Source organism: Pinus tabuliformis, chromosome 9 (assembly GCF_031772625.1).
Source record: "Pinus tabuliformis cultivar Carrire ecotype Pingquan chromosome 9, CPIR1, whole genome shotgun sequence".
Classification (NCBI taxonomy): Eukaryota; Viridiplantae; Streptophyta; class Pinopsida; order Pinales; family Pinaceae; genus Pinus; species Pinus tabuliformis.
Genome location: NC_142307.1, coordinates 1,644,857,132 through 1,644,929,220, shown reverse-complemented (window position 1 = coordinate 1,644,929,220; position 72,089 = coordinate 1,644,857,132). Strand labels below are relative to the sequence as shown.

General features: G+C 35.4%; 1 protein-coding gene and 1 pseudogene across 1 annotated transcript; one reads left to right on the top strand and one right to left on the bottom strand.

Moving 5' to 3' along the window:
- Positions 1-21,809: 21,809 nt before the first annotated feature.
- LOC149155145 (putative sugar phosphate/phosphate translocator At1g12500 pseudogene) lies at positions 21,810-22,226 on the bottom strand (annotated as a pseudogene).
- Positions 22,227-47,444: 25,218 nt separating this feature from the next.
- Positions 47,445-49,208, top strand: LOC149155144 (GTP-binding nuclear protein Ran1B-like). Its single transcript, XM_089444327.1, has 8 exons — positions 47,445-47,552; positions 47,651-47,718; positions 48,033-48,102; positions 48,185-48,267; positions 48,486-48,575; positions 48,685-48,864; positions 48,954-49,031; positions 49,139-49,208. The coding sequence occupies exons 1-8, from the start codon at positions 47,445-47,447 to the stop codon at positions 49,206-49,208; spliced, it is 747 nt and encodes a 248-aa protein (XP_089300453.1).
- The last annotated feature ends 22,881 nt before the right edge of the window (positions 49,209-72,089 follow it).

Sequence of the window (72,089 nt, the reverse complement as noted above, 5' to 3'; positions counted from 1 at the left end):
TAGAGAATTGGCCAGAGACCATACAAACATGAACAGGACAGAGACAGAAATATCTGCTGCCAGTAAACATGACCAAAATGCAAAATCAAATTACCCGTTGTTGCTTCAATCCTGGAATCGGGGTGAGGGTGGGCGGAGTGTGGCTTCAAGATGTGCTTCAGCGTCTTCACAGAGACTTGTGTCTTCCTTGATGTACGCCCATCCATGTCCCTCTTCGACGCCCTCCCACATCGACCTCCATTTCTCCTCATCAATTCCCGGAGGTGCCGGCCCCATTGCATGTGAGGGGCCTTGCATAGGCTCCTTCCCCTTAGTGCTTGCTTCCATCGATGGTTGCACAGCTGTAACAACCTCTCCAGAACCTCCCGGGGGCAATGGTGGTGGCACCGCTGAAGCCTCCCCTCCAGAATTTCCCTTAGGCGTTTCCAGCGTGCCTTGCTGATTCCCAGCTTCCGTTCCTTCAGATGATTTGGTGAACAGGACTGAGACGTGGGCATTGAGCCCGGCATTATCTGCTGAGCCCCCCAAAGTGAAAATGACCGAACCAAACACGGGCAGCATAGGCCCTCCCTCTTTGGCACCACCAACCTCCAAGAATTGCGCAGCTGGAAGCGGAATTGCTCTAGCTCTTCGGTGACACCCTAATTTTGTAATATTGCATTGCGATGTTGATAAATTTAGTTTCAATGCTCAGAATTTTTCAAGATGTTTTTTGTGCCCATATATTTTGAAAAAATAATTAGAGAACTTGGAGAATAAGACAATCTTCATGAAAAATGATGAATATGCATTGCAGATTTAGTTCTTCAACTTAGCTATTGTAAAAAATAAAATTATAAAAACCTTATATTATAAAAACTTAAATCGATAAAAATCAAATATTACAAAAACTTAATATCATAAAACCTAAATAAGTTAAAGTTATAAAATATTTAAATTATAAAAACGAAAGCTATCACATTTATCACTTGGTATTTAATAATTTAAATATTAAATTCTTTTTAATATTTAATAACCTAAAACCATAAAAGCTCATGCCATCACATTTATGAAAATGTTATTTAATATTTATATTAAATATGTTTTTCTTTTCTTTTTAGATATTGAATATTATGATATTAAATTAAAATTTTAATATTAATAATTATTTTCCTATTGTTAAATATGTTTATATAATTAATTTAATACAATTAATCTTAATGATAATGATAATTTTAATATTAATATTAATTTTAAATTTATTAATATAAATACTTAAGTTAACACTATTTTAACAATAATATTAATTATATAATATTATGTTATATAACTAGCTATAATATTAATATGAAATAGTAACATGTGAAATTTCGGCCATTTCCTAGAATTTTAATGATTTTTTGCATTAATAATCAATAAAATTAAAATTACAATATTGTAAATATATTATTGTGGTTTTAAAAATATTCAACTTATTGAAGATCCTAAGGTGCTCATTATTAACCCATGAACAGATAGCACATAAACTCATTATGCAATGGCCAATAATTATTAGTTGGAAAAACAATTCGAAATAATTAGATAAATAAATTCTCATTGTAAATAGAAGCTTTAAAATAAGAGAAGTGCTTATAGATTCCTATAAGAAATAAGTTCATATAGCTCCCTTGTATACATGACATTAATAACTACAATAATGTAAACATTAATAATCAATAAAATTAAAATAATGTAAATATGTAAGTTACATCTAATGTACATAAACCATGTTGGATTCTCATAAAGAAGCTATTGAAGGAGGAGATTCTAATTCCTTTTAAATCATGTTCGATTCTCATAAACAAGCTATTGAAGAAGGAGGAGATTCTAATTCCATGCAAAGGATGGCCAGGGCAAGTGGGTTGACGTGTATCCATTCAAAGTTGTCACTGAGGGAAAATAATGTCCAATACCACCAAAGGTGTGTAAACCTCTTAAATAGACAAAAGAAACAAGTCGTTACATCAAAATCAAGGCGAACACATTCAATGTGCCAATATAGCCAGTGTTAGGATTTTAATAAATAGTTAATTTTTATTGTAAACATTGGTTTACTTACCAAGAAGGAAACAAGGCTTCACATCAAAATAAAGGCCAACACATTCAATGTTTACATAAAACTCGTCTCTTTACAAAAAGGCAACAAGGCGTCACATCAAAATGTGTGCCAATATAGCCCATTCTAGGGTTTCAATAAAAACCCAAGTTTTATGTAAAAATTGGTTTCCGTAAGGCGATATCAATATCCATTCAAAGCGGCTGGGTCAACACGCATTCAATTCAGTTGGACTGGGTAGATAATTCCCATTACTTCAAAACCAGTATCAACCTCACAGTCAGCAAAGGAAAAGAGCCATCCCATTGAAATTAGAGAAATTCGGCAGGCACTGTCCACATAAAAAACTTAGTGGAAAAGGCCAGAAGGTGATATCAATATCCATTCAACGCAGCTGGGTCAACACTCATTCAATTCAGTTGGACTGGGTTGATAATACCCATTACTTCAAAACCTGTATCAACCTCACAGTCAGCAAAGGAAAAGAGCTATCCCATTGAAATGAGGGCAATTCGGCAGGCACTGTCCGCATAAAAAAACTTAGTGGAAAAGGCCAGTTTTTATCGGTACAGATTCCGTAGTAGTTAAGATGAGAAGATCAAAGAAATTTAAATATCTTGAGCTTGTGTTGTGGCCTTCCTCTGTGGGTTTCCAATTTATTTGACATTGGAACAATATTTTTAAGAAGATTTAAAACAATTTAAAATCAGTTCATTACTTAACCACATCCCAAAACTTACCAGAATAATTTTATTGATGTGAATTGATCCTATAGTTGGGCCTCCCAATCTATCGTTCATCTGGATTATCTGCTTCAGAACAAGAGAAAGAAACATTAGTTCTTATATTAAATAAGTGGTTACATTTCCAAAAAATATATAACCACAATGTCTCTGAAACAAAGAAACACCAAAATAGACAAAGTTGGGATTATCTGCTTTAGAACAAGAGAAAAACACAACAGTTCTTATATTAAATAAGTTGTTACATTTCTAGAAAATATATAACCACAATGTCTGTGAAACAAAGAAACACCAAATTAACCCAAAAAAAATTAAATAAATAAATAAATAAATAAATTTAAAGAACAATGAATAGAGAACTCTGGATCACCCCTTACACAATGTGAAAAAAAATAATTAGCATTACAAAGTTTTATGAGAAATGATAAAGCACATGATATTGTAATATACAATGAAAATTCACTAATTTACCTTACATAGTTTTTAGCAATCGAAAGAGTCTAGGTTCAACTCATTTGAATCTCCTATGCAACCACTAATAGATACCCAACATTCACCAATTAGAAATCAAACCACCTAACCACGAAATGGCCAGGCAATTCATAACGCTCAATTACAAATGAAACCACCTATCCACAAAATGGCCAGGGAATTCGTAAAGCATAGGCTACCACCAAGATAATGGAGTGGCTAAGGTAATTTGTAACGCATATGCAGTTATTTGAGTGGCCAAGGGAATTTGTAGCCATTGGAGTGTCCAAAACACTTGGAAATTGGTTGAATGACATATGCCTGAGAATATGAACAATTTCAATTTTTTTAATTCATTTTTTTATTAATTATGATAGATAGTTAAAAAAATGAACAATAAAATTTTAATCATGTTTTGTAAAAAAATAATTTAAGTATAGTTTAAATATGTGAAATTTGTAAAAAGATAATTTAATTATAATTTAATTATGTAATTTAAATAAGCAAGAAAGTTTTTATTTTCAATTTTATTCATTAATAGAATGGAAATATTAACCTCTTACAAGTTAAGCCATCCCATCAAAAAGATTCAATTTAGGTCATCCCATCAAAAAAATTAATTCGTTCCTTTTGTGCTCCTATTGTTTTAAGAGTGAAAGAAGGTACAAGTCTAATCAAGATTTAAAATAGAAGTCGAGTCCAAGATAATCTGGGCTCCACTAGAAGTATAGTGTAAAAGAAAAAATGGAATTCCATGTTAAAGTCAAAGTAAAGTGAAGTAGAGTATTACGTTTTTGCTTCACGAGTAGTAATTTATGCATAAAATCGTTATATTTTTTTAATTCTTTTAAAATTGATTTTAAAACACAAAATTCTGAAATTATAATAATTAAAACAATTTAATGGATGATTCATTCTTTCAAATATATGTAATTTATTTCTACATATTTCTAAGTGACTATTCAAAGAGAATTTTGGGATTTGAAATTAATAAGGATTTGAGGGCTCTTAGAAGTTAAATCCACTAAATTGTTATGCCAACCAACGAATAAAAACACGACGACTTAAATCGATTTAAATCGATATCTGAAATTGATCGTGATCATGTCAACCAACGACTTTGCGTGTTAAATGAGATGTCATCGGTCGAATGTGCCAAATACAATTCAACGTTTAAAGCGTAGCTATAAATCCCATGCCTGCTACGTGGTAATATGTGGCTATTGGGATATGACGCTGACTCAATACACGAGGCATTTCCCTCCACTTGCAGTGCCTTTCTCTGTATAAATCCAAAAATGTGTGTCTCTGTATATTTCATGTAGGTTTCTTTTGGGTTGGGTGTTTAATTACAAAATGACCTCTTCAATATATGCATCATGCGTTTGCGACCAATGGATTCACTACCCACTGCCTTCCGCTGCAACGTTCACTGCGTTTGCGACCAATAGAATTTTATTTCCATCATGAAATCAAGTCCTAATCTATAAAATTCTTCAGCCAGCATTGCACTACAGAAAACAAAAATTCTTCAGCCAGCATTGCACTACAGAAAAAAGTATGGCAACAATTCCATCAATGTTATGGTTTCACATGTCAATTTTAATTAAAGATAACAAAATGTTATTATTGTGCCTTCTGAAATAATTGCTAGTCACTTGAAATTAACGAAAGTTATCTCAAAAATATTAAAGATCCATTGCAATGTTTTATTAAATAACATTCATATATTGCATTCCCTACTAACACCATTGCAATGAAAATAAAAAGGTAACAATAATTAAAGTAAAGTGAGGTAGGTATCAAACATGATGAAGTGAGTTGTGCTGCGACCTTTAGTAACTCCCTGGAAAAATTTGGAGAAAATTAATTCATATTTGGTCGTGAAATTGAAAAATAGAGTTAGCAACATGTTGGAATAGCAACCAATAGATATGGGCGATACGTTGAATAAGGCAACGAAGACGAAGATCAAAATAGGACTTTCTATGAGCGTAAGAGATTGATATTGCAAATAGGATGGAGGATGTCATACATGGAAGTATGAATAACCATTGACATGGAAGATGAAGGTGTGAGAAGGGAAAGCAATGAGCATTTATATGAACCAATAGCTTTTTTTGAATAGGAATTTTAATGAACCAACAAATAGATGTTTTCCCCCAGATTTATTTGAATGATTTAATCGGATGACTTTATAGAATAGGCCTTTGAATGAACCAACGAATAGATGATTTTCTCAAGATATGTTTGAACAAACCAATCGACAAGGTGAACGGAGCATTTCCATTTGAGAAAAAACCATGGATTCAAAAGATGAACTAACAAAAGGATGAGGAGTGCTGGATAGGGAAGACGCTAGATACCTAAGGAAGTGAAAGCGAGATGCTTTGGATGTAGATTTTTCCACGTTAAATGCCATTTTGTTGAGAAAGCTCTTGGTGCTATTAAAATGGGATTGTGGTAGAATTAAACCAAATAAAGGCATTATGAAAATTTGGAATTTTAAGGAAAATCATAAAATAATACTAGAAAAAAATGATTAATTTTTAAAGGGAATATAAAAAAAATTAGTCATAATTTTCATTTTATTTCATTGCATAATAAAGTAAATTTTACAATGATGAGTATGAACTTTTCATATTTTTTTATAGATATTTAGTGATATAAATTGGAAATATAGATAACTTTCCGAAAGACAGTTATCTATATTATGGATCACAAAAGTCTCAAATCTAAAATTAAAAATATATTAAAAAAACATTAAAAAACCAAAAACAAATATGTATTTTCATATATTTTCAAGTAATCTAATTATAGATCCATTACATATTTGGAAAATAAATACTCATTAAATATAAATTTTAATTATGCATAGAAAATTTAGAATTTAAATTTAAATAAATGTATAGTAAAATATATCAAAAATACCCTTTAGAAATTAATTTTGTCCTTGTTTCAAAAATATTTACTAGAATCAACTTGGATTTGTTGGTTAAATGACTATAAATGAAGGTATTTAAAATGAATTTATGGCTGTTGATATCTATGGCTACTAGTTTCATTGAAATTTGAAAAGTGAAGACTCATATTTATTCTTTTGTTGTAAGAAGACGAGTTGTTATTCCTCGCTAAAGTGAGTTACAAAGAGGTGGTTGTTGTTCTTGGTTCTATATTCCTTTTCTTCCCTTTGTGCTCATATTATTTCGAAGAGTGAAAAAGGTAAAGTCTAATCAAAGCTTCATGAAAGTCTAGTCAAATAGAATTTCTATTGTAATAAAAGCACAATGTAACACAAAAAAATGGAATTCTATATTAAAAGTACAAGCAAAGTGAATTATAAAAGAGTAGCATGGTTGGTTTAAGTAGTAGTTTATAGCAAATATCATTATATTTAACTTTCAATTTTTTAAAATTCATTTTAAAACACAAATTTTAGTGAAGGAATTATTATAATTAAAAGAATTTATTAGGTAATTTATTCAATTTTTTATTTATTTATATTTATATATAATTAGAATAATCACATTAATAAATTTGGTTGATATATGTTGATGGCGTCATTTTCATATGTTGATTGGCACATAAGTGAAAAATGTCACTCATAGGTGTATGTCAACCATATTTAGTAATGTGATTGTGCTGGTTGACTACCAATGTATGTGGGGTGGGTTCATTGATGATCGTTGACTATGGTTGACATACGTTGACTATGGTTAAAAATTCTAGATCAAGGTTGACCATGGTTAGAAAGGTTGATTGGTTTTGAAGAGTGTTGATCAAGGTAGACCATAATTGACTAGAGTTGAACATGGTAAACCATTAATCTAATACCATATTTATGTTACATTAATCTAACAATGTTACATAAATTTTGACCATTGTTACATTGTCAAATTGATGTTGACCATGTTCAATGTAACATTAATCTTAATATTAATGTTACATTAATGGTTGAGGAAGGTTAACCACGATGGATCAAGGATACCATAGTTGATTGAGATCATCATGGTTGATCTTGGTTAATTATTGTTTACCATGATCGATTATGGTTGGAATTGATTAATAACAGTCAACCATGGTGGACCATGAATATCAACATTGGCCATGTTGGTTATGATTAACATTGGTTTTCCAAGATTGACCATTGACAAACATAGTTGGCTATGGTTGGATGGTTGATCATTATTGACCATGCTCGAAAATGATTGAACATGTTTACAATGGTTGATGAGGGATTATTAGGATAGATCATGGTGAACAAAGAGTGAACATGGATGACCATGTTAACTAAATTTTACCACGAAGATAATATTTGACAATAATTGGCCATGGTTGACCATGAAAGCCATAGTTGACAATAGTTACCCAATTTTGACCATGGTGAGCATAATTGAACATGGTTCACCATGTTTGACCAGTTTTTGTAGAAATTCTGATTGTAGATTAACTTGATTATGCAATATAACTAAAGGAAAATACTTAATCTACTTCTACAATCAAACTTGCAGAAGCTTAATATATTTGAGAAAGATCAAGTGGAACACATATAATAGAGAAGAAGAATCAATGCACATGAAACACAGAAGAATACTCTAGGGAAAGCCTCAGCTAAAAACCCCGCTATCTGTATTATCATACAAGTGGAAACATATTAGGATTACACACAGCTTTAGCTCTCACAACTATCCAGCTTTTAGTACAATCCCTCACTGCTGCTCATAGACAGAATAGACTTTTCATTAAGTCCTCCACACTGCCCTCCAAGCTTCTATTTCCTAGTGCAGTTTTTTCTGGGTGATCCAGCTGTTACCATGTGTAACACTGATCTTACACCCTGTAAAACTGCGCAAATCTCAAGGAATGAATTCCTTCTACATGTAAGAGTTTTCCTTATAGGAAAATTCTTGCAACTGATAGTACATTGTCCTTGTCATTAATATCAACTGGGTCTTTCTCTGAACTGACATGCATGAGTTATCGATGAGAGAATGTTCAGTTATATGGAGTACACTAGTTTGATGCATGCATGCATTAACTAACTAAACTCACAATTAGTTATTGAAATTGTTTGGAACTAATTTAACTAGACTTAACCCAGTTAACCGAGCTAACTAATTACAACTAAAATACAACTCACTCTTATCTCCTTAATCAAGGGATAATATCCTTACTTGAAGGGATAACTGTCGCATGACTTCACAAAGACTTCTAGCTTCAATTTCTCCAAGTAATTAACTCAAGATGAATTAATTAATTATTTTTGAAGCAGCTAGTGACACTAAATTCAAATTTTAGTTTTCAATTTTAATTCAAGGACAAATTAAAATTGGAATATTCTTGTTGCCACATTTCAACACTCCCTCTCAACAAGAAATGGATTATCTGCCACCCCAATCTTGTCTCTATGGAACCTGAATTTACACTTTGACAATGCCTTTGTCAAAATGTTAGCATCTTGCTCCTCAGTCGAAATATACTGCAACAACATGGTCCTCTTCACCACACAGTCTTTGAGATGATGATACCGGATGTCGATGTGCTTGGAACTATCATGAAATACTAGATTCTCAGAGAGTTTGATAAAACTATGATTATCGCAATAGATCACAGTTGGGTCCATCCTCTGATCAAACATACCAACTAGAATTTTCTGCATCCAGATGGCCTCACATGTTGCCTGACTTGCAGCCATGTATTCAACCTCTGCCGAGCTGAGTGCAAACGACCTTTGTTTCTTGTTGTACCAAGAAATTGTAGCTGACCCAAGGTTGAAAATTCCTCCTGATGTGCTCTTCCAATCTGATGGACTCCCTACCCAATCTGCATCAGTGAAGCCCTGTAGCTTCACTCCCTCAGTCTGTCTGTACCATAATCCATATTGAGATGTGCCTCTGAGGTATCTCAAAACATGCTTAGCTACCTTCCAAAACATCTTGGTAGGCTGAACCATTTCTTACTCAGCTGGTTCACCGTATAGCACAAATATGGTCATGTATTCACTAAATACATCAATGAACCCACAAGCTTCTGATACATAGTAGCCTCTACTACTTCCCCTGAAGTAGCATCCTCCTTCCTCTAGTTGCCTGCTAGAGGAGTCTGCATGGGCTTACACTTCTCCATGTGGAATCTCCTGAGTATCTCATTGGCATACTTGCCTTGAGACACAAACACTTCCCCATCCTTCTACCACACTTCCATGCCAAGGAAGTAGTGCATGAGACCCACGTCTTTCAGCTCGAATTCTCTTGCAAGGTCCTCCTTGCCGGACATGATCAACTGATCATCACTAGTTAATATTAGATCATCAACATAAAGAACAATGATCAATGGCTTACCTTTCAAAACGATGTGATATAGGTTCGTATTCGCTTCAATCTTTGTGAAGCCCAACCCGGTGAGGTAGTTGTCGATCCTCGTGTACCAAGCATGAGGTGCTTGCCTTAGCCCCTACAAAGCTCTCTTGAGTCAACACACATGCGAATCACGATCGAAGCTCTCGAAAACTTCCAGCTGCTCTATGTACACCTCTTCCTCAACCTTGTCATTGAGGAATGTAGTCTTCACATCCATCTGATGGATCTTCCAACCCATCTGTGCTGATAGTGCCAACATCAATCTAACAGATGAGCACCTTGTGACAGGAGAAAAAGTCTCATCATAGTTGATCCCCTCGACCTGTGAAAAGCCATGGGCAACAAATCTTGCCTTATGCTTTACCACACTACCATTAGCAGCTTTCTTTGCCTTGTAAAGCCAACTGGAACTCACAACTGACTTTTTCTCCGGTCTTGGAACCACGTCCCAAACATTGTTCCAAACTATGGAGTCATACTTCTCCTCCATAGCATCAACCCAAATTGGCTGCTACACTGCATCCTCAAAGGAAGATGGTTGAGTCTCAATACATTCCCCAATAAGGGCCATGTATCTAGTGTACTTCTCAGGTGACCTCCTCTGTCCCCGCTTAGAAGATGTTTCTCCCACATTCTCCCTCGCATCTGACGACAATCTGTTAGCTTCTCTTGTGCGCTTTTTTCCCTCTCTGGAAGACTCTGATTGAGTGGATGTCTCCACTGTTGGAACCTCTGCATGCAGCTGCTCAGCATCAATATGAGGCTCCTCCTCCTTAGGAACCAATAGTTCCTCCATAGTGTGTAGTTGGAGATCCCTCTCAAGGGAAACTCGGATGGCCTTCTTCTCATCAAACTTGATATCTCTCTGAATCACAGCGTTCCAACTGGTAGGAAAGTACACTTGATAGTTGTGGGGTGTAGTGTACCCCACAAGTATCCCCAACTCTATTGTTAGCTCAAGCTTCTTCCAAGCATCCTTGGTCACATCGCAATATACGGATGAGCCAAATACCTTGAAGTGACCCACATCTAGTCTCTTAGCAGAGAAAGCTTCCGTTGGTGTCTTCATCCCAAGTATGTGATGCGAGATTCTATTATGCAAATAGACCGTTGTGTTGCATGCCTTAGCCCACAAATGAAGTGGTAGGCCTTGGTCATGCAGTATCGCCCATGCTGCCCCTACAATTGTTATGTTCTTCCTCTCAGCCACCCCATTCTGTTGTGTGTTATGGGGTGCCGTCAACTCCCATTTAATTCCTTCTACTGCATAGAAGTCCTTAAACTCTTGAGAGACATATTCTCCATCATTGTCACTTCTCAAGGCCTTGATCTTCTTCCCAGATTCTTTCTCAACCAAATCTTTAAACTCACAAAACTTTGAGAGGGTTTGGTCCTTCTTCTGCATGAAATAAATCTAGCATTTATGAGAAAAATCATCAATGAAAATCACATAATACCTTTGCTTTGCGGTGGAGGCCATCGAGAATGGTCCACACAAATCAGTATGAACTCGCTCTAAGATAGCTTTGGCTCGACTGTCTCGATCATGAAAGGAATACTTTGTGTACTTACCCAAGGTACAACCTTTGCATGTGTCAACTTGCTCAAGTTTACCTTTGGGAAGTCCAGTAGAGATCTGCTGCATTATATTCAAGGCCCCATGATGTAAATGGCCCAACCACTTGTGCCATAACTCGTCAATGTCTTGGCTTTGCACCAATTCTGCTTTCGAACCCAATGCAGCACAATCATCCACCTCTAGTTTATAGAGATTCTTCACTTGAATCCCAATCCTCTTGGTCTGACCCGTGGCTATGTGTCTCAGGAACACCTTTCCTTTACTGAAGACAACATCATAGCCTTTGTCCTCCAACATCGCGACTGATACCAAGTTCTTACTCAGGCTAGGCACATACTTCACATCTATCAAGGTGAGAGGAGATCAGTGCTCCCTCTAAAAAGAAACCATGCCCACTCCTGAAACACTGTACTTTCCTTCATAACCCATCTCTATGCACATCTTGAGGTCTTTCTCCACCAAGGTACTGAATAAAATTTTATCGCCGGTCATGTGGAATGAGGCTCCACTGTAAAGATACCAAAAACAACCCACCATCGGTGAAACCATGCATGCGATTAGGGTAAAATCCAATTCAAACTGAGAGGCTAATGCTTCACCTTATGATCCTTTTGAGGATCCCTTCTTGGATTTCTTCAATGGGAAATTAGTTTAATAATGGCCCATCTCATGACAATTAAAGCATCTCACTTTAGATTTGCCAATCTTCTTCCCTCCATGAGAAGAATTAGATTTGGAATGGAAAGCGTTCCCTTTCCCTTTCCTTGCCTTACTTGATAAGGCAATATTTTCTTCATCATCATTCTTAGATGAAGAACCATCTCTTGTGCTCCTCCTGATCTCCTCCTAGATCAGATCCAACCACAATCATTCCCAATCTGGCAGTTTCTCTCTTCCATTCACAGAGTCCTAGTAGCTATTCTAGCTCTTTGGAAGGCCAAGGAGAGCGACGTTCACCATATCATCATCGACAGTAGTTATTCCCACACTACTAAGCTCATTTTTGCAAGTGGTGAGCTTGTTCATGTATGTGGAAATAGTGTCGCCCTTCTCCATCTTGATTCTCCAAAGCTTATCCTTGAGCGCCAATTTCCTTTGGTCACTACTGTTCTGGTAGAGGTCCTTCAATGTCTTCCACATTGAAAATGGAGTATCCCTCCCATGGAGACTCGAGACAATATGGTCTCAAACTCCCTCCAGGATGATCCATCTCGCCTTCGCCACACACTTCTTCCATTCAGCCAATTCTTATGCATTAGATGAAGCAGGCTTTTGGATTTCTTGATCAATGAATTCCTTCAAGCCATTGTCTTCTAATACAACCTCCATGTGATCTTTCCATGCTATGTAATTCGAGCTTCCATCCAGAGCATACTCGAGTCTTAAGCCATTGAATGCCATTGGTGAACTTTGAAGTATGATAAGAATTCGATTTTTCACCTGCAACCAAGAACTTCAAAGTTCGAATTTCCCTTCTCAGTATACTATTCACAGCTTTGATCACCTTTGCTCTGATACCATGTAGAAATTATAACTGTAGATTAACTGTAGGACTTAATCTACTTCTATAATCAAACTTGCGGAAGCTTAATAGACTTGAGAAAGATCAAGCAAAACACATATAACATAGAAGAAGAATCAATGCACATGAAACACAGAAGAATACTTTGGGAAAAGCCTCAGCTAAAAACCCCCCTATCTGTATTATCATACAAGTGAAAATATATCAGGATTACACACAGCTTTAGCTCCCACAACTATCCATCCCTTAGTATAATTCCTCACTGCTTCTCATAGATAGAATAGACTTCTCATTAAGTCCTCCACAATTCCATCCAAGCTCCTATTTCCTAGCACATTTTTTTCTAGGTGATCCAGCTGTTACCATGTGTAACACTGATCACACACACTGATCTTACACCCTGTAAAACTGCGAAATCTCAAGGAACGAATTCCTTCTACCTCCAAGAGTTTTCCATATAGGAAAATTCTTGCAACTAATAGTACATTGTCCCTATCATTAATCTCAATTGGGTCTTTCTCTGAACTGACATGCATGAGTTATTGATGAGAGAATCTTCAATTATTTGGAGTACACTAGTTTGATGCATGCATGCATTAACTAACTGAACTCACAATTAGTTCCTCAAACTATTTGGAACTAATTTAACTGGAATTAACTCAGTTAACTGAGCTAACTAATTACAACTCAAATAGAACTCACTCTTATCTCCTTAATCAAGGGATAATCTCCTTAATTTAAGGGATAACTGTTGCATGACTTCACAAATACTTCTAGCTTGAATTTCTCCAACTAATTAACTCAAGATGAATCAATTAATTATTTTTCAAGCAGTTGGTGAGACTAAATCCGAATTTTATTTCTCAATTTTAATTCAAGGACAAATTAAAATTGGAATATTCTTGTTGCCACATTTCAACAATTTTACCATAGATGACCATGGATGGGCTCGTTAATTGTGGTTGACGATGGGTTTACCATGTTCACCATGATAGACTATAGTTGTCCATGTTCTCTATGGTTGATTATGGTTGTCTATGATTGACATGGATGAACGTCTTTGATTATGGTAGGACTATATTTGTCACGTTTTGATTCACCTTGATCAATGTCATTTTAATATGTTAATTGTTGTATAAAATGTGGAAAATGTCACTAATAAATGTACATCAATGTGGTTGTGCTACTTGATGGCTAGATTGTGTGACAAAAATTACTAGAAAATGGTTGACTATAGTTGACTATCTCTAACATTTACCCCTACCTCTATATCAAAATAACATTTACTATGGATGACCATTCTGTTCCAAATCAAACTATAAATGAAGATGATATATTATGATTAACAATGGTTGACCACAGTTGACCATGGTTTCTGATGCTTCAACATGGTTGACATTTTTTATAATCATTGACTCTAGTTAAGCATGATGAATAAGGCTTGACTATGTTGACCATGGGTGAAGATGGTTTGACAAATTTGGCCATGGTTTTCCATAATTTTCTATGATAGATTATGGCTTCCTATGTTGGCAATGAATAGCCATGATTGACCATGTTTAACCATGGAGACCTTGGTTGACCACGCTTGACCATGGGAGGGGAATATTAGTAGACAATGGTTGAATACGTTGACTAGGGTTAAATCTATTCAATATATGGTTGAAAATGATTTATTGTGGTCAACATAGAGTTAATAATGGATGGCCATGCTTATCCACATAAAACTATACTTGATTATGATAGATTATGATTAACAATTGTTTACCATAATTAAACAGGGATGTCCATATTTAATCATAGTTGATGATGGTTGACCATGGTTGACTTTGCTTGGACATGATGACCATGGTTTGAGCATAGTCAACCATGGGTGAACATGGTTTGAAAAATTTGGCCATGGTTGACCATAGTTTTTTATGATAGATTATGGTTACCCATGTTGACAATGGATGGCCATAGTTGACCATGTTCAACCATGGAGGCTGTTAGGCCCCTATAATACTAGTGTATTCCCTTATTATTATTGTCATTGTAGCCCCTTATTGTTATTGTTGTTCCCATGTTTTCCCCATATTATTATTATTGTGCCCCATAGAAGCCCAATATTTTTATTTTTGTGCCCTTACATTATTATTGTTCTGTCGACTTGACTATATTGTGTCCCCTTAGACTCCTACATATAGAAAGGAGGTCTTGTCATTTGTATCATCCAAGAATTATTCATTTATGTAATGTAAAGGAGGTTTCCTCCTCAAAGAGGTTGATTTTGAAGTCATTGATCTATCTTTTCTTCTATTTTGTGAGCTGGTTGCATAACAATTTGTATCAGAGCTTTGGATTCTAGGGTTTTGCTGCTTCAACCATGTCAATGTGGAATTTTCACTATAACATTTTTTATACAATGTTTTAGAAGCTAAAATTAAAACTAATTTGAGCCAAAATCTTGATGAAGCTTAGGTACAAATTTCAGATCTTGTCTCACTATATTTTCCGAGATATCATCCAAGGAAGTTAGGTTTTTTGAAGGCTCCCGAATTATATCTCAAACAGATGACCTTGGGAAAATAGTCATAACTTTCTCTTTGAGAATCAGATTGAAATTTCATAAAAAGGTACAGAAAGAGGACGGATTTTAGTTTTCTATGTTTTGGTTTCCATTTCGAAGGTCGAAACAGTGACACGTGGCACTTCGTACAAGTTCGCTCTATTGAACCAGTCCATAATCAGGTCATCGTGGGAGATTTGGAATAACGCTTTCTTGGAGAATCCAATATTGATCAGACTTTTGGGGTTGGAGCGAGGACTCACAGGGCTACCGTAGGACGAAATTTTAGACCTCGGAGATCCACAATTACAGAGATACAACCGATTCAATATCGAGATCCTACAAATCCAAAAAATTGGCCAGAATAACCACTCATCAAACTATCAAGATAGAAGGACATATCAAGAAGAAAAAGGTAATAGTTTTGATTGATTCGGGCAATACCCATAATTCTATTCATTGTAAGATAGCGAAGGAATTGAATTTCTTCCTATATCGAGCACCAGAGTGACAAGTGATGGTTGCAAATGGAAGAACCATAAATTTCTCTAGAAAGTGCCATAATATCAATCTATCCATGGGAGAATATGTGTTGAATAGTCTAATGATTTCCATTCCAATAGGTGGTGCTGATGTTGTACTAGGAATCCAATGGCTACAATCTTTTGGCACGATATCCTTTAATTTTCAAGAACTTTTCTTGAATTTTCTTTCAGAAGGAAAGGAAGTTGACTAAAGGGGTATCGTAGGGAAACCAAGAAAGATAATCAGCTCTAACGGCATGACAAAGCTTTTAAAGAAAGGAAAACATGGCGTAATTGCACAATTAGGTTTGCTAGAGGTTCCCATGTCGAAATCTTATATTTCTCCAGATCTCCAAAAAGTCTTGGACAATCATTCCAAGGTATTTGAGACTCCCAAAGGACTCCCACCTATTCATGATCATGATCATGCTATTCATTTGATTCCAGGAAGTGTTCCTACAAACATCAGGCCTTACAGATATCCCTATTCCCAAAAGAGTGAAATTGAACATATGGTTGGAGAAATGATAGAGGTTGGTATAATTCAACTGAGTCAAAGTTCTTTCTCTGCTCCAGTAGAATTGGTACACAAGAAGGATGGATCATGGTGCATGTGTCCAGATTATAGGGAGCTCAACAAGTTCATTATTAAAGATAAATTTCCCATTCCTCTCATTGATGAATTATTGGATGAATTGCATGGAGAAATTTACTTCACCAAGTTGGACCTTCATTCAGAATATCATCAAATCAGAATGAAGATTGAAGACATTCTGAAAACAACATTTAGAACTCATGAGGGTCATTGTGAATTTTTCGTCATCCCTTTTGGCCTTACCGATGAACCTTCTACATTTCATGGTTTGATGAATTCCATTTTCAAACCCTTAGAAAATTTGTGTTAGTATTTTTTGATGATATACTAATCTACAACAAGTCTTGGAAGAATCATGTTCAACAGGTTCATAGAGTGCTCAAACTATTGGAGGAGAAACAATTATATGCACAAACCTCCAAATGTTTCTCTGGAGTAAAAGAGGTGGAATATTTGGGTCATACTGTATCTCATGAATGTGTTAAGGTAGACCCTAGAAAAATTAAAGAAATTAAGGAATGGAAAATCCCCACATCCATAAAGCATCTGCGAGGATTTCTTGGGTTCACCGGGTATTATCGAAAGTTTGTTAAGAATTATAGGAGAATAGAGGCACCTCTAACAACATTACTGAAGAAAGATGCATTTTCTTGGACTCCAGAAGCAATGAAAGCCTTTGAACATATTAAAGAGGCAATGTGCCAAGCACCGGTCTTAGCTACGCCAAACTTCACAAAAACGTTTATTGTGGAATGTGATGCCTCAAGAAATGGAATTGGTGTTCTTTTAATGGAATAAGAAAGACCCATTGCTTTCAAAAGTCGTCCAATCAAAGGAAAGTATTTACACAAAGCTATTTATGAGAAGGAAATGTTGGCAATACTACATGCACTTAATAAATGGCGACCTTACTTAATGGGAAGACACTTCAAGGTAAAAACAGATCATGATAGTCTTAAATACTTTTTAGAACAAAGATTATCTTCAGAAGAGCAGCAAAAATGGGTCACAAAGATGTTGGGTTATAACATTGAAATCATCTACAAAAAAAGGAAGCAAAATGTTGTTGCAGATGCACTCTCAAGAAAGGATGAGGATGTGGAAGCGTTGCTTTGTGCCATTTCTTTTATCCAACCAGATTGGATAAACGAGGCAAGAAATGAATGGAAAAATGGTGAAGAAGTTTGGGCACTCATTCAACAGTTACAACAAGACCCTAATACATCTGATACATTTGGCTGGAAAAAGGATTTGTTATGGTACAAAGATCACTTATAACTCTGTAATAATTCCCAAATCAAAAAAAAGATTCTTAAGGAATTGCACACCTATCCCTTAGGAGGGCACTCAAGATCTTTAAAAACTTACCACATGGTCAAGAACGAATTTTTTTGGGATGGCCTTCAAAAGTTTGCGGTAGAATCTTTGGTTTTCCAACAAAATAAAGTTGAAACTATTAAGACCCTAGGTATATTACAACCTTTATACATTCCATGTCAACGTTGGGTGGAGGTTTCAATGGATCTTATCACAGGTTTACCCAAGTTCGAAGGAAAGAGTGTCATCATGGTGGTAGTTGATAGACTTACCAAGTATGCACACTTTTGTGCATTATCTCATCCATTTAAATCCAATATAGTTGTCACTGCATTTATGGAAACAATTTAAAAGCTACATGGAAACCCAAATATTATTGTAAGTGAGAGAGATCCCATTTTCACTTGAAATTTTTGGAAAGAATTATTTTCTTGTCTTGGTACTCAGTTAGCTCATAACTCATTGTATCATCCTCAATCTGATTGGAAAACTGAGATAGTGAACAAATGTTTGGAAGGATATATGCATTTATTTTTATCTAATAAACATACACAATGGGTCAAATGGTTGCCTCTGGCTGAATGGCAGTATAACACTTCCTTACATAATGCAGCAAAAATGACCTCATTTATGGCACTTTATGGATATCATCCACCATCCATCACATCATATTTAAGAGAAAATTATAAGGTTCAAGCAATGGAAGATCACATCGAGCATCAACAACAAGTTCTCCAACTCTTAAAGGATAACCTCACTTTGGCACAAAATAGAATGAAACAACAGGCATATTAACATTGCAGCGAAAGAAGTTTTGATGTAGGTGACTGGGTATTTCTATGGCTACAACCATACAAACAAATGTCCTTCAAGAAAGCTAAGAAGGATAATAAATTATCACCAAAGTATTATGGTCCGTACAAGGTGTTGCAAAATATTGGTACTATGGCATACCAATTGGAGCCTCCTACAACTTCCCAAGTGCACCCATTTTTCCATGTTTCATGCTTAAAGAAGTTTATAGCTGACAATCTCCTAGTTCAAACAATATTGCCAAAACTTGACGAGGAAGGAAAAATCATATTGGAACCTAAAGCGATCATAGAAGAAAGAAATCGACAACTATGAAATCGATCAATTTCAGAGTATCTCATCAAGTGGAAGAACTTACCCACTGAAGATTCCACATGGGAGGATGAGAATTTTATATAGAAACATCCAGAACTACTCAAGCTTTGAGGACAACACTTTTATGAAGGAGAGGGACATGTTAGGCCCCTATAATACTAGTGTATTCCCTTATTATTATTGTCATTGTATCCCCTTATTGTTATTGTCGTGCCCATGTTTTCCCCATATTGTTATTATTGTGCCCCATAGAAGCCCAATATTGTTATTGTTGTGCCCTTACATTATTATTGTTATGTTGGATTGACTATATTGTGACCCCTTAGACTCCTATATATAGAAAGGAGGTCTTTTCATTTGTATAATCCAAGAATTATTAATTTTTGTAATGTAAAGGAGATTTCCCCCTCAAATAGGTTGATTTTAAAGTCGTTGATCTATATTTTCTTCTATTTTGTGAGCTGGTTTCATAACAGAGGCTTGGGCTGACCATGCTCAACCATTATTAACCATCATATGCCATTAGGAGTGGAAAGAGTAAGTGTTGTTCAAGGTTCATCATGGTTTACTAGTGATTAGTGGTGGGCTGTAGTATTGTAGCAATAATGCTACAACTCCTGGAGCTTCCTTCTCTAATTTTATCAACCCGATAGTTCGTAACAAACCTGGAAGCGACGGTGCTGTATGCACAAGTACTAGCTCTTGTCGCAGCTGTCACTTGGTCAGCTGGCACAAGTCTGCTAGGGCTCAAGCCAACTTCTATATGTTCTCAAAAGAAGCTTTCTAAATGATGAACGAAGGCTATCTCAAAAAAAATCAACCTACTTGCGAAAAGAAACTAAAAGCCAAAAAGAAACGCAAACCCTAGAAAACCCTAATTCTACCAACTAGTCCTATTGATGCAAAGGAAAGAATGAAAACTACGAAAAGAGATGCCATTACTTCTAGGAAGGTAAAATGCATGTGTCTAAGTTATCACTATCTGAAGAAAACATCTTTTTGTATTTTTTCTTAAGTTGTTGAAATTATCATGCATGTGCTTCTAACTAGTTTTCCACTGTGCAGGGATGGATCAAGGGATGAAATGCTTTGGGAAAGGTTGGGATGGTACAGAGAGGGTCTAAGGGATCCCTAACATTCTTTTTGAGAGTTTCACAAAGTCTGGATGCCATGCAACCGTGTTTATGAACTTCTACAGGAAGTCTGCAGGGGTTTCTACAGGAAGTTCTGTAATTCTTCTACAGGATGTTTCGAAATGGGATTTTTGAGGATGGGTGATTGATGGAAGATGCATGGATGGTTATGGAGGTAGGATGGGGGTCTGAAGTGACCCAGGAACTGATGGATGGAGTGGTGAGATGATAGGTGGAAGGGTGATTTGGCTTTAAGGTAGTTGAGACAACAATGGAGAAGAAGGTAGGGTTACGTGGGCAAGAGGATGGGTGATGAGGAAACAGACTTGGTGATGGAGGAGCTGATCTGGACGAGGCTCAAATGAATGAGGAGGTGATGAAGTTGCCCTGCATAGTGTTTACCTGATCAAACCAACTACATCTTGCATACAATCAAAATATTAGATGATCTATCTAACAGTTTAATGAGATCAGTGAACAACAACCTTATTCATAACAAGAATCACGTACAGCATGTGAACAAAACATTATCAAAGAGATATAAACGCATGACTAACCCCTGCCAATCCATCCTAAACATAAAAAGCTACTTCAACCATCAAAAGCAACAAAAGTAACAAAGCACGAATTAAATCTAAAGAGCAGACTTTATTTTAAGAATGCAGCGAACACACATAAAGATAAACAAGGGAGGTCCTGGGTGCTTGAGATGGGCCCAACCCCAAGAGCTACAGCCTCCCAAGAGAGATTTAGAGCTGGTGCAAAGCTGGATTCATCTTTATTAATCAAGAATGAAGAGCTACATCAAAACTGTCCACAAGGAGAGCTTGAGAATGAGCTGAAAGCAAAGCTAATCTATTGCCTACAAATCGAATTACAAAATGACTACAACAAGGCTATGAAATGACTAACTACTAGCTACTATCTACTGGCTAACTAGCTAACATCCACCGGATACACTGGCTAACCCAAATGAGGCCCTAAGCCTTCTTATTTATACAATTTTAGGACCCAACAGTCCTCCTAAAATTTAGGGACTCGGCTGCCCAAAACTTGGAGTTAACAGCAGTCCTACTTGACTTGCTTGGCTGCCCTTGTGTTGATTGATTTGGTGGCCCTTGAACTCTGAGCTGATGGTGGAGAATTCGAGGTAAGGGCCCATAAATGAAGGGGACACCTTCCTACAAATCCTCTAGCTTGTCTTCCTACGAATTTGGCTGCCAAGTGCTCATTAAGACCTTCAATTTTGTCTCCAAATTGACCAAAAAGGCTACACAAAGCACCCATTAGACTTGTTGGCATAATGACTAACCAAATTCACTCTATTAGCATAAAAATAATCAAAAACATGCAATAAACCAATGAGAATGGTGGATTAAGTCAAACTAGGAGGTTGAATGAGCCCAAATAATTGTACATTTTTGGGGCTCATCATCACCCCCCCTACTGAAAGTGTTGCTCATCCTCTGAGCAACCAATCTCTCTCCTCGTCTTTGATGGCCCTGGTGGCTTCTTCGGCTAACATCTCGGCTGATTTCTCCTTTGGCTTCCCTCTTTTCAAACTTCCTGTAGAAACAGTTCTCTGTCTTCCTGTAGAAACAGTCTGCTAACTTCCTGTAGAAACAGTCTGCTAACAGTTCTCTGTCTTCCTGTAGAAACAGTCGGCACTGTCTTAGCCTGCTTGGCTGAGGGTGCTTTTCCTTTCAGCTTGGTTGTGGCATCCTTCATCTTCTCGCCCTTCGGCTCTTCTTCCTCACTGTCTGCTACTTTTCTTAGTGAATCCTCAGCCTTGTTATGAGTGCACAAGTATATGCAATCATATGGAAGAAATGGTGCCCTTGGCATTCCCTAAAACCTGCAACGTGAGGGCACTTGTATGTCTTGTAACAAGAAAGTTGGTTAAATCCACAAGATAAGCCATGGTCATGTTTCCAAGCAACAGGAATATGATAAAGGTGTTTTCTCTGGCTTTTTCAATAGCAATAGCTAATACATTACCCTCCACAAAAAGAGTAACAGGAAGCAATAACAGCGCAACAATTGGTGCCATGTACATGAGCAAATTCATAGAGTGAAGCTTCTCTACCTCAGAGATAAGCAGGAGCCCCTGAACAACTGATTTCAATGCTGTGGCAGCAGTTGATCCTAGGCAAACCAAAAAGCCAAAAAGGTGGAATAATGGCTCACTGTTTCTTGCAATAACAATGCCAAATACCACAGGCACCAAGGCCATATACCACAGAAGACTCCCTCTTACATGTTATTATAAATGCAAAATATTGTTGTGAAGAAGGGAGTTGTTGCCCCAATAGGTTGATTGAAGGAGACTGACAAGTAGCGCAGAGAAATATTGCCACAAACAACCGAGAAGGAGAAAATGAAGCTCAATGCCAATATCTCAAGAAACTGTCTCCTGGAGACGATGAACTGCATTGGTACAATCTCTAACTATGAAATTGCCAGAAAACCATAAAATGACAGGCACACATGTGCAACATTGTGAGGAATATTGGGTATCTGCATCCAAGAAAACTGAGTAGGCATTTGTTAAGCAATAGCACACCAATATTGGAAGAGTACCAAGCTGCAATAATGAGAGTTGTTGTAATAGTCTGGGACACAGGAAATGCACCATATTTTCCTTCTCCTGTTGGAGTTGGAGGTATGTCAATAATTTCTTGTTCAAGCTTTGGATTACTGCCCAAGCCTTTTTGCTTCTGCTTCAAGTTGTTTAGCAAGCTCCTGTTTTTTTGCGTGAATTTTCTGCAGCTATGCGCTCTTCTTCTTCAGCTTTGGCTTTCGCTTGGGCCTCGGCGAAAACTTCCTTTCTTCCATCTGTTGGAATGGCACTTAAAAGCTCATAAACTGGCAGAGAAGGTGCAGAAGGGCTGGCTGCAACATCAATAGTCTTGTTCTCTGAGATGGAAGTGTTTGCGAAAACCCCAGCTACCACAGATGCAACTTGTGTCTTTGAAACCTTAAACCATGGAATGCAATGCTGAATTTGCATTGATTACTTTGTTGTTTACGTCTGCACTTCCTTCTGCCTTAAGAACAAGGTTGCAGTCTTTCCCTGAAATAAAATCATCTGTGGAACTGGCCTTCAGGATAGTGTAACTTAATCCCATTTCCACAATTCTTTCAGTAAGCTCTGATAATCATATTTTTGATTTTCCAAACAAGTTGCTGAAAAATGAAGAGATTCCATCAAGAAATTTGAAGACCCTCCATCAGATTCGTAAACACAACAATATGATTCACATTTGCTAGCTTGGCTTCTTCAATAACGTTCAAAGCATCAGTTGTAGTAACTTTGGAACTAGGTCCATCCTCTGTGGGTCCTATTGATACCACTGCTTTATTGGCATTTTTGATGGCTTTAGCTGTGGATTCAATATCCTCAAAACTGAATTCTACTGCATTAAGATGCTTGGCATCCTCTGCAGCAATTATCTTTCTCGGGACTCCAAATTTGTCGAAGAAAAATCCATTTTCTCTGCTTTTGAAAGCTGTGTCGTACTTCCTGTAGAAGACCCACCCGTTTTCTGTAGAACACCCTTGCATAGGTGGGTTTTTAAAAAAAAATGGCCGAGAAAGCTTGGTGGAGGATGACAAGTTAATAGATTGTGGAAACTTCAGTTGACGATGTGGCAAGTGCAGATGAACAACAGTTCGTGAGTTTCAGCCGAGCGGTCTTTAGTTGCTACGTGATTTGTGGTGAGATGGCAAGAACATGAGTTGGCCATGCAGACAGAAGTGTTGTCACGAACTGCATGTTCTACTTATTAACTGTATGCTTTCTTCTTGATCCGCTGCACTGGAGTTCAAGCAGCTGACACTAACTGTTTTTTTTTAATTTTCATGTGAGTCACCTGTCCACATGTACTGCGTGACTGCCGGCTGAGTTCTAGAGAAGACAATCAGCTTAACCTTGATAATTCGTGGCTTAATCCCACCATTCCATTAATTCGTGCAGTTTTTAAATTAGATTTATGCAATAGAGGAATGAGTTTCAGTCACATACCTCGAAGTTGAATGGCTGCCGTGAGCTGTTGTGCCCTGTCATTGCTGCATGCATTGGTTTTTCTAATTGCATGTGGCTTGGCTGCTAATCTTTGATTGCTTTTCCTTGTGTAGGTGTCCTCTGGCTGGATCTGAGCTGCATGCAATTGTTTCCACGTTCAGATCTGCACCTTCAAGCTGCTGTTGCTGCATGGTCACAAAACCAGAACTTGTTTTCGCCATTGCTCTCAAACGGTAAACCGGATTGATCTGAAACTTGGAGAGAATGTTCCTATCATCATTATGCATCTCCCATAGCAAAATCGTGATCAATGTATGCACGGATTTTGAGAAAACTGGAAAATGGCTGAAGATTTCAGAGCTCGATTTCTCAGAAACCGTACATCAGAATCGGCTGAAACTGCTTGGGTAGGTTACCATCACTCACATGCATATCGCCATGAAACATGTTTTGAAACGGATGCACGAATATGGAGAAAATGCAAAAATGGTTGATGGTGATGGAGGCTGATTTCTTGGAAACCGTGCACTGGAATTGCATGGAACTGCTCAGGCATGTTGCCATCAACCTTGTACAATTCCCCATAAAACGGTTTGTCAAATGGATGCATGGTTCTCAAGTTATGGCAAAAACAAATTTTGTTCTATGTATTTTTGCTTCAAGGCTTTTTGCAAGTGGTTGCATGGAAGGAAAAACTGAGCTTGAGCTGTGATGCAGGTATGGAGATGATGGAGGAGGAGTTAGAAGATTGCATGAGGACTTCTGAACCCTCGAGGAAGCTACCATGTTCGCCAAACCACTTTTTGAAATCCATGTCTAGTTTCCCACAATTTCTACAGGAAGTTCCTGTATAAGCACAATGAGAAGCACAATGAGGTGGAAAAAATGATGGAGAAAGGCAAGGGATGGACACACAAGTGCTTGTAGGCCTAATCAACAGATTCCCACCATCAGATTCCATTTTAGACTTAAATTTGGTTCGTCCAAAGGTTCTACAGGATGTTTCCTGTAGAAATACAGAGCTTCCTGTAGAAGGCACAAGAAAAATTCCTTTAACCTTGATTTGAGTGCTCCTCCTTTCATGAAACGTCCTTCTTGCAACCTGCAATTAGCCAATGGAAATTAGTTTCATTTTTTTTTTCTTTTTTTTTTTTCTTGAAAAGCAACTAGGGCGCCTCATGGAGGTTTTCACCCTAATTGCCTGCCCTGGGCACCTCCAAGGAAGGTTTTCACCCAGGGATCTTATTCCCTTTTTATTTTCTCTTCTTTCCAACCCATTGACCGTCTCATGGAAGTTTTCAATCAATGAGCCAATCTAAGGCGCCTCCAAGGAGGTTTTCACCTTAGATTTTTATTTTTCTCTTATTTTCATTTTTTTCTCTTTTTTCTTTTTTTTTTCTACCCTACCCTACTTGAAAAACAAAATCATTTTCAAGTATAAGAATACTTCCAATGGAGCCATGTGCACATCGAGATTAGAGACAAAATGATGTGAAGGCTCAAAATGCATGCTTTGACAGGTATCTGGATCTCAGAGACCAAATTATCCGGCTTTGAAGGGATCAAACATAACTGAGGAAGAAAGTACCGCTGCAACTTAGTGACCTTCTGAAACCATATCTCAATATAGCTTTGATATCCTTGGTCGTCTTGCTGATTTGGATCATTCTTCATGTCACCTTCTATCATGACCTTCTGATCTTCCTCTTGAGTACATGGAGGATTTGACGATAACCATGAGGGAACTCTCTCGATCTCTGATTTAGATCTCTTCTCTTCATCAAATGCAGCCCATGGTTCTTTGATCTCCTCTTTTGAATCTTCTTTTGCTGGATGCGGTCCTTCAATGCTTGCAACATAGTCTCTGCTTTGCAACACTCTTCCTGAGCTATGGTGAAGATCATTGAGCTCAAGAGGAGTTGTTTGCATATGTTGTGCCTCAGATTTGCAATGGGGTTGAGCTGCTCCATTGTATGGCTTTGGAAATGGTACGGGTAGTTGAGTGGAGGTGTGAAATTGAGGTGGAGATGGATGGCATTGTGGTTGGGTAGGCATTTGGGGTTGCCTTGGTGGAGGAGGAGGCGATGGTTGTGGATGAGCAGGTGGTGGAGGAAAATGAGCGGGATGAGAGTTGTACTGGGGCCTCCACTCTTGATAAGGTGCATTCCACTGAGGCTGTGGCTGAGCATAAGAGTGAAATGAATGAGCAACTGGTTGGGCATAATATGGATCTGTGAAGGAACAAGGAGGAGGTGTGAACCAGGAAGGATGAGCAGGGGGACCCCAAGAAGGCATGAAAGTGGCTTGATAGGGGTCATAATAGGTCACGGGTGTCCCTTGCAGTTCCTGCTGGTAAGATCTAGGTCCATGTGGCCAACTTTGGTTCATGTAATAGAGTGATTCAGTGGCTCCTTTGGCTCTCCGATATGCAGCTTTGAATCTGGGTAAGGAAGGGCACTGATCTGTAGGATGGTATTCTTCACAGACAAAACACACTTGTATGGAGTACAATGGACATTCGTTCCTAGGATGCTTTCTAGTGCACCTAGGACAAAAAATGACCAAAGCCCTCTTGGCTTCCTCTTGCTTTTGTTGGATCCGCAAGGTATCTAGTTGCATGGCAAGAAAATGCCTCATATCACTCTTGAAATCTTTGATCTGATTTTCAAATTCATCTTTGGACAAGATGTTGCTCCCAGCATTTCTGCTTGTAGCCATTCGCTTAGAGGAATGTTTTCTTCTTCTTCTCCCCTTGAGGTTCTTCAAATATGTCTTGTTGTCCACCTAAGGGTTCTTTAATCACAGCCATCGAAGAAGAGAGAATGTTGGCTATGTGAAGCAGTGGGGGTGTTGTGCAATCATTTTTCTAACTTATCTCTACTCCTACAAGGCATGAAATGAAATCCTTTTGGTTGATTTTTGCATTTTTCTTCTTGTACCTGCAAAACTAAAATAGATTGAACTACAACTAACTATCTTGCTAAAATGAAAATGCGGAATTGAAATGAAAGAAGGAAAGGACTAATCTATTTTGCTCAAATGAAATTGCAAGAATGAAATGCTAGCCTACGCTTGCGGAATTGAAATGCTAATCTACGCTTGCAGAAATGAAATTGCGGAATTGAAATGCTAATCTATGAAAGTGAGAAATGCTAATCTACTTTTTCATAAACGAAATTGCATAACGGAAACGAAATAAACTACTTAGAAGAAGATTGTAGTGGAAAATAGAAGAAAAGCAACAATCACTAATACTCTGACGCTTGCCCAGCAACGGCGCCAAAAAGATGGTGGGCTCCAGTATTGTAGCAATAATGCTACAACTCTTGGAGCTTCCTTCTCTAATTTTATCAACCCGGTAGTTCGTAACAAACTTGGAAGCGACGGTGCTGTATGCACAAGTACTAGCTCTTGTCGTAGCTGTCACTTGGTCAGCTGGCACAAGTCCGCTAGGGCTCAAGCAAACTTCTATATGTTCTCAGAAGAAGCTTTCTAAATGATGAACGAAGGCTATCTCAAAGGAAATCAACCTACTTGCGGAAAGAAACTGAAATCCAAAAAGAAACGCAAACCCTAGAAAACCCTAATTCTACCAACTAGTCCTACTGATGCAAAGGAAAGAATGCAAACTATGAAAAGAGATGCCATTACTTCTAGGAAGGTAAAATGCATGTGTCTAAGTTATCACTATCTGAAGAAAACATCTTTTTGTATTTTTTCTTAAGTTGTTGAAATTATCATGCATGTGCTTCTAACTAGTTTTCCACTGTGCAGGGATGGATCAAGGGATTAAATGCTTTGGGAAAGGTTGGGATGGTACAGAGAGGGTCTAAGGGATCCCTAACATTCTTTCTGAGAGTTTCACAAAGTCTGGATGCCATGCAACCGTGTTTATGAACTTCTACAGGAAGTCTGCAGGGGTTTCTACAGGAAGTTCTGTAATTCTTCTACAGGATGTCTCGAAATGGGATTTTTGAGGATGGGTGATTGATGGAAGATGCATGGATGGTTATGGAGGTAGGATGGGGGTCTGAAGTGACCCAGGAACTGATGGATGGAGTGGTGAGATGATAGGTGGAAGGCTGATTTGGCTTTAAGGTAGTTGAGACAACAATGGAGAAGAAGGTAGGGTTACGTGGGCAAGAGGATGGGTGATGAGGAAACAGACTTGGTGATGGAGGAGCTGATCTGGATGAGGCTCAGATGAACGAGGAGGTGATGAAGGTGCCCTGCATAGTGTTTACCTGATCAAACCAACTACATCTTGCATACAATCAAAATATTAGATGATCTATCTAACAGCGTAATGAGATCAGTGAACAGCAACCTTATTCATGACAAGAATCACGTACAACATGTGAACAAAACATTATCAAAGAGATATAAACACATGACTAACCCCTGCCAATCCATCCTAAACATAAAAAGCTACTTCAACCATCAAAAGCAACCAAAGTAACAAAGCACGAATTAAATCTAAAGAGCAGACTTTATTTTAAGAATGCAGCGAACACCATAAAGATAAACAAGGGAGGTCCTGGGCGCTTGAGATGGGCCCAACCCCAAGAGCTACAGCCTCCCAAGAGAGATTTAGAGCTGGTGGAAAGCTGGATTCATCTTTATTAATCAAGAATGAAGAGCTACATCAAAACTGTCCACAAGGAGAGCTTGAGAATGAGCTGAAAGCAAAACTAATCTATTGCCTACAAATCGAATTACAAAATGACTACAACAAGGCTAAGGAATGACTAACTACTAGCTACTATCTACTGGCTAACTAGCTAACATCCACTGGCTACACTGGCTAACCCAAATGAGGCCCTAAGCCTTCTTATTTATACAATTTGAGGACCCAACAGTCCTCCTAAAATTTAGGGACTCGGCTGCCCAAAACTTGGAGTTAACAGCAGTCCTACTTGACTTGCTTGGCTTCCCTTGTGTTGATTGATTCGGTGACCCTTGAACTCCGAGCTGATGGTGGAGAATTCGAGGTAAGGGCCCATAAATGAAGGGGACACCTTCCTACAAATCCTCTAGCTTGTCTTCCCACGAATTTGGCTGCCAAGTGCTCATTAAGACCTTCAATTTTGTCTCCAAATTAACCAAAAAGGCTACACAAAGCACCCATTAGACTATTTGGCATAATGACTAACCAAATTCACTCTATTAGCATAAAAATAATCAAAAACATGCAATAAACCAATGAGAATGGTGGATTAAGTCAAACTAGGAGGTTGAATGAGCCCAAATAATTGTACATTTTTGGGGCTCATCAATTAGCATGGTTGATCTAGGTTGACCATGGTTGGCTATGGCTAAGCATGGTTGACGATTGATAATAAGGTTGTTTATGGTTTAAAATGTGTGACAATAAGTGACAATGTTAGACAATGTGTGACCATGCATGACCATGGTTTAGTTTGTTTAACCATGTTTGACATTGTTTGAGCTACAAAATATGCCCCCAGAGATTATGCTAGTTGCATTTTTGTGTCCTCCAAACCTATTAGTATAAGTAAATCCAACACTAAAACTAGGATAAGCTTAAATAACAAACTTCCAGAGGAAATCATCCTAGATAAACAAATGTCAATGGAGTACAAATGAAATATTGATTCAATTTATAATCATGAGAGCACCTTGCAGAGCTAAGCCAAATTCAATTTAATCATTTTCAATTTTGGTATGGATTTTCCTTTGATCTAAGTTCTTGTTTATTCACATGACACATCAACCACTCTGAAACTTGTGCATGTGCAACGAGAAAGAATGGTTGCACACCAAATAAAAAATGAAGTATCATTAATTGGTGATGACCATGAGGATCTGTATCACGACTTCGATTTGATGGCTAGGGAGTTTTGTGGACACAACAATACTCTTTCATCTTCCGCTTCCTGCTAACAACATTATCCATCCAATTTAAATTTCTTTCATGGAAGCAACATGTACATTTAGTTTCCTTCCCGATCCATGGTCTATATGGAAAAAGGAAATTTAGGAGACATCATTGTTAATATAATGCAATCACTACATAAATTTTCATGATTTGGGTCTATGTTGTTGCTACCGAGTTCAGATTCAGTGAAGTATACAAAATTATTAAGGTGCACCTATGAATCACATGAATAGATGAGTTCTAGGATGAGCATCACTCCAAAGACTATATCCTGCTCCAATAATTGGTTGGTCGTAGTCCATGCAATACTGTTGCATCCACATTTCCCCAAATATGTTGGAGGAAATTTCAGTGTTACCCATCCTCTAAAGTCAACAAGAACTATAAAATAAATGAGATTTGGTCTCTAGAAGTTGTCGAGTTTTTGTTGTTGGGTGTGGAGCCTGATTATCTTCTTTATTTAGAGGTATCACCACATTGGACCCTAGTTCGTAATGTGGCAGTGACGCTACGTATAATATTTGTGCTACAAGGGGGGCGGTTGTGATCTTTGGGAGCGCCCCCCTAGTGGGGAATCGGGGGTAGCGCCCATGAAGCTAAAAATAGATGTAAAATTTCCTTGTAAAATGTTCTAATTTCGTAGTCAATCTAGGTTGTTCATTAGGCAGAGATCTGATGGTAGAAGTTATGTTTAATTTAGGGTTTTTTTCCCTAGAAGGCAACCCCTCGCTATATATCATGGAATTGTATTACGTCTATGTAGATCTGTATTCTTAGTGAGAAATGAGGTCATCCTTTTATGAAAATGCACTCCCCATTGGCTCATTGCTATATAATTCAACTTCTGTGCAATAAATGGCCACATTGTGTCACTTGATGTCTACCATTCTAGGAGATGCACTGGGATGATCTTTTGCTTGGATATGTGATCATGTGTTTGGCACTAGACTCTAATTATTTAGCATGAAATAGGTCCATATCACACACAATTTACTTTTACCAGCAAGATAAAATCACTTATGATATGGAAATTTTCTTTAAAAACAATATAGGTAATGGTCCTTGTAAGTCCAATTGAAAATTTTGTAATCTATTGCTCAAAGTCAGTATTCTGTCTACAAGTTTGGTTCTTCTTGAATCCCCTTTACTAGTAACATTCATATCATCCAAAATAGTATAACCCTCAGCTACTTCTCCAAATTCTACAGGATTTTATGTCAGGAGAATACTTTCACAATGATCTGTCCCATCCAAAACCGTAGCATCCTGTTCCATGACACACACATGGTCTCCAAGTGGGAAATGCAGTGACAAATATTCAGTCTCTGATGTCACATCAATTTCTATAAGCTCAAGATTTTTCACTAGGGTATCATATTTTGGTCCCTCGGCATGTTCAAGCCTCTTCAATGGATTATCCAAGGAAAGCTGTTGGTTGCACACATCCTTGTCTTCTAGAAGAGATTCATTCATACTTAAACAAGGGGATATAGTGTAACATTTTCTAAATTCCTGAAATTTTGGATTGAATACTGGAGTCCAGGCCAAATCAGGTGCTTAAACAAGGAGATATATTATATCCCTTCGTAACCTCAGGGATCCTCAATGGAGCATCAAATTGGGAAGGTTCCTGCTTTCTCACCACAATCTGTATATTTTCTCCAACTTTGAAATTTTGGGTCTCTCCAACTTCCTGGCCATTGTTTCCCTCAATTTTGGTAGGGTCAATGAATCACTCATGCTTTTCGTTGTTGTCCATATCAAACAATTGTTCTCTAATTGGACTTGCATCAGTTATGCCATCAACAATAAAAATTCTTTCCTAGCATGCTCCATATTCAACTTAATTCTTTTCCACAACTATATTATATCACTCTGTAACCTCAGGGGTCTCCAAAGGATTATCCAATCGGTAAAGTTCCTTCTTACATGCAGCTTCTGTAACAATCTCTGAGATATTTCCTATAAGAGAATCAGCTATACCGTAACAAAATAATGCATCATTACTCTCCATAATCTTGGTCATTTCTAATGGATCACTAATGTCAAATCCAAACAAAGAATTCAAACAAGGAGATGCACTTGATATCGCTTGAGTCACTTGATATCTACCATTCTAGGAGATGCACTGGGATGATCTTTTGCTTGGATATGTGATCATGTGTTTGGAACTAGACTCTAATCCGTTGGCATGAAATAGGTTCTAGAGGGGTGTCATGGAAATATGATTGATTATCCTCTGAACATCTCAAATCTCCACAAATCTGCGCATAGGTATAATATTAAGCCATGATATTTGTAGCTTGGGTGTTTGAGAAGTATGAGGCATGAAATTAGCATTATTTGGTTTAATCCCACACCAACATTTACTCATGAATTGATGAAACCAGAGCTCATGGGCATTCACTGCATTGTCATTCATTTGAATTCACTTATTCCATGTGCGGTTAACTATATTGGAGGGTTAAACATAATTCTGGGTTTTTATACCCTCTCTGCCACCAGTACTCTACATTATTTTATGTCTTTTCATTTTCCAAGCATATTTTAGGGTTCTTTATTGCATATTGGTGCTCTTCTAAAGCAGCACACCTTTATGTATATGGAGACATAAAGGTAGTGGTTCACCATGTGGTCTTAAGTGGAGATTACCCATACTCTAACAATTAATCAATGCTCAAGCACAGATTTAGTGGTTGGGTTGTGTTTCATGGAGTAAAAATACTTATAAACGTGGAGAAAACACATCATTACTATAAATACATAGGAAACCCATATTTTTTCTTGAAGAATAATACCTAAACAAGGGAACAAATCAGTATTGTCTTAAGAATTGATTTTATTTTGAACAGTCTCCTCAGCTATGACTGCTTTTTCAAGAACAGATTCATCCATACCTGAACAAGGAACACATCATTACTGTCGGTAAGGTTGGGCTTGTTTAATGGAGTATTGAAATCATTATAGAAAAGGGCACGCACCATTAAGATTAATACTAGGGGAACTAGAACAGAGTCAAGGCATTCATGAACTAGCGAACACATCAATACTGCCTTCAAAACTGTTTGAAGAATCAACAATTTCATGAGCTGTGTCTGGTTCTGTTTCTTTATAATTACATGAACAACTTAATTTCTACTTTGAAGTATCGCTCTCTATTTGTGTGTAGACATGAATCCAATCAACCTTGTAATGAGATGACTCACTTGCATGCTGGGAAACACTAGGCATTGGCTCATACATACTAGAGACACTGTCCACTTTCGAACCATACAATTCATAAAGGCCATAAAATTGTTTTTCATTGTCTGGACTTTGAATATTGAAATTTGTCTTCATGAACTTCATCCTCAATAGCTGATTTATGAGGTTGTAGACCACCATCTAAAACTCAAATATTCTCATAAGCTTCTTGAGGTCCATTATATGATGAATGAATCAGTTTATGATCTCCAAATTTCAAAGAAAATGCATTAGACAACATTGGACAACCATCATTTTGGTTACTGTTATAATTCTTATGTGATTTTGGTTCTTCATCATCGTGAGTTTCACTTTTTTAAACCTGTCCAATTTGCTCTTCTTTTTCAACTACATGATCTTGATATCTTTCAATTGCATCTGAATTCTTAAACCCATACTCGTGAGTTTCATTATTAACATGTGAGATGGGATTTTCTTGAACATAAGTAGCTGAAATGTACTGTATGGTGCATTCTTCACCATCTTGAACTTCATTGGATGATACCTCCTTTCTAAATAACAATTCTTTCTTGTCAATGAAAAAATGTCTCCTTTCTAATTAAGACAAGAAAAGGAATTTTCTTTATGTATCCCATGGAGTATAACCTTTTATATGCAATTGTGTCTTATAACATACTATTGTTGCACCCTAACCCAACATAGAACATTGTAACAATCCTAGTTCCTTTGGGTGTGTTTTGAGAAATGAGGTCATCCTTTTATGAAAATGCATGCCCAATTGGCTCATTGTTATATATTTCAACTTTTGTGCAATAAATGGCCACATTGAGTCACTTGATATCCACCATTCTAGGAGATGCACTGGGATGATCTTTTGCTTGGATATGCGATCATGTGTTTGGCACTAGACTCTAATTCGTTAGCATGAAATAGATTCTAGAGGGGTGTTATGGAAATATGATTGATTCTCCTCGGAACATCTCAAATCTCCACAAATCTACGCATAGGTATAATACGAAGCCATGATATTTGTAGCTTGGGTCTTTGAGAAGTATGAGGCATGAAATTGGCATTATTTGGTTTAATCCCACACCAACATTTACTCATGAATTGATGAAACCAGAGCTCATGGGCATTCACTGCATTGCCATTCATTTGAATTCACTTATTCCATGTGTGGTTAACTATATTGGAGGGTTAAACATAATTCTGAGCTTTTATACCCTCTCTGCCACTAGTACTCTACATTATTTTATGTCTTTTCATTTTCCAAGCATGTTTCAGCATTCTTTATTGCATATTGGTGCTCTTCTAAGGCAACACACCATATCGCTTCATCTACCATAATAATTCTTTGGACTCCGAATAGTAGTTTCCATGCATGCTTAATATGCTTCATATACATTGCTTTTCAAATGTTGATTTCATAGTTTAATATAAACTGGTGATAATTTATTTAAATATTTTATATACAAAATGATGCTTGTTTGTTAGGAACACTATTCATTTTTTGAGCACCATATATGAAACCTCATTGGTTTCAATCCATAATTGCAGAGAGTCAACCAACCAGACTTTCATTTAATTTTCTAAAATCTCTCACTTTAATCCAGCTTATGAATGTTGTTATATAAATGATCGAATAGACACTAACTGTGGCAGCAAAGTATCTTGAGGCATTATCTGGGTAGCGAATCATCCTTGAGACATTATCTGAGGCATTGGCCTATCTCTAAGGCATTATCTATAGCAGCAAATTAAATCTGAGGCTTCACTATGGCAGCAATATGTCTATGAAGCAATTCTGAGATAGAAAGATACCTCTAAGGCATTGTTGATGACAATATATCATCACTGAGGTATCAATTGTGGCAATGAACCACATATAAGGGATTGTTTGTGGCAACAAATCACCCCTAAGGTTTTTATGTGTCAGCAAATCATCTTGAGGTATGGTCGGGGGTTTTGAGGCAAGCAAAGTCTGGTTTGGAGTTGATTGTGGCTGTAATGAGATAGTGAAGTAATGTTTATAGGCATCAAGGAGATATTCTACAGAGATTACTTTGCATTATGCGTCAACAATTTAAGACAATGCATTACCCTTTGCAATATAATCTAGAGAACTCCTCAATGAAATTAGTATTACATGCATAGAAGTTTAAACCAACATATTTTAGAATAATTTTATGGTTTTACACCTTGTCATATATTTCAACATTTATTTATGTGATGATCCTAACTAGTGTCCACAAACTTTTCTTCGCAAATTTCTGTTACATTATTCTATACAAAATGGCGAACCAGGTATTTATGTTGCTTTTGGTATTTGTATTATTTATGTTGTTGATTTAGTTAGAGGTTGGATTTGTTTTTAGAAATAACTTTAAAATGATACTTCAAAAGTTTGTTTGTGACTAGTTAAATGCTTGTTGGAGCACTCTAATAAGCTTGCCTCAAAGTGTTGGACAGATCTTCAATGCTCACTCAACACATATTTGGTGTTACCGATTGTATTTTCTTATTGGTTTTTTGATCAAGGTTTTCTTATTTTTATGTTATTATGTTCTTTCTTAAGAATGTACCCACGGGTGTTACTGATGCTACTATGGGGGATTTAACGATATTCACTACTTTTATGGAAATGTTAACAAATGCACGAGGGCAAGACACTGCTATGATGATGCATGAGGTAAACTTGAATATTGTCTTTTATATCTTCAATTATCTTATATTCCTTATTATATTATGCTAATTTATGTTTGTGGAATGTAGGCAATCGTTAAAGTCATTCCAACCCCTATAACACCTTATAAAACATCTAAAGTAATGATAGTGCTAAAACTTGATCAATATTTTTGTGCATTTAGTTAACTTATTTCACTATATGTATTTATTAATATTTGTGTTTCTACTAATCGTGCATTTTGTTGGCATGCATGATTCATTTATGCCCCTCAATACAACCAATGTTGGCATGCAAGGATCATTAATTCCGCCATATACATCTAATTTTATGCAAGATGTAAGATTCAACCATTTATTTATGTGAGTTTGATTATGTTATTTGTTGAGAAATCGAGGGCATATATTTAATAAAGATTTTGCACAATGACTACATGATATATGAGGTGTTACGAAGAGCTACATCATGCCTTCAAATGGATCACCCCATCTGTTTTTTTCTTCTTGTACATACAATACTATTTTAACAAGTAACCCAAGCAATATATTATTCCAAAACATGATGTCAAGTTACTTTTTTAGGGTTTTTATGTAATCAAGAGGCATTTTTAGGGTTTCTTAAATTCAAACCTTAGATCATACTCTTTTCCCTTTATGTCATTCTAGAGTTTATCCCATGCCCTAGAAATCAAATAATCGGGAACAAATACCTTAAGATTAAGGTTTCTACATACTAGGTTATTTCTTAAAATATAAACCCATAAATTCAACCCTACTACATCTTATGATGGACCCCTTAAAAGAAAATTATTATACATACCTCATGGACACCTATCTGTGCTGATTAGTATTTTGGTTGCCATGATTATTTGCAACTTTACTATACATTTCATTAATCATTTTCCACCTTCATGACCTTCTTTTAATGAGTCTTCTGAGATATTATCATTCTATAATGGGACTTGCTTCTTCATGTGTTCATGAAACCCATGCCTCCCAAAAAGAGGACAAAAAGGATTGATATGTGTTAAATTTTAATAACTTGAACGTGCATCGCTCTAGCTTCTAAGGAGTGCACTAGGTTGTGAGGGTCCAAACATAAGCTAATTATGTGTGCAACAAAACAAATTTTGAAGATAATTTGTTTTTTTTTATGAGTACTTACATATTGTGGGCATCACTAAGACTATTGTAGGTCCTAGCTTGTATTCTTTGTTTGATTGTGATCAATTTGATATGCTTATATTTGTGTTGTATGTAGATGACCTGGTCCTAAAAGTTAATTAAAAGAACTCTATCCCTTGGTGCAAGCAGAAAATGGCAAGTGATGTTGACATGAAGGACATACAACTCATGTGTTATTTCTTAGTCTTGGAGGTTTGGCTGAGTTGAGGTGAGGTGGTCCTCGAATAGGGGTAAGTAAGCAATTGAGATTCTGAAGAAGTTTCGGATAATGGCCAATAAACCATAGTCTACTTTTATGATACATATTTGAAGTTATCAGTAGATTAAGATTCATATTTGGTTGATTCGTCAGCAGACAAAAACTATATAGGTTCCCTAACATATCTGGTAGAATTTAGCAGTCAAATTGTTGTGTTCATGAGATCCCTTGTCTCAAAAACAAGGGGGGCTCAGACACCAATTTAGTGTCCAACTTGGCTGCTAATATATGGTTGAGCTGAGGTTGCTGCAAATATGTTCCATGGTCTGAGTTATGCAAGGTACTTAAAGGGCACACTGGAACAATGCTTTGAGCTGCTGCATGCTTTAGTGGATTTTGACAAGGCAAGAGATGCAGGTGGCAGGAAGAGTGATTCATGGATTCGTTTCAGCTTGGGTTCAAATATAATATCTTTGTTAGGATGGGATACCCATGTGTGCAAGTTGAAGAAGTCCCTTTCTGGGCTAAAGTAGCCTCCTATGCTTGGTACTCATGGATTTATGAGAACTTACTGATTATGGACATCACTAAGACCATTGGAGGTCCTAAATTTTATTATTTGTTTGATTATGATAAATTTGATATGCTTATATTTGTGTTGTATGTAGATTACCTAGTCCTAACAGTTAGTTTACAAAACTCTATCCCATGGTGCAATAAGAAACTGGCAAGTGAAGTTGACATGTATTATTTCTTGGTCTTGGAGGTTTGGCTGAGTTGAGATGAGTTGGTCCTCGAACATATAGGTAAGTAAGCAATTGAGATTCTGAAGAAGTTTTGGATAATGGAAAATAAACCCTAGGCTACTTTTATGATACATATTTTGAAGTTTTCAGTAGATTCAGATTTAGATTTGGTTGATTCCTCAATATACAAAAAGTAGATAGGTTCCCTAACATGTATGGTAGACTTTAGCAGTCAAATTTCTATGTGGATGAGATCCTTTGTCTCACAAAAAAGGGGGGATCAGACACCAATTTATTGTCCAACTTGGCTGTTAATATATGGTTGAGCTAAGGTTGCATCAAATCTGCTGAAAAATGCATGTGCCATCCTTAGATGTGTTTTTTATGTCCAATTCAGTTCAAAAATTATTTTCTGTCATAGCAGTTTTACAAATGGTTTTTATTATTCTGGATTGAAATGAAAAAGTAAACCTTTGGCTCATGTACCTACTTTTTATTTGGCTCTAGTTTTACAGATCAATGTCTTACAATGTTTCCAGTTAGCTTGCCCTGTTTTCATTTATCAATTTCTTATGCTTTGTCTGGTTATTAGACCGACAAGCCTTCCTATGAATCAACAATCGTAAACACTTTTACCCTAATCTTTTCGATCAAGTGAGACACTTTCAACCGTTGATTTGAAGTTTGACTGCTTTTTCCAAATATCGGTTGAGTTTTTACTTCTTTTTGCCATTCTTTTATGTCACTCTTGAAGATATTTTTACTGCTTTTTCCAATTCTTTTATGTCACTCTTGGCCTCAGAGTTAATCGTTTCTTTGGATATTTTTACTAATTTTTCCCATTCTTTTATGTCACTCTTGGCCTCAGAGTTAATAGTTTCTTTGGTCTGCCAGTTGTTTTTGTTGTTCTTCTTCCCTAGCTTTTGGCAAGCACTGTTCTTCTCCACTTTCACTACTTTGTTTGAAGAATGAAGAAACCAACCATTACAGGCCTGCAGTTTTATACACTTCAGTTATTGGTTCTTCATCATAAACTAATGTTCTCTCCATTACCATTCCCATTACATTTGTGGAGCTGCAGCTGCTCAAAAGGGTTATTGAACTCTTCCTCTAGGGTTTCTGCCTGATTCATTAATTGATAATATCAAAGGCATCATGGAGAGAGGAGAGTTAAAGTCTTCAAAGGGAAGAAGTCGCATGCAAAATTTCCATATGTTGATCAGGAATGCAGTTGGGTTTTTCTTGGCATTAACTATCTTGGCTATTGCATTTTCACCTGCAGGTGATGTTTCAATTCAGGGGTTAAATTTTGCTAATTTCCATTTTACATGTTTAAATTTTGTAGTTTGTTTTCAATAACACGCCAAGATTTATAATATAAACTTATTTTTACCATAAAATTTGGCAAAATTTTAAGTTTTAAGATCAATTTCCATTCTTTAACTTTTCCATCCTTATCAAGGATATGAATACAATATTAACTTAATATTTATCTACATTGCGTGCTTTACAGGTGCTTATGATCCACTAGATCCAAATAGTAACATAACGATCAAATGGGATATTGTGTCTTGGACTGCAGATGGATATGTTGCAAGTAATGCCCTTTCATCAAATAGGTCTTGAATTATAATTCCCTTTCCTCATTTTCCTGAAATAGATGTTGAGCTTTTCTAAATTTCATTCCTAGTAGCCTACAAGTTAAATTCTCAAAGCTTGACATGATGACAAATTTGGAAAACCTTCAAGTCAGGTAGAGTTTATTTTGATATTGATGAAAATTTCTAATAAATTGTGTTGTATTAATTGGTATGTTCGATATTTTGAGTAAATACTTCACTCATTTTTAATTAGCTTTATGTCCCTGAAATTAAGTAAGTATTCACTAGAAACATTGGTACAATTTACTAAAAATTCCCTGAAAATCTTCATGCTAGAACTTATTTTACTCTTTGCTGAGTCTAATGAGCTTCCCTCTGTAGGTGGCCGTGACCATGCACAATTTTCAGTAGTACCGCCATATACCAAGCCCCCCAGGATGGACTTTGGGTTGGCACTGGGAAGAAAAGGAGGTCATCTAGGTTGTGGTTGGTGGTCAGACAAAAGAGCAAGGAGATTTCTCCAAATGGAATGTAGTTGTTCCACACTATTGAAAGAAGGACCCCACCATTGTTGATCTCTTACCAGGTGTGCCTTACAATCAGCAATTTACTAATTGCTGCAAAGGTTGAGCATTGGCATCTTGGGCTCAAGATCCTCCAAATTCCATCGCATCCTTCCAAGTTAGTGTGGGCAATTCAGGTACCATTAGCAAAACTCTCAAATTGCCAAAGAATTTCACTTTGAAGGCTCCAAGACCAAGTTATACTTGTGGCCCTGCTAAGATTGTTAAACCTAGCCTGTTCTTTAGTCCAGATTACGGCAGAACCACTCAAGTTCTTAGTAATACACTATTATAATCCCTCATAATTTATATATTTGTGAATGTTGTGTGTTTCACTCTGAGCTGGCTAAGTCTTATATTTGAATATCCCTTGTCCTTGTGCAGTGACATGGAATGTAACATGCACATATTCTTAGTTCCTGGCTCAGAAAAGTTCAACATGTTGTTCCACCTTATCATCATTCTATAATGATACTATAACACCATGCCCTACTTGCGCCTGCGCTTGCTAGAACAACATAACTCAACCTGCTTGTATTGAGTATGATTCTTATTCCCTTGCAAATTCATTCAATTAATTTTAAATTTGCAGATTTGTGAAATATTTTAAAATCTGACCGATAGCAGCAACTTCTTTTTTCTTTCTGGTTCATTACATTCCAAAATATTTTCAACAATACGAAGTCATTTCTATCTTTATGGCAGATTGGTAAAATATTTTAAAATCCAATAAATATGTAATTAGGTTATTGTTAATAAGATTTCAAAATATTCTTAAAATCTTCAATCAAATTAAATTCGGCAAAAAAAACCCTGATCTTCTACCAAATCTAGATGCATTAGATTTTGAACTGTGTTGTTAATTTGATGTAGTACTGATTCACCAGTTCTTAATTTGTCGGGGACAAATTCTTCCACAAACACCTTGCAGCCACAACTTCTACGGCGCACCCTTCAGATGTGCCTGATCAAAGTACACTGGCATGTGACAAATTTCAATTACAGAATGAACTACACCAACTGGACATTAGTTGCACAACATCCAAACTTTGATAATGCAACCCAAGTTTTTAGCTTCAAGTATAAATCTTTAACTCCATATAGATCGATCAATAAGTACATATTTCGAAAACATTTATTGTTATTGATTTTAAGCACAGTTAATTTAACTATATCTATCAAATTAAATTTTCATAATATTTTGAAATCTGCAATCAACTATAAAAACTTCTGGTTAATTGTGATTAAAATATGAATTGATGCTATTCACCTGAAGCCTAACCTTATTTCAAATTTAGGGATATTTTAGAAATATGATAGAAATGGTTAATTGTGATTAAAATATGAATTGATGCTATTCACCTGAAGCCTAACCTTATTTCAAATTTAGGGATATTTTAGAAATTTGATAGAAATGAATGAATTCATCTCATGTCCATCAAATTTCCAAGATCTTCTGAAATCTGCAAAACTATTAATTGTAATCTGTATATGAATACTAATATTGTCAATTAAAACTACCTGTGCTTGATCTGGTTCGACGTCTTCTCATCCAATCCAGCCAGGATGCAGACCCAAACTTGGTTAGATTTTCCACTTTTCACCTGTCGGGTGACCAATAAATCACTGTTGTTCGGGTTATTGGGAGGGAGGACAGTCAAACATTCAATGCACTCCGCTGGAGTCTCAATGTGCAGATGCTACCATCTAAAATATTTCCGTCATGTATTCTCTCCTCTTGGAATTTGAAACAGAGTTGGATCCTGTTATGTTTATTTTGTTGCCCATAAATGTAATATTGGAGGGCAACTTGTTTAATGTAAATAATTGATGTTGTCCATCATTCAATTTTGATGGCTTTCAAATTTTACAAGCAGTCCAGCCAAATCAAAGAAAAATGGAGGAGGTAGTGCAGGCTTTAGGTTTTACAATGATAGTGCTTTGCTTCTTCCTGCCAGGTAAATATTGTGCTTCCGCTGGTTGGTTAAATTTTTTTGTTGGTGAGTAGCTAGGCCAGCTAGCCTTTTCACTTGGTGGACTGTGTGGATTACATAGTACTTGGCCTTCGTTCCTTCTATTTCTAACAGTTCAAAATGTTGTTTAATTTGATTATTTTATCTCAGTGGTTGAGTTTACAAGTTTTTGCAGGGCATTAAATAGATATGTTGTGATTTGTGAGCTGCTTTGCACATCAATATATTATTTCCAGATGACTAGGTACGTGTAGATTGATACCTTACATCTAAACTAATTAGAGAAATTGGTCCTAATTTGTTTCACAGAGTTCTAACCAACCATATTCATTAATTAGAAGTGTTGAGAGTGGGGTATGTATGACAGAAGGAATCATAGTAGTTGATAAACATCATGGGATCATGAGCATATCCATGAATGGATCTTGGTATGCTATGGGAAAGAAGAATGTTTCATGGAATTTGTTTGCAGATATTTCTATTCATAGTATTCTCATTTCATCTACTCTATCAGATGTTAAATTGTTATTCTAAAGCACCTTATGATTGGATTGTACAAGAAACCTAACGTTGTTATATCTAATTTGTGATGCTATATGTTAATCATTAATAATATTTGATTTCATACATCTGATTCCAATGGTTTTCTATTTTTTCAGGTGTTTATTTTTTTTATTTTTTTTTTTCGGCAAAAAAAAATGGATAGGGCATGGGCATGTTGAGATCATGGAATCGAATAGATGGATGGGATTTATAGTGTTTTTAGTAGTAATTATCATCTACTTCACCTACCCACCAGCCAGGTAGATTGTTCAATATTTTACTTTTTTGTCTGTGGGTCTATGTTTTCATCCTTCGGGTGACCGATAAATGATAGTTGTTTGGGTTTTCTGAAGGGAGGGAGGGAACTTAAACATTCGATGAATTCCACCTCAGTCTAAATGTGCAGATATATTAAATGTTCTCATAAGTAATTCTCTCATCTCAGAAATTGAAACAGAGTATCAATTCACATGTTGTGTCAGTAGGAAGACATGTTATATTTATTTTGTTATTAAAGCATGGTTTGAGTTTGACAGGCAGTCAGTTGTGACTTCCCATGCACCTTCAAAATCTCCAAGGTGGAAAGAATTTTGGAGTGATTCTGCATAAGAGAGGTCCAATTCTTCTCTCCACATCATTCCTGAGACATCTGGTAGCTTTTTTTCCTTGAGCTTTACTGTGTTATAAAAAATCCCTATTTCTTTCAAGATGAGTTATTCTCAAGCGAGTGTGTTCGAAGATATCTACATGAATCTTTGGACATGGTCTTCAATTCCCTAAATTGTCAATTGGATCCATGTTATGTTTGCATCTTCAAGATAGGTTTCCGAGCAAGATGAGCTCTTCGTTTCTCAAGGCATGCAACCTTTTGTTTAGAGTAGAAGCTATAAGGAGACTCACAATTTAAAGTAAGCTACTTTAGTTGTTCATTAGGAATTACTCAATTATACTCTTTATTTATCTGTATGCTCCAAACCCTGCATTGTAGCACTTGCCTCATGAATTCATAAGTTACATTCTTTATTTAGTGACTAGTCGGTATATTCAAACTATCATTTCTGTATGCAGACTACTATGGAGGGCTCTCGATGTTCTCGATGTTACAAAGTCCCTTCCCCTGAAGCATCCACAGTTACAGGGGTATTGTCATTACATCATTTAATTTGATCCTTTGTACTTTACCTCCAACTAGTATTCCCACTTTAATTTAGCTTCTTGTATGCCAATTTACATGGCACAGGTGACTTCTTTCCCCTTAGCATTTACCAAATAGCTCTCGTGCACTGGCTTTGGAAAATGGTAAGTACGCCAGCATAAATCTTGGTTGATAAATTTCTCGGAAAGCATGGAAGACCATAGCAAACATAGATGTACAAATTGTAAAAGCTCACTGTATTATTGTTTCTGCCCTCATGCATTCAGGATTTGATCGCCAAAACAATAATACCACAATGGCCAACACACAACTTATCTCAAGGCATGCAGCATTGCGTTTAGAGTAGAAGCTATAAGGAGACTCACAATTTAGAATAAGCTACTTTAGTTGTTCATTAGGAATTACTCAATTATACTCTTTATTTATGTGTATGCTCCAAACCCTGAATTCTAGCACTTGCCTCATGAATTCATAAGTTACATTCTTTGTTTAGTGACTAGTCGATATATTCAAACTATCATTTGTGTATGCAGACTACTATGGAGGGCTCTCGATGTTCTCAGTGTTGCAAAATCCATTTGCCTGAAGCATCCACAGTTACAAGGGTATTGTCATTACATCATTCAATTTCATGATCTGTACTATACCTCTGGCTGCTCTTCCCACTATAATTTAGCTTCTTGTATGCCAATTTACAGGGCACGGGTGACTTCCTTCCCTTCAGCATTTACGAAATATCACTCATACACTGGCTTTAGACAATGGTAAGTACACCAACATAACTCTTGGTTGATAAATGTCTCAGAAAGCATGCAAGACCATAACGAACATAGATGTAGAAATTGCAAAATCTCAATGTATTATTGTTTCTGCATCTAGGAGATGGCTTCAGCACTCCCTCATTGCCACTATGACATGATGTACTTTCTATCCCATTAACTACTACCAAACAACTCTCGTACACCGGCTTTGGAAAATGGTAAGTATGCCAGCATACCTCTTGGCTGATAAATGTCATGGAAGGCATGCAAGACCATAGCAAACATAGATGTAGAAATTGTAAAAGCTCATTGTATTATTGTTTCTGCCCTTATGCATTCAAGATTTTATCACCAAAACAATAAGACCACAATGGCCAACACACAACTTACCTCAAGGCATGCAGCGTTGTGTTTAGAGTAGAAGCTATAAGGAGACTCACAATTTAAAGTAAGCTACTTTAGTTGTTCATTAAGAATTACTAAATTATACTCTTTATTTGTCTGTATTCTTCAAACCCTGCATTCTAGCACTTTCCTCATGAATTCATAAGTTATATTCTTTGTTTAGTGACTAGTCGATATATTCAAATTGTCATTTGTGTATGCAGACTACTATGGAGGGCTCTCGATGTTGTCAGTGTTGCAGAGTCCCTTCGCCTGAAGCATCCACAGTTACAAGGGTATTGTCATTACATCATTCAATTTGATCCTCTGTATTTTACCTCCAGCTGCTCTTCCCACTATAATTTAGCTTCTTGTATGCCAATTTACAGGGCACAGGTGACTTCCTTCCCTTCAGCATTTACCAAACAGCTCTCGTACACTGGCTTTGGAAAATGGTAAGTACGCCATCATAACTCTTGGCTGATAAATGTCTCGGAAAGCATGCAATACCATAGAAAACATATATGTAGAAATTGTAAAATCTCACCGTATTATTGTTTCTGCCCTCATGCATTCAGGATTTGAATGCCAAAACAATAAGACCACAATGGCCAACACACAACTTATCTCAAGGCATGCAGCGTTGCGTTTAGAGTAATAGGTTTTTAGTTTTACCATTTACAGGGGGTTGATATAGGTTCACCCAGTGGAAAGTTAGAAAAATGTCCATATTCATTTAAATATTTTCGAGATTACAATGACCGTAGGGCACACTAGAGGGGTCTTCCATGGCATATAGTCCATGCCATGCTAGAATATTGACTCCTAAAAGGTGTGAACCCTGAGTTTAACCAATAGAAATTCAAAATCATATAAGCCAATTCTTATTGGGCACAACATTCTTAACATTCTTTGCAATCACACCACCTATGAAACCTGGTATCCAAAAACAACATAATAAAACAAATGAGAAAAAATATGGCTATCCAAATTGATATCAGGTAGCTTTTTATTTCGCATCTAGAGGGTACCTTAAACTTCTATTTTTAAAAAAAATCTCACTTACATTGGATGTTTTCTTGATTTGCCCATTTTTTTATCCAATGCTTCTCGTGTCAAATACCTCACTTTTTAGTCTGGTTGGTTCTTTTAGGTTAATGCTTCTACTTCTCTGTTTCAGCTTTAATGCTTCACTTGCTGCTTCTTTGTCTAGGGTATACCTGTTTGTATTCTTTATTTATGTTCCTAGTCATTTCTGCATCTAGGAGATGGCTTCAGCACTCCCTCATTGCCACTATGACATGATGCACTTTCTATCCCATTAACTGTTTTGGTCATCTTTTTTTTCGCATGCTTTGTAATACTAAGTAAATTTCCTATCTATCAGTGGAAATCATGAAGTTCAATGCGTGCAAAGGAGTATGCTTCTGGATACCCTTGCAAAAGAATTCGCTCCAGGAATGATCATATTCAATGCTAAAGTTGTTTCCATTCAACGGTCTATACATTCTTCTTTAACTATAGTAAAACTGGGAGATAGAATGCTTATCAAAGCTAGAAAGGCACTAGTCTCCCATTCTTGAAATTTGGTTCTATGTTGGAGCCATTGGTGAAATTAATTTGCTTGCCAATTCTTGCTGGAAGATAGAGTCATTAAGCTTTGGGCCATTACAATGTCAATCTGCAAAGACAATTAAAGCATTGGATAAAGATGCACCATTTATACTACAACAAACCTTTCATAGGTTGTTTGAGACAAATAAAATGCAAGCTGAGTTGAGTTCATTGTTATATATCCATAAATAGAAGTTCCTCCTCAACTGTACATTGTATATATTATAACCACTGATAATGATGACATGAACTGGTGAGAAGCCTTCATTAACTGAATTACATTATGTTATATGGAATTGTCTTGATTTACTATTGAGTACTCACATGTCTGTTTAGGGTTAAAAAATTAGTAAACTGCATTCAAATGCATGCTACTCACATTATTTTTTGTTGGACAATTATATTGCAGATAAGTAAACATCGTGCTACTGGACAATTGTTCAACTTATGAATAATTACAGGTAACCAAAAAATTTGGTTTCTCTAGTAGAGAACTATTTAGCAGAAAATGAAAATAGATTTCTAGTCTTTGCTTTCAGCTAGGACTAACATCCTTTGAGTTTTCTTTGATATTCAAGACAAACTATTTTCACCGTTAAAACTTAAATAGATATAAGGTAGAGGGTAGACAATATTTAGCTGGCCAGAGGCCAGGACAAATTTATGTAACCCAAAGTATAATCGTGAACAAATATAGCTTGTATTGAAACACTTGCATATATGCAATGAAGCACATAAAGTTTCATCATAAGTTGCACATGTACATAATCAAAATGTTTGCTATTAAATAATTTAAGAATCAATATACATTTTAGCTTAGGAGACCATGAACATATACAACGATGAGAATATAAAAATTATTTCCCAACTTAATATTCAACCTCAGTTTTATTTTCTTGTTTATAATCGAGGAAACCATGGTAAGAAGGCCTGTAGATTCGGAGGAGGAGCTCAGAATGATGGCTCAAGAAGTTGGTGGTTATGTGGACGCTATTCTGAATAGTCTTGCTGCAAATGTTCCCAAAGTAAAACATCCATGTGGATGAGCACACAATACAACCATACAGAATCTTAGTGTTTATTCAGTCCATGATACTTGAATTGATGATTTGATGATTTGCAGGTTATGGTGCTTTGTCAAGTTGAGAAATCCAAGGATGAAATGGTGACCCAACTTTACAGCTCATTCAGGTAAGGTTTAATGACAAAATGTGGTTAAGGTACGTCAATAATTAGTTTGATTATTTTCCCATTTCCGTATTTTGCCAGACTGATTTTGATTTTCACTTGAAATCAGGTCTCTTGGGACTTTACGAAAGTAGTGTTTTTTGTCATCCTCTATAGGTGTAGCAGACACCTGTTTGTTGGAGCACTGTACATTTGAGCTTTTGGGGTGCCTTTTCAAATTTTTGTTTAAAAAGGTCCTACATGGATTTAAACTTGGATCGATCCCAAGAGAACTTTTGAATTAACAATTATATTTTCCCTTGTTGATATGTATGTAGTGTCGGCTCAGTAGAAAAACCTTTTAACCTCAATATCAATGACAATGGAGCAACTACGAGCCCTTTTTTGGTTCCTTTTTATCAGCACTCTGTTTTACTCGTTTATGTCTCTTTATTTTGAATTTGAATTTAATTTAATTTTGAATTTATAGACAGACTGTGTTATTGGTTGTTTCGATCAATACTGGTTTGCTTTTCCTGCTTCTGTTGGCATTTTCCTTGTTGAATTGGCGAGGTATCTGTATTTTTCCACTTATATTTATTTGAATTTTAATTTAGTTTAATTTTGAATTTATAGATAGACTCTGTTATTGGGTTGTTTTGATCAATACTAGTTTTCTTTTCCTGTTTCTTTTGGCACTTTCCTGGTTGAATTAGTGAGGGTTCCATGTTTTTCCACTTCTATTTATTTGTTTCCTTCTTATTTACTGATTGGGATTTTGTTTGTTGTAGTATTCATGGGCAATGTGAAGTTATCATGTTTGATGTTACTGCACGATTGACTTACAAGAATGTCCCAACGTGGCACAGAGATCTTTGCAGGTATCTCTTTTACAGAGGGGTTGGATCTCTAAGTAGAAATGAAGGTTCCTTAATTGTGTGGTGGCACAACTACCTGAACCGATTAGCTAAATATCTTTGTGAATTTCAGGGTGTGTGAGAAAATTCCTATTATTCTTTGTGGAAACAAGGTTGATGTGAAGAATAGGCAAGTGAATGCTAAGCAAGTTACTTTTCATAGAAAGAAGAATCTTCAGTACTATGAGATATCTGCAAAATGTAACTACAACTTTGAGAAGACATTCCTGTGCTTGGCACGTAAGCTCTCAGGGTGAGCCTTTAATCTAGTTTCTGATGCTCCCTAATATGAATGTTATATTAAAAAATTTGCATTGATTCTATAATGGGTTATTTTCATAGGGATACAAACCTTCATTTTGTGGAGTCACCTGCTCTTGCTCCTCCTGAGGTTCAGATAGACCTTGCAACCCAGCAGCAGTAAGTAGAATTCTATTTTCTTATTAATTTTTGTTAACTTTTATTGAAATAATTTGTTCCATTTCTAAAAGATTGGAACTTTGGCTTACAATCTTTTATGTTGTCAGGTACGAGGCAGAACTTGTAGCAGTTGCGGCCCAACCCCTTCGAGATGACAATGATGATGCTTTTGAATAGCTTTGTTAAGATTCTTTTGCATATTAAGGGAGTGGCGGATTCAATTAGTTTTGTATAATTGGAGTTTGATTTTGAGTCCCGACATTTAATTCTGATTTGTATTTGGGGCTTAGAGTGGCATTATCACATCTCTCTATATGTAATTTGGGTATTGTGCAGATGTTTTCATCGGTGGTGTTGCCTAAGCTATCTTAGTTCAACTCCATTACAAAGCTATTTTTATATGCTAAGACAGTTTTTTCCGTTATATACTCTTGCACATTTTGCACAATAACGTTTTGTACTCTTCAAATATTTCAAAAATGCTCAAGTGCCTTTCGTTGTGTACTGTTGGGGGAAATGCTAGTTGCGATGATTGTTGCTTGTAATATATTATGGCTTGTTAAAACTTTCTCGGAAAATTCTAGCTATGTCTGAGGATTTATTTTAACTCTGAAATTGGTTTACATAGTTGATAACTATGGCTATCAAGCCCGCCTGGGTGTTCCTGTGGGTATGTTGTCTATTGAACACATAAAGGTATCACCATTTCATTAATTGGGCTCTCGATTGATTTTTGCTTAAAGATTCACATTGTCTAAATCTAAAGTCGTTTCCATTCAACAGTCTATAGATTCTTCTTTAACTATAGTAAAACTAGGAGATGGAACACTTATCAAAGCTAAGGTAGCATCTTAAATCCAAACTTCTGACTCCCATTTGAAGTAGTAAAACTTGGGCGTAAATTTAGTGATGAATTAAATCCCCTCTTGCTAAACAAAGGTAATATCAATAACCCAAATGCATTGTTTGTATCAGACGGGAATTTCTGTGGTGGTTTCTCTCATACACAAGTACTATTTGTGAACATTGAATGTGAAACTACTTTGAAAGAACATTCAAAATGATTTTATTTATTTATTTTTAAATAATTTTTTATATTGTCTCTAGAGAGACAATAGTTTGAATTATGGACATATAGTCTCTATAGAGACAATATGTTTTTAATCTCAGCTATTGTCTCTAAAAAGACAGAAATATAATTGTCTCTAAAGAGACACAAATGAAGTTGTCTCTAAAGATACAAATGAAATTGTCTCTAGAGAGACAAATCAAATTGTCTCTTAATAGACAATAATTCTTGTCTTTAGAGAGACAATAATAATATGTGTTCTATATTGTCTTTATAGAGACATTATATTTTGCCACACCGGCTTAGAGACAATATTTAAGACAATATACAAATTTCTTTTTGTCTTAAGTTAAGACAATTGACTCAAATATTGTCTTAAAACACACTACATGTAGTAGTGCCAAGCATTTCCTTCCACATGCAGTGTCTATCTCTGTATAAATCCCTCCATTTCATTTGCTTACCAATGTCAGTGCGTCTCTCCGTGTATTTCATGTGCTTACCAAAATCGGAGTGTCCTCTATATATACATCTCTTCGTTCCATAAGGGTTGTTCTTCGTTTGCGTTCAATTAGAAAACCAACTGTTCAATATGTTGCGTCCTCATCGTCAAATATCATCATGGCGTTTCCTACCACTGGATTCACCACCCGCCACGCTCCGTGGCAACGTCTAATCTCACAGTTTTCCAGAGAACGTTCAACCTCAAATTGGTTTGTTCTAAGAAATTACTATTGCCGAGAGAAACCGTTACAGTGGCAGGACTTCCCTTAAATATTCGACGCATAACGTATTGTTGAAAAAATTTACCCGCAGTTATAAAGAGACTTAAAAGCACAGTGTTTGTTCATCCCCAACCAAACAAAAAATAAAAATAAAAAATAAAACAGAGTAAGTTTGGAGCAACACAATAATAATTTAGGATGGAATTCTAAATCATGAAAATACATTTGTGGCTTATTCACCAAGGAAAACAAAGGTTTTACAGTTATTTACACTTCATGCAAGATAACAGAACAATACACATTAACTGTTGTTTTTCACGCGCTCACCAAAGACTCAACCTCTCTTTCTCTCTTACTTGCAAAATGACTTTTACATACATATTTATCTCAACATACAATTTTACATTAATACATGACATAACAAATTTGTTGTTGTTGAGTGTGGACACTAATTGCGCATGTGTTTGTGGAGTGTGGCCAATAATCGGGAAATGATGAATGCTTGCCCATATCTATTTACCAAAATACATTGAATGACTTAAATTTTTTATTATCTTGTGGAATGGTTAGTGTGCTACCTCTGTTCTCTGGCTTCACAAACACAGACAGAAGCTACAAAAATACAAGTATGGCTATTATTAAGGTGTTTAACGCGGTGATTAAGATTAATATTTCCCACCGTTATAACTCTGATGAATAGAGGAGGGACATATACTATTACTGATACAACAATGCCACATTCAAATAACTTTAACAAAATGACACAATAGCATAGAAAAGAATTGTAGGTCTTTAATTTGAATTGTTTGAGAAGGTAACAATAAATAGATAAAAGAACATATGGGATATCCTTTAAAAAGAACTTTAGAATCCTAAAATCACACAATAGCACCGAATAGAGTTGTAGCTAACAATAAATAGATAAAAGAACATATTCTCACGTCTATTTTGACGTACCGATCGATGACGAATTACAGCCACAATTTTTCAAACATAAAACTTATAACCCGTCCATTCTTTATGGACGCGCGATGTATTTGCAGGTTGAGACATACTGCAACCACAACGATCATCTGCATAGCCATAACGATGACCACTAAATGCGTTATAAGGGAAACCCCAATGCAGATCCTTCCCTGATAAGGAAGTTACGTACTTTATGTCAGAAATTGTTATTTTCTCCAGCAATCTTGCTGCAGCTCTGCTATCGAGAGGTTCCAAAAAAGAAAAAAGTAGAGGGAAGGGGAAATATATACAGTTAATTGGCAGAGATGTTTAATTGACTCTTATATAACCCGCCAATCTCCTCACGAATCCGGTCATCTCTTAATTTTTAAAGGTGTATAATTGAGTGTCAGATTGCCTTTAAAATGTTGTATAATTGAGTGTCAGATTGCCTGATCTGTTAGGGGTTGATTGATTAAGATAGGTAACTTTATTCCAATTACAATTGTTGGAGCAAAATAGAAATATTGTTGAAACAATTTGCATTGTTAGCATAGTTATTTACTTATTAATTATGGGTTTGTTTATTTTTAAACAAGGTTTTTATAATTTAATTTAAATATAGTTTTTTATAATTTCAATTTAATTATCAATAATTACTAGATGAATGCTAGATATTTAGTTTTTATGAAATATTTTAAAATATTTTTAGTAATATCTAAAAATTAATAGTTAAAAAATTTATCTAATTTTTCATTTTTTTATCATTATAATTAAATTGGTTTTTATAATTCAATTTTAAAGATGGATTTTTATAATTTTAATTTAATTATCAATAATTATTAGATGAATAATAGATATTTAGTTTTCATAAAATATTTTAAAATATTCTTAGTAATATCTAGAAATTAATAGTTAAAAATTGATCTAATTATTCATTTTTTTATTATTATAATTAAATTGATTAATTAAAAAAATGTCATAGATACAAGTGTCATTTATATGGTATTTTTTACCATTTATATTATAACTAAAAGTTATTTAACATTAACAATTTCCATGATAAAGTGATAATAAATCTCTATATTTAAAAATATTGTTACATGTTTTTTTTAAAAAATAGTATAAATACTTAATTTATATGTTAAATTTTTTTATAAACAATAATAAAATTAATTTAAATAAACTTATAATTTAATTAATTATTATATATAAGCAAAATATATAATAAAATTATATCAAAAATTACCTTAGTACTTTGCATAAATTACTATAATATATTATTAGATTTAAATCTAATTGAAGTTCTCTTCACATTCTACAATAAGTTATAACCTATAAAACTCTTTAGTGGCCGATATACTACATAGAAAATATGCCACTAATTTCATTGAAGTTGTGGTTTCATACATGAATTTTAATTGAAAACTACAAAATAGATTTTACGAAATTGTTATTTACTAATTAGTTAAGATTAAAATAAACTATCTAGTTTGCAATGTTTTATCAAATAAAACTCATACTCATAGCGTATAGTATTCCCTGATAACTCTATTCAAATCAAAATGAAAATGAAACAAAAAAATTACAATAAAGTGAGGTATCTAACAAATTTTATGAAGTGAGGTATATAATAATTTTTAAAAGTCACTGGAATAGTGTGGAGAAAATCAATTCATATGTGATTATGAAATTGAGAAAGAAATAGAGCATCACGTTGAAATAACCGCCAATAACTATGAGCAATATGTTGAATAGTGCAATGAGGACGATGGTCAAAATAGGGTATTCCATGACTGTGGGACATTGAAATTGCAAATAGGATGGAGGATGCAATGCAAGGAAGTATGGAATCACTAATGAGTGCGAGGAAGAAAATGAATATATGAATGAGCATTTGTATGAACCACCTACTCTTTTCTTGTTTTTGAAGGAATGAGCAAATCAAGTGAATGCCTATTGTAATGATGGAATGGATATAGAGAATATTGTAATGATTGAATGGCCATAGAGAATAAAAACATGAATGGACCAATGAACGAATGTTTTCCACAAGCTTCATTTTAATTAACAAATGAAGAAATTGAAGGGGCATTTCGATTTGACAATGAACCAATGGATCACATGGTGAAGGATTATTAACCTGGACTGAAGAGATGAACTAACAGAAGGATGAGGAATGTTAGAGAGGGAAAATGCTAGGTATTTATGGAAGAAAAACTGAATCTAGATTTTTCCACCCTAAATGCCATTTTGTCTAAGGGGTTATCGATGTTGCGTAAAAAAGGATTTTGTGTTCCACATAGCTAAGAGAAACAAAGATGTTAGTTAAAAAAGGATTGTGTGCTAAATAGACTTAAAGAAAAAAAGATATTAGGAAAAACTCGAGATCTAAACTAGGTCTACAAAGAATATAATAATAAATATATATATATATATATAAAATAATGAATTTTTAAAAATATATTATTATATATTTAATTAAATTTTAATTGTAAGCACTTATAGAACTAAATTACACATAGGAAGAGTACCAACTCTCGATATTTTTGAAAGATATACTGATAAATTGGAAATTCACAAAAGCATGTTTCTCTTAAAAGAAAATGAAAAATAAACACGTTTTCTCATATATTTTTAATTTATCTCATTGTATATATATCCATGGGCTCAAAATATTTTGATACTTGTTGATTTGATTATGAATACAATTAGGATTTACAATTAAAATCTAAATGAAATAGATCTGTGTTAGATTGGATTCCTTTGTTCAACTACTAGTTATAACGGTAGTTAAAATGAATTATTGGGTGTTGATATCTATGATATGGCATATTTGTTCCTAGCTACTAATGCAGGAAGAAGATTAGTTGTTATTCCCAGCACAATTGAGATAGGAAGAGGTGGTGGTTGTTCTTGGTTGTATATTCCTTTCGTTCTCTTTGTGTTGTTTTTTTTTTTTGTAAGAGTGAAAGACTGCGTACGTCTACTTCATAGAAATTTAGTCGAGTATAAATTTACTCTAAGATTCTTAGAAGTCAAGTCAGTCTATTAGAATTTCTACCGTAGTAGAAGTGTAGAGTAAGAGAACTAATTTCTACCGTAGTAGAAGTGTAGTGTAAGAGAACTAATGGGATTCCATGTTAAATTCCGAGTGAACTTAAGTATAAAAGAGTATTTAAGAGTATAAGGCTTCCCCTGCAGTAGTAACTTTGCTAATATCGTAATATTTTATTAATTCTTTAAAAAATGATTTTAGAACACTACTGCGCGAAGGAAATATCAAATCTAATTGAAAGAATATTTATTTGGGAAAATATTTATTTGTACACATTTCTAAATCACTGTTAGAAATTGAGATTTGAAATTAATAAGGATAACTTAGATGGCCCAAACAACCAAATTGTTATGTCAACCAACGAATAAGGATAAGGGAGTGGTCCAAACAACCAAATTGTTATGTCAACAAACGAATAAAAACAGCACGACTTAAATCGATATTTGAAATAGATAGTGATAATGTGAACCAACGACTGCGAGCGTTTAAAGGAGACCTGGTCGGTTCCATGGGCTAAAGCGTAGCTAATCCCATGCCTGTTCCTTGGTAAAATTTGGTTTTGGGATATGACTCCGGCCGAATTAGACAAGGCATTTCCTTCCGGTGGCAGTGTATCTCTATATAAATCGCTTGATTTCATATGCTTCCCAAAATCAACGCCTCTGTATATTTCATGTGCTTAGCAAAACCATAGTGTCCCTATATAGTATATACATCTCATCATTTCATGTGGTTAGCAACATTTCACCTGCAATATTTTGTGCTAGTTTAACGCAATTATGATGCTATAAAGCATTCGGTAAATAATGGTATTTAAGATTGAAATTGAGAGTAAGTCAAATTAATTAAAAATATTTAATTTAGTGATTTTACATTTACCAATGTCGTTGATATAAGCAGATAAACACATATCCACCATCCACTACATTAATAATTATTACTTGTACTACATTAATAACTATTACTTGCATTTGTTAAAAGCTTACTACTTCTCATTATCAATAACTATATGAATAATAATAACTATATTATTTTTTATTTATATAATTATACTTATTATAATAACAATATTTTATATGTTAATATAATATTGATTATTACATAAAATTTTGTTAATATAATATATGTCACATACAATATAATAATAACATTTATTTATTATTAATAATATGTATTTTTGTGTACCGTTATGTTATTCTCAATAATTATTATATATTGATTAATAAAATTGTTAATATATTTTATACATTTACTTGAAGTATATTAATAATATTAACTATATATAGAATAATATTAAATTAGAATATATTATACTATTCCTTTGAAATAAAATATATATAGAGACTTCATTATATATATATATATATATAAAAGAATATTTTATATAATAATATATTATAAAATTTAAACTCTTTAAACCCTCATATATTAAACCCTAGGATTTATTAATTCTTTGTGTTTTAAATATGGATCCTAATATATTAATATCCCCTAATATTTTAAATCCAACGGATTAATAAACCAAAGATATTAAATTATAATTGGAAATAATTACTAATACTATAAACCCAATGAATTAGTAAACCCAAGGCATAAATATTATAAACCTAAAATGTCAACAAACATATGAATCAATATTAAAAACACTTGGGATTAATAAACCCTAACAATTAACATTTTAAACCTAAGCAATCAATAAACCCTAGGAATTAATATTTTAAAGTGAAGAGATTATTAATATTATAAACTGAAGGGATTAAATTATAAATCCAAGCGACTAATAAAACCAAAAGTTCAATATTATAAAATCGAGGAATTAGTAAACCCAAGGGATAAATATTATAAATCTATGTGATCAACAAACCCAAGGTATCAATATAAAAAACAAAAGGGATGTATAAACCCATAAATTAATATTTTAAACCTAAGGGATTGATAAACCCATAGAATCATTAATATTATAAATCCAACCATATTAGTAAACATGGTTGAAAAATGTCGATAAACGTTAATGGTATAAATCAAATTTTAGTCGTTAAATTAATATTGATAAATATATAATAATGATAATAATAATAATAATAATAATATCATTATTATTAGAAGGTATGCATTATAACAAAATTATCATCATCATTATTATTATTATTATTATTATTATTATTATAAATAATAAATATTAATAATTCATATTAATAATTAATTATAATGATAATAAATTGTTATTATTATAATCATTTTAAAATAATTATTCTTATTACTAATTATTTATTCTTATTAATATTATTTATTATTTATTATTAGTAGTAATATTATTATTAATATTTATTATTTAATTAACCATGTTAATTAATTATTATTATTATTACTGGGTAATGAAAAGACTGCTAGCTAAGGCAATGGAGCAAGTAGCTATGGAAATGGCAGAGCTTTCTCAAGGAATTCCAAATCTAAGGAAAGAACTGAAGAACATCCAGATTACTCTGTTAATGCAGGACAGAAAAATGGATAAAATACAGCAGTAGATAAAGGACTGCCACCCAGACATCAAGAAAGAAGTGGAGCAGTAGACAGACACGACGACGCAATAATGGAAGATATGTATATATGCTGGTTTCAAGAAAGTGTTAGATAGTAGAGTGGCATCTTTAGTTCCTTTTTGAAGTTTAGAATGCAGACTCGAAACGATAGAAATCTTTATGACTGTTTAGTATATTTAGCATGGACAAGAAGAATTAGAACTTTCTATTTTTGGATGGTTGTTAAAAATTTAAGGTGGCCAATAAACCCGGTTTCCCCTTGGGGCGAGTTGAGGCCACCACAAGCATGTAGTGGTTTTGATTTGCAGTAATAGAAAAAAAAAGGTTCCTCCGTAGTTTACAAAAAAAAAAAATATATATTATTATTATTATTATTAAACAATATAAAATATTATTTTTTAAAAATTTATATTAATTATTGTTAATTAATTAAAGTCACGAGATTTATATTAAACACAAATATTGATATTATAAATGCTATGAATAATATTATATCCTAGGAATATGAACCCTTTGATTAATAATCCTAAGGGATTCATATTATAAATCCATAGGAATAATAAACTCGAGGGATTAGTATTTACAAATTAAGAGATTATAAACCTAAGGGAATAATATTACATCCAGGAGATTAATATTATAAATCCAAGGTATATAAAACCTAAGGTAAATATTGTAAACCCTAGAATTTTCATAGTTTACCATGGTTGACCATGGTTGACAATGATTGATTATCATATGCACAAAATATTTCTCACAATGCAACATTGGACCATGTCGATTTTCATATAGAGAAAATACTTGTCACAATGTGACGTTGGACCATGATTAACCATGATTTTAAACCAAAGGGATTCATATTAGACCCAAGGATTAATATTTTAACCCATATGAATAATATTAAACCTTAGGAATAAGAACCCTTAGATTAGTAAACACATAGTATTCATATTAGAAACCCAAGGGAATAATAAACCAAAGGGATTAATACTAAAAACACAAGTGGTTGAACCATGGTTCACCATGATTGATTTTCATATGAATACAATCTTTGTCACAATGCGACATTCGACCATGGTTGATTTTTATATTGAGAAAATATTTGTCACAATGTGACATTGGAACATGGTTTACCATGATTATAAACCAAGGGGATTTATATTAGACCCAAATATTAATATTATAAACCCTATGAATAAACCTATCAAATATAAGGTATATAAATACTAAGGTAAATATCATAAACCCTATAATTATCATGGTAGACCATGGTTGACCATGATTTATCTTCATATGCACAAAATCTTTGTCACAGTGCAATGTTGGACCATGCTTGATTTTCATATTGAGAAAATATTTGTCACAATGTGACGTTGGACCATGATTAACCATGATTTTAAACCAAAGGGATTCATATTAGACCCAAGGATTAATATTGTAACCCATCTAAATAATATTAAACCTTAGGGATAAGAACCCTTAGATTACTAAATGCATAGTATTGATATTATAAACCCAAGGGAATAATAAATCAAAGGGATTAATACTAAAAACCCAAGTGGTTGGACCATGGTCGACCATGATTGATTTTCATATGGAGACAATCTTTGTCACAATGTGATGGTGGACCATCGTTGATTTTTATATTGAGAAAACATTTGTCACAATGTGACGTTGGAACATGATTGACCATGATTAAAAACCAAGGGGGTTTTTATTAGACTCAAAGATTAATATTATAAACACTATGAATAAATCTATTAAATCTCAGGTATATAAACCCTAAGATAAATATCGTAAGCCCTATAATTATCATGGTTGACCACGGTTGATTTTCATATTGAGAGAATATTTGTTACAATGTGATGTTGGACCATGATTAACCATGATTTTAAACCAAATGGATTCATATTAGACACAATTATTAATATTATAAACCCTATGAATAATATTAAACGATAGGAATAAGAACCCTTACATTACTAAATTCAAGGTATTGATATTAGAAACCCAAGGGAATAATAAACCAAAGGGATTAATACTAAAAGCCAATGGGGTTGCACCATGGTTCACCATGATTGATTTTCACATGCAAACAATCTTTGTCACAATCCAACGTTGGACCATGGTTTATTTTCATATTGAGAAAATATTTTTCATAATGTAATGTTGGATGATGGTTGATTTTCATATTGAGAAAATATTTATCCAAATGTGACGTTGGACCATGGTTGACAATGATTATAGAACAAGGGGATTTATATTATACCTAAGGATTAACATTATAAACCCTATTGTCCTCTGAGATAATTCTAGGTTAATTAATCATGCAAGAGAATCTAAAATGTTTTATTGTTTTAAGGTTTTTGGATGACTAAACTTATGAACAATTAAAGACAGGTGTTTAAACCTTAACAATGCTGAAGTTAATGAAAGGGTCATTTGTTTGTCTCTAAATAGTTAATTGATTTTTAATTGAATGGATAACATAGTTGAAAGGGTTATAACTTACTAAATATTCAAACTGAGTATCTAGTTAATTATAAGACAGAGTGCAGATAAACAATGTTTACCTGCTAACAATTCTATTAAGATGAGTGTGAAAATTTATAGATATAGAGGAGTTTATAATAACAGACAATTTTATTAACTAATCTCTAATTGTTGATTATAACTTCACAGGGGATTTAAGATAAACTAATATTCAGTTTAATCTTATCCAAGGTTCTCCATTAAAACTTAAATATATGAAGAATAACATAATGAAATGAAAACATGAGAAAGATTCACAAGGAGACAAACTATTCGAGGAAAATCTAGAAACCTTTTGATAAATTTGAAGCAAATTCCAGCTCAATTACAATTTTTATTTGAAAATCTCATCCAAGGGTTCAACCCATAATGAATCAAAGGAAGAATTATTTATACAAAATATTTGATTTTCCAGAAAGATCCTTTAACAAAATATAAAAGTAGTACAAAAATATAGGAATCAAAAAACTGTTGAGCTACTGGCACTATCTTCAAGGATGTTGTTGATGGTTTGGTCCCCAAAATGTGTTTCCTCACTCTCTATTAGTTGATGATGAATGTTACTCAATGATTTCACACAAGTGATCCCATCTATCCTCACTTTGGATAGAAAGATTAATTAACTTTCTATAGACTTCATCCACTTCGGTATAACTTTCAAAAGTAGTCTTATTAACAAAGATATGTTTAATTTCATGCTTGATAATTAAATCAAAGTCTCAAGCCTCTAAGAAACAATTCCCTGTAAGATGACCTTCGATACCTGCAAATTTAGTTTTATCAGTTGCAATTGTATAAAGTTTTTGGCAATACTCCTCCAAACTGATCAATCTGTCATTTGGTCCTACTAGTCTTGGAAATCCTCTTTGATTAAGCAATTTTAACTTAAAATGAAATCTCCGGAGAATAGTTTTCAAAGTCTGGCACATTGTTTCCAATTGATTCATAAGATTCTTCTTCTGAAAAACTTTCTTAATTTCTAAAATGGTTTATTTTCTATCTACAATCTGAATCTATTCTAATTCAACTCTGCTCTTTTAATTCAACACTTTAATCATATATGTGGCCTCCTCTAGTTTTTGTTTAAATGTTTCTTTGACCTCTTCAATAGTTGTCTGGCATTTAGTAATAAGCTCTTCCTATTCAAAAATAATTTCTATGGATGGCCAAACTTAATTTATAGCTTGACTTAAATCAGCCCAAATGTTTTCCTTGGCTTGGGCCAAGGTCTTAGGCATTAACGACTCATTCTCCAACTCTTCAATCTTCCCTGTCCATCTATGGGTCTTCTGCATCTCTTCCGCATAAAGAGTATCATTCTTTCTTTTCTTTATCTCCAGATTTTTGAATTTATTCTGAAGCTTTTCATTTTCCTATCTCTGGAGAGATAGCTCCTATACAAATTTTTTTAGATCACCTGTCGTTGATGTAGACTTTGTTATTTCTGATGTTGATTCCCCTGTTGTCCCTACTACTATGATTGGTATAGCTATGATTGGACCAACAATCACTTGTATAGACAATTCCTTTTCCTTGAGCAATGTTTCTATCTTTTCCTCCATCTTCTATTTGTATATTCTGCTCAATGATTAGTTTGAGCATTTCTTCTTTATGTTTCTTGCTTTATTCTATCTCCTTGGTTTGAGGATCCTCTATAGAAGTTAATTTGAGTTTATTCCTTAATGTTGTGATATATGCATTCATATTCTTGATGACGTCTTCTACAACTTTAACATTAGTGGGATCATACCCAATCTTAATTACTAAATATTCTAATGATTTGACCCTATTATCCTTTGCCAAGGAGGATATCTTCTCTATCTTCAACTGTGACTGCACATTCAAAAGAGTTGTTCTCAACTTTGACAGTGCCATGGAAGTGTTAGTCATGGTGGAGAAAAGCATCTCTTGAAACTGTTGATAGGATGTATTTGATTTTCATCAAAAGAAAATATGGTTTTCTTGTAGTCTGAAGGAGTCTTCAAAAAAGGTACTCAGGCCTGTAAGAATGCCATTTTCATCCTTCCCTTTCCACTGTCAAATGTTGTCATCAATCTATGTTGTGAAGTAGATGTCTTCTTCTAGAATTAAGCATAGACATTGGCCTTCAGAGATTCATTATTTTCCTTAATTTCTAGAAAATTAGTTAAGATGTTTAGTTCCTCTTGTTCACTTGCTCCTCCAGACTTTGTAATTTCCAATAGATTATGTGAAACTGAAGAGGAAGATGGAGTGTTAAGGACATTTTCCTCTAATCATGTAGAAACCTATCAATCATCCAAAATGATAATTATGGGCTCTTTCTGACCCTGGATAGTGGTATTTTTAGAAACAATCTTCTATTTCTTCTGATAAATGAAAAAATCCTTTGCACCCTTTGTTGAAGATGATGATTCTTCTGTCGGCCTCTTTTCCTGCTTACTTTGAGAAGTGGGAGTTTGAAGGGTAGAAGAAAGTAGAATTTACTCTTCTACTACCTGAAGTGTGTTCTCCTCCCACTGCTCTTGATTCCTATATTTCTTAATCTCTAGTCTTGGAGTGTAATTATAAGGTGTGTTTTAAGTTCTACCCTTAAATTAGATATTATGTTGAATGGGTCATATGACCAAGTAAAAGTTGGTTGAAATACCATATAATTGATAATTTAATTTGCTACAATTCCCGTTGTTCTGGTATTACAAATAAAAGGACCCACTTGGGATTTGATCGTAAACTGAGAATTCCTTTTACCTGAAACAAAATGAAGCTCATCCATGTTAATCATTTGCCTTATATATTCGGGAGGGAAGATTCTCGTTGGAACATATTTAGGAAATTTGTATGGAGCTAACATATAGCCATATACGCTAATATCTGTGTAATTATGGTAAAGATACTAGTCTCTAGTCTTATATTGATCACTCGGTTGCAGGATCCTTTTTATCTCCGAACTGATTCTTGGTTCACCGTAGTTGTTAAGAAGTTGTGCATCTGGAAGAATAAAACAGTCAATAAAATTTGAAAATTTAAACTCAGTTGAGTCTCTTCTCACCAATGAGGTCAACTGTATAATTGATTCATTGACTTTGATCATCCTGCCTGTGTAAAGTTATTGGTAGCATGTCTCCTTTTTGAAAAAGGAACATATGGACTTTGAACACACCTTCAGTTGTGATCTTCATAATCTGTTCATGCATATTTTCATCCAAAAATTTACTGTAATTATAGATGAATTCCCCCTTGTGCTCTTTGGAGAAGATGGATAGATAACCTAGAATAGGTTCATCTAACCATTGGTCTATATGGTAACCTAATAGCAAAGAAAATAGCAAGATGATTTTCTTAGCTCTCTTTAGGAACATTGAGGCTAGATATGGAGGATTCTTTTTAGGAAGTTCAGCATCTTCTAGAAGAAAGATCACGAAAATTTGAGCTCTTTGGAGAAATGTGAGTTTATGGTATAAATCCACGAGGACAACAGTAGAGAAATGGCTAAGGGAGTCATTCTCAGGAATGAGCAGCATCTTGTTTATGGTTTCAGGTGTGATAGAGATCAGAATGTCTCGATTCTAAGCTATAACAGTTCTCTGAAGGAGATTATACCTAACCTGACACCACATAACTAAATCAAGGAATGAATGAGTTTAAGGGAACATGAGCATGGGAAATCCCAGTAAGTTTGTTTTAGTCAATGGCATAATTCAAACATATTGAATTCACATTCAACGTCAATGATCTTAAAAAACTAATCTGCTAAAATGATATGGTTATGATCTAGGGTATCAAAGGTTTTTGGATTTTCCTAAGTAAGGGTCTTGCTACCAGAGGGTTGGTCCTTTATTTTGGGTGCCATATTAAAAATAAATGGAGAGAAATAGTAACAAAATGCTAATATTATTGATACATGAAAAAAGAGCAGTCTTTGTGAGTAGTGGTGTCTAGTATCTACTCAAAAAACAAGCGCAATGTATAACATAACCTAACCAAAGCTAAGCTTGAAACCCTGTAATTCAACAATTGTGATGAAATCAAAGAAACCGTGCAAAAGGGTTGAAGGGTTTATTTATAAAAACAAAGTGTATTACCATTAATATCGAGTCGTTGCCAATGGGACTGGTGTGCATTAATGGATACGAGGAGGCTAGTAATGGGTAGGAAGAATGGGTATGAGTGTAACGCATATGTAGGAATGGGTATGGACATGTGGGAGAGACTGATTAGTGGAATGAGGGTGCAGGAAGTGGCAATGACTATTGGTGGATGACGTAGTGATGTAATGGGATGAGCGGATTTCGGAGGAGGGGGGGTAGTGGGAAGTGGTATTAAGCAGGGTGGGGGGGGTGCAAAGTTATGACGAAATGACACATTGCAAGGAGCTTTCCAAAAATAATCCCACTCTTTGGAACCCCCCCCCCCCCCCCCCCCCCACCTTCTCCTTAACATGAAACGGTGGATGGGAGTGCAAAATGGCTTCCCCACCATTGATTTGGGCGGGGACGAGGATCACCGTCGAAAAAATCCACATGATAGCACTTAAATAGAAAATAAGTTTTGTCGTTTCATGACTTCGACTTAAAACATTACATAGCTTTATTACACATAATTAATCACCTTTTAAAATGTAATTAACCCTGTTTAAAACCAATTTAATCTATGAATTGGCACATTTAAACAAGCGACCATTTCTAGTTTCCGTAATTCTATTTTAACCCTACTCCAATACATAATTTGGCCAAGTTTTGAGTATATTGGGCCAATTTTTCATCCTATTCAATCCTATCTAATCATTTTCCACAAAGATTAAATAATCCAGTGAACTTATTCACTAATTTACAAACAAATTTTAAATGATTTAATCATGGTTAAATTATATTATTCAAATCAAAATATCAGGTTGTGGAATTTTAAACAAAATGCACACAAAACCCTAGTTTATTTCTAATGAAATATTATTCTTTTCTAGTGGCATTTAAATTTTCTCGCTCATACAATGTTTTCTTCTTTTCACGGGGTTTCCTTTCATCATTTTTTTATTGCATTTTCATTTTTTTATTCTATTTTTTTATACCCTCTTTTATAAACAAAAACAAACTTATCAAAACCAAATATGTTACAACAAACCATATCAATAATATTATACCATAGGAATAAGAACCCTTAGATTAATAAACCCATGGAATTGTAATTATAAACCCAAGGGAATGATATTAAACCCAAGCCATAAATATTATCAACCCAAGGTATATAAACCCCTAGATGAATATTAATATAGGAAAATGAATGGATTATAAACACACAGTGAAAATATTCAAACCAAGGGAACAATATTATACTGGCAAGGGAATAATACTAAACCCAAGAAATAAATATTATAAACCCAAGGTATATAAACCCTAAGATAAATATTATAAACCCTAAAATAAACATGGTTGACCATGGCTTACCATGGTTGATTTTCATATTGAGACAATCTTTGTCACAATGAAATGTTGGACTATGGTTGACCATGGTTGCTTCTCATATTGAAATAATCTTTATCACAATGTGACATTAGACCATGGTTGACCATGATTAAAAATGCTTGATTTTCATATTTTGACAATCTTTGCCACAATTTGACATTACAACATGGTTGACCATGATTATAAACCAAAGGGATTTATACTAAACCTTAGGATTAATATTATAAATCCTATGAATAATATTTCGTATTGAGATAATATTTTTTAGAATCTGATGTTGGATGAAGGTTGACCATGGTTGTTTTTCATATTGATACAAGCTTTGTCACAAGGTGATTTTGCACCATCGTTCGCCATGATTAGTTTTCATATGGAGACAATATTTGTCACAATGTGACATTGGGCCATGGTTGACCTTGGTTTATTTTCATATTGAAACAATCTTTGTCCCAATGAGATGTTGGACCATGGTTGACCATGGTTGACAATGCTTGGTTTTCATATTGAGATCGTATTTGTCACAATGTGACATTGGAACATGTTTGACCATAGTTGACCATGATTAGAAGCCTAAGGGATTTATATTAAACTGTAGGATTGATATTATAAACCCTATGAATAATATTTCGTATTGAAACAATCTTTGTGAGAATCCAACGTTGGACCATGGTTGACCATGGTTTATTTTTGTATTCAGACAAGTTTTTTCATAGCGTGACGACCATGGTTCACCATGATTGACTTTTATATGGAGACAATCTTTGTCACAATGCAACGTTGGACAATCGTTGATTTTCATATTGAGAAAATGTTTGTAACACAGTGACATTGGACTATGATTGACCATGATTATAAATCAAGGAGATTTACATTAGACCCAGGGACTAATATTATAAGCCCTATGAATAATATTATATCCTAGGAATAATAACCCTTAGATTAGTAAACCCAAGGGATTGACATTATAAACCCAAGGGAATAATTTAAACCAAAATTATTAATACTAAACCCAAGGGAATAATATTAAATGCAAGGGATAAATATTATAAACCAAACGTACATAAACCCAAAGATAATATTAATACATGAAATCGAATGGATTATAAATGAAAATGAAAAATTTTATCTCAAGGGAACAATGTTAAACCCTATTGAACAATATAAATTGAACGTATATAAACCCCAACAAAAATATTATGCACCATCTAATAAACATGTCAGTTGATATATCACCATGCTTCATTTTCATTTTGATACAATATTTTGCACAAAGGGACAATGGACCATTATCAACCATTAAGCCCTAACATTAATACTATAACCATATATAATATTAATACATTAAAAACCATTAACACATTAATATGATCTATTATTATCAATACATTAATATTAATACATTATAAACCATAAAAAAACATTATAAATAATTATTAAATTTTAAACCATTAAACCATTAATATTAATACATCAATACATTAATGGCATAAACCTTGAGAATATTAATATATTAAAACCCAAGAAATTATAAATGAAATGGAATAACATTAAATTGAAGGAATAAATATTATAAACCCTAAAATAAACATGGTTAACCATGGTTTATCATGGTTGATTATGGTTTATCATTGGTAAATGTGGTTATTATAAGACTATAAACACTAAAACCAATATAATAAACCATAATAAATACTAAACCCGATAGTATAAACCATAATATTAAATCCTAATTTATTCAATGTCACATTAAGACATTGATAAATTGCAATGTAATATATCAAGCAATTAATGTTATAAACCCAAGGGATTATTATTAAAATTCCAATAGATTCATAAACCAAGGGGAGTATTAATACTATAAACCGAGGTGATTAATACTAAATACTAAGATTGATATTACAAAGCCTTGTATTATTATTAAACCTCAAGAATATAAAGCCTAATATTAATATTATAAACCCTAGGATTAATACATGAAACCTAAGATTAGTATTATAAACCCTAAGATTATAGAATCTAATATATTATTATAAATATTAGTTATTAATATAAAAACAATGGATTAATAAGCTAAAAGGACCAGTATTATAAACCCAAGGGGATAATGTTAAACCTTGTGATTTATATTATAAATCCAAGGGACAATAAACCCTAGGATTAATAGTATTAACCCCAAGGATGAAAAGACCTAGGATTAATATTATAAGCCATATGAGTATAAAATTTATATTATAAACCATAAACCCAATATTATAAAAAAACATATCAAACCCTAACTTAGTCATTGTCATAATAAGGTGTTAAATATATTGCAATGTAATGTATCATTGTGGCAATGATTGTCATATTTCGAAAATGCTTCTCACATGATAATGTTGGACATATTGAGAGTGAATGAGAAAATTAAGATCGCATCGAAGAAGGACGAACCTCTGGAGACGACTGCTAGGGTTCTGCACCACGCTCAGACAGCGCAAACTGATCTGCGCAAACAATCATCAAGGACCTGACCATACGACCAGTCATCTCTCAACTGCGTTGTAAGAGGTCGCAGGGCAAATGGTCGACCCCCAGGGGGGGGCTTCAGCAACCTCCCCCAAAGCACACAAATCGCAGCACCAAAACGAGAGAACAATACTCTTTGGATCTATCAATGAGAATGTCATCAATCAAGAAATCCCGTGGCAGAATGAGCGCAAGGGAAAAGAAAACCTGGAAACTAAGGTGGATGGAGAAAATGGGAGGCATAACCAACCAGATGGAACCTTGAAGGTCTCTTCGACCACCTGCAAACCAATAGCAACAGATCGACCCAGAATCGAACTGCCAGGGGAAAAAATAGAAGCAAGAATCCAATATATGATGGATCATGCGCTCATTGAAAAATTCATAGGGTTTTGGCCGACGGAAAAAGCCCTGCACAGTTGGATCGTAGCGAAATGGAAGCCTAAGGGCGATGTGACTCTACAGCTAGGCCCAAAAGGATTCTTCACACCGATCTTCTTTTGCCTGGAAGACAAATACAGAATCCTGGTTGAGGGACCTTACTTCTTCAACTCAGCTGGCCTATACTTACGGGACTGGGCTCCCAGATTCAACCCAGATCAGGAGGATCTCACATGGGCTCCAGTCTAGATAAGACTATACTCACTTCCAGATGAATACTGGGATGAGGATATTTTGAGAAACATTGGAAATGGTTTGGGGGAATACATAAAGGTTGCTGAAGAAACAAAACTGCGAAGATATACATCTTGTGCCCGCATCTGTGTCTTCATGCGCCTAGACAAAACCCTGCCAGAATCGGTAAGTCTCTCTCACCGTGACTATGAATGGATCCAACCTTTAGACTATGAACATGTCTCATTTTGCTGCCGTAAATGCCATGCCATAGGGCATCTTTTTAGAGATTGCCCCCTAAATGTTCAAGCTAAATCCCCCTCCCCCACCGACTCTCAGACCCATGATGGCTTCACCAAAGCCCCTACCCGCAAGTGAGCTCATAAAAAACTATCAACAGGGAATAAACCCAAACAGAACAACGCTTCTGACCATGCATTCAGGAACAACTTTGAAATCCTAGCTCATGCCACGGATGAGCATACCACATCCTCTCCCCCAAACACTGATCTCCCCTCCTCCTCTTCCCAGCCACCTCCCTCAGCCCCTCCATCCAATCCCCTTCCTACCAAAGATGCCCCAGACCACAATACGGAAAGCAAAGAAAAGCAACGGGAAAAAGACAACGAAATGGAGGTTGATGGATCCTCAGGCCCCTTCCAGGGTCCAAACATACCCGCGGAAGAAGATAACCAGGTGCAACTAATGGAGGAAGAGCCAGAGAGTATATGTCTAAATGGATTAGACATACTCGAACTAGAAGCAGCATGCAAGAAGAAAGCGTATGAAAGCATCCCAGAGCTACAGCTCGACAAACTGGAAATGGTCATCTCCAGAGCCTACCATCAAAGTCAGCCTGGCATCCAGCCAGGAAGTCAATTGGATTTAAGCCAAACCCCAAAAGACTCCAAAAAAAGGGGAAGAAGAATTGACCTCCAAAGAACAATAGCGGTCGGGAAGATCCTGGTAGACTCCGGTAGGTGTGCTAAGCTTACGAAGTACTACAAGCCCTCCACCAATAGTGACTCATGAAGCTCATTTCATGGAACCTAAGGGGGCTCAATAGCCCAGGAAAACTCAAAATGCTAAAAAATATGGTGAAAATGGAAAAGCCGCAAATATGCTTTCTCCAAGAGACAAAATGCAACGATACAACTCCAGAAATGATCCTCTCTAAAGCCTGGCCAGGATGTCAATCAGTTGCGGTAGATGCATCCGGCGCATCTGGGGGATTAGCCATTGTGTGGAACTCTCAAGCACTCACTCTGTCAGACTTTCATGCTTCACACAATCTAATTTAGGCTACTTTCCACATAGTTGGCACAAATATTCATGGGAATCTCTCGAATGTATACTTCCCTCAGGAAGCCAGGGAAAAAGTTGCTCTCCTCCATACCCTAGAAGCTCTTAACTCCAATAGAAGGCACCCACTCTGGATTGCTGGAGGGGATTATAACATTATAACAAAATTAGAGGAGAAGATTGGTGGCAGGAACAGGTTCGAACAGGAAAACACCCACTTCGAAAACTTTATTCAGAACGCATCCCTGATATATGTACAGTTTTGCAATGGCACTTTTACGTGGAGCAATCGCAGAGCAGGAAAACATCAAATAGCCTCCAAGCTAGACCGCTTTCTAATCTCAGACAACTCGGTCCACCTAGGGGGAGATTTCTCGGCGGCCATTCTTCCACACTCTGGATCTGATCACTGGCCGGTTGCCCTTCAATGGCAATGTCCAGGAAATAACATAAGAAGACCTTTTCGCTTTGAGGAGTTTTGGTTCACCCATCCCTTACTCAAAGACTTCGTCCACTCTACGTGGATATCCTTCAGCCCTCCAGAAGGATCCAAGATGTTCCAGTTTCAACAGAATTTCAAACATCTAAAGATTAGCCTCAAGAGATGGAATAGAGAGACCTTCGGAAACATATTCAAGGCGCAAAACGATCTTCAAAAAGCCCTGGAGGATCTGTAGAGAGAGATAAGTACAGGAGGCCACACAGAGAGAACCCTTGAACAGGAGCAGCGCATCCACAATCAGCTTGAGGAAAGAAGAAAGCAGGAGGAGATATACTAGAAGTAGAAATCCAGAATCAGATGGTTGAAAGAGGGAGAAAGAAACACCAAATTCTTCGATAGAACCACAGTGCAACGCAGAATGGGAAACAATATCCCTTACATTCAAAAATCAGGAGGAGAAAGGGTGGAACAACATGAGGAAATTGAGAAGGAACTCCTCAAACACTTTAAGCAGGTCCATCAAGAGCCTGACATCAACAGACATCCTGCAATTGAAAGAATCACTCACAATGTACCAAAATTAATCACAGCGGAGCACAATGAACTCCTCCTCAGCCCAATTCAAATTCAGGAAGTGGACACAGCAATGGCTCAGCTTAAAGAAGGAAAAGCTCCCGGCCCGGATGGATTTACCACTACTTTCTTTCACAAGTTCTGGGAACTAATAAAGTTGGAAGTCTGGGATGTGGTGGAGGAGTCGCGAGTTTCTCACTGGCTGCTTCCCTCGCTCAACTCCACCTTCATAGCCCTAATCCCAAAAGAGGAGGACTCGCTCAAACTGGACAAATTCAGGCCAATTGCACTTTGCAATGTAATATACAAAGTCATCTCTAAAGTCATTGCAAACAGGCTAAAGCCCCTCTTGCCAATGCTCATCTCTCTGTAACAGTCAGGATATGTGGATGGAAGACAGATTTTGGACGGCATCATCGACACGCATGAGATCACACACACTCTCAAGCATTCAAGGCAGGCAGGCATGCTCATAAAACTTGATCTTTCCAAGGCTTTTGACAAACTCAGCTGGGATTATATACAGCAAATGTTAACTGCTTTTAGATTCAGCCCCACCTGGATTTGATGGATTATGAGCCTCATCTCCTCCACCAGCTTCTCCATTCTAGTGAATGGGATCCCCTCTCGCCCCTTCTCCCCCTCCCGTGGTATCAGGCAAGGTGACCCTCTTTCCCCCTTCCTCTTTGTATTAATGGCTGAGGGCCTGGGACGTCACATTAAAAACGCCCTCCACTCACACCAGCTTAAAGGTATCTCCATCCACCAATTGCCTGCCATTTCCCATCAGCAATTTGTTGATGACACTATGCTCTTTGGTTATCCCTCTGTTCAAGAAGCCTCCAAATTTAAAGCACTGCTAAATGATTTTACCGAAGCTTCTGGAACTAGCATCAATTGTTCCAAATCATAGATCTTCTTCTTCAATACCCCCCCTGGTCGTCAAGTCTGCCATAGTCCGCATTCTGGGGTTCCCCATAGCCACCCTTCCTTCTAAGTATCTTGGAGCTCCCCTCACTGACTCTGCCATCAAACATTCCTCTTCGCGCAATTTAATTGAAAAGCTTGAATCACGTCTCAACCAATGGACTCACAGAGCTTTGAATTTAGTCAGCTGCGTTGTACTCATAAAAGCCATTCTTCAAGCAATGCTGCTGTACCTGTTCTCCATCCTGGCAGCACCAAAGTGGGTCCTAAAAAGACTAAGGAATATTTAGAGAGGTTTCCTTTGGGGAAGCAATGCAACTAATCGCAAATGGGCTTTGGTAAAATGGAGCACAGTATGCAAACCGAAGGAAAAAGGAGGAATTG

Coding starts and splice junctions, on each gene's coding strand:
- LOC149155144 (XM_089444327.1), top strand. CDS start 47,445: ATGGTAAGAAGGCCTGTAGATTCGGAGGAGGAGCTCAGAATGATGGCT. Junction 47,553..47,650: donor TTGCTGCAAATGTTCCCAAA/GTAAAACATCCA, acceptor GATGATTTGCAG/GTTATGGTGCTTTGTCAAGT. Junction 47,719..48,032: donor CAACTTTACAGCTCATTCAG/GTAAGGTTTAAT, acceptor ATATGTATGTAG/TGTCGGCTCAGTAGAAAAAC.